The following is a 71,358-nucleotide window of genomic DNA, read 5'->3' as shown; positions in this document are numbered from 1 at the left end:
ATATCATAAAATATGAGTTTATCAGACACACTGCAAAATTTGTTAGAATCTTAAAAGTAATAGACACATACGTAAAATTCTCTACTGTGTCACCTAATTTCAGCATCTGCTAAAAATTTTCTCTTTCAACATAATAGCATTATCCGTCATTCATGGATGTTTAACATTGAGTAATAAGCAAGTACACTTTCTTTTTGTTATTGACTTTGTGCTGAAATATGTCATTTAGTGGAGTAAAGCTGCTGAAATCAATAATAATTTGGCTTGTGCCAAAGAATTATTCACACAAATCTATTCAAATATTTTTACATATATTTTTGAAAATTTACATTCAATTATTAATTTCATATTTCTTCCATAGAAACCAACAATAGTCACGCACATATGGATAAAGAAATCTAAACCCAAGCCATCCATAAAACACAATTTAACATCATTTTTATTACTAATTTTTTATTTATTGACCAACTTCAATAGAAAAACACAACTTTCGTATTTTATACACGTTTCTTTTAAATATTACTAATACAATTTAATAACAAATGTACTTAATAATACGTATACTTTTATCTTTGATATTTGTATCATATTTGGTTTAGTTTTAATAGTATCTTTAAAGTTTAAAATATATTTTCTTTAATAATTATTTTAATTATATTTCTAGATATTAATACCCTAAAACATACACTACAAAAAAAAAAGGTTTTTAGTGATAAATTTTTAGTGACAATTGTACATTTGTCATTAATACTATAACTTCTAATGGCCATTTAAACTATTGCCACTAAAAGAAATAGTAAAATTTAAAAACTAACAAAAGCAACTGCCCCTGGAACTGTGAAACATCTCCCTCTCTCAGTGCCTGATTGTTTACCCTCACTCAAACTACTCTCTTAGTGCCTCATTCTCTATGGACTTTGAGAACCATGCACTGATCTCGTTCTTTTTTCAGGATCTTGCTCTCACATCTCCATCATTCCATCTTCTTCATCGCTCGAATCTCTTCTCATTTTTCATCTCAGTCTTAATCACGATTTGAATCTTTTTCTCGAACAAGTTTGTGCTGATTTCGATTGAAATCTAAATCGCTCTCTAGTCATAAGATACAGGTTCCTTAATCTCCCTCTTAATTATGTTCTTGTGCTCTTAATTTGTGTTCTACTACAATCTTTTTTCATATCTTATCAATTTGTGATTTTATCTGAGTTAATTGTTCTTCCAGATTGGATTCTGCTTTTCTTAGTTCCCTATCGCATGCGCTTATTGTAGGTTAAACCCGTAATTCAGTGATTTAGAAATTTGTTATCAAAATTTTAGGGTTTTCTTCTCTCAATGATTCAACAATGCTTTATCAGTTTCTGATTCCAGTACTTTGTTTTTTTTTTTTTTTTACTTTATCACTTTCCCCTGCGATTTTCCAAACTTCCTTCGAATTCATAGCAGTCGTGGTATCCGCCATCAGTGATGAGCACACCAAGCTCATCAAAGCCTGCCACATCTTCCGGTCATTTCCTTTGATCTCTTTTCTGAGTGACAGATCACTGTACATGAGCACCAAGAACAATTCAAGGTATGCTAGAATTATGAATTAATTGTTCTTACATTTAATTTTGTGTCTCCCTTATATATATGTTGCTGCGTGAATTTGGACAATGAGGATTGTGTTTGGTGAATTGTTTGAAATTTGGACCAATTTGTGCTTCGCTCCCCTGAATTTTGAAGATAGATATACACTAAGCTTTTTTTACTTCACCAACTTAAACCTCTTCACAATTTTAACTTATAGCTTGATGTATGATTTCTATAGGTCTCATTTTCATATCATTAGTGATTGATAACAGTGAAGAAAACGCACCAGCAAGATTGAGTTTCAATAAATTACTCAAGTTTCTTTATTAGCACAATCTGAGCATGCTTCTAATTGTTTAGTTAGGGTACCTCAATGAGTTTTAAGGGATTTTATATTTAGATGAGGTTGATTTTAAGAGAGCAAGCAAGAAAATCTTAACCCTAAAATAACCGATTGAATTAATTATTATGCAGTTTTTCAGATCTTGAAAAGCCACAAGGTGAATTCGATGGAAAAGCATGTGCAGCCATTGAGCAGAGTAGTCTTATTTCTCTCTATGATACCATGTTCCTCCAGGTGCTTAAGCATTTGAACCTATAATATAGATTCCTAATATCTTTATATCTATAACCATCACTCTTTGGTATATCCTTATGCATATTCAAGAATGTATTAACTAGTGTTTCTTTGATTAATCTCATATAATATAATTTCCTCCTTAGTTATTGATTATTGATGCTGATATATTATGATTTGCTTGGTGCAGCTTGATGTGACTTCATCCCAACTTCTTGTGAATGGCTTCTTTAGGGATGCAGGTTTCAAAAAACAACTTTCAGACACTGTGCACTCACTATTGGATTTAAGAGTTATCCCCATTTTCAATGAAAATGATGCTGTTAGTACTAGGAAGGCACCATATGAGGTATCTTGATTTTCCTTATCACCTTTTATCTATTCTTTTACTTCTATTAATTTTAAAAGTTCTATTAGTATTTCATATGTTATATTTCTAATTTTTTGGTAGACACTCACAGATCCAATTAGGAAAACATATACTACTTGTAGCGAATGCTCTATAGAATTTGAGGTGGATGGACAATACAAGTTAAACTAGAACTTGTAGTATATGATTTGAATATTTTCCCGTGCTTCACTATTTGTGAATGACTTATATATGGTTTGCTTTGACGTAGGCAATGATTCTTCCTGCTTCTAGATTAGTTGCTCTATAGAATTTGAATATTTCAGCTTATTCCTAGATGTTTGTACAGTAGCAAAAGTTCAAGTATGGATCTTTATTATATTTCATCATATTATTCCATTTTCAGATATCTTGAACTAACAAGATTCTTATTTCAGGTGTTAGGTTCTAATTATCTTAGTGTGTTACTTGAGGCTATTGATATAAGGTAACAAAATTTCTTTTCCAAGATGGTGAGCCTAATAATGTTGTTGATGATAGAGATTTACATACTATTCTCAACTATTAATTATTCTTCTTGTGTTGAATCTTTTAAGCTGAATATGAGTAATAAACTGCTAAACACAAAATGCTTTGGGATATTTTTTAATGTAAAATTGTAAATTAGCTTGCCGTTTGATTCATCTCATCTTTTTAATACATGTTTGTTACTTCTAATTGGGTTGATCTTTCTTTTCAGGGCACCAAAATTAACAATATAATTGAATTATGTGTTTCTTAATTTTTCATATATTCCTGACATTAGGATATAATATTATAATCTTTAATTACCTAATTTATTTATTTTGAAATGAATTCAATTTAATTCACTTGAAACTTGTTGTTTCAAATGGGCTTGCAGCAGGTTGCTGAATTTGTTCTCCTTCATGGTCCTTCATGGCTAACAAAGCTAAAGAAGAGCCTAACACTGCACCTTCTTTTGATCGGTGGCTACAGTTTGTTTCTATTATAATTATAATTTGTTCTTGTTGGTCTTGTTGTAAGTTTGAATTAAATTTGTTCTTTCTTAGGTTATGGCTACAGTTTGTTTCTATTATAATTATAATTTGATCCTTGTTTTTGGTACATTTTTATTATTATTTATCTTGAACATAACATTAGGTATTTGATTTTGATGTCTTTTGCAGACTAGTGGATCATTATATGGTGCCTTAATTGGTTCTGTTTTGGCCTTCAATGTTGCTGACTTCCTAGGTAATTATCCCTCTAACTGGTTATCATTTTATATATTTCCTTTTCTGGGAAATTTTATGACAAACTTCAATTTTAGGTAGAGCCGTAGAAGAAAGGAGCTGGTTTCAGCGGCATTGTTATATCTTGTCAGAGCACTCGTAACAGCACTAGCTCCAAATCTTCCTATATTGGTGATAGGGAGATTTGTTTATGGTATAGGAATTGGATTGGTATGTTCTTTTTTACCAAACTGATACATGTAAGTTTATATCTATTAATTTCTGCTTTATCAGGGTAGAAAAACCATCTAGGCAATTTGAGGTGTAGGATTTACTATTGTCATTTACAAAAGTAAATGATCTTTGGGCCTGCACCAGCACCTAATGCCTTAGAAGGGTGTATGACCAAATGGGTAGAGAATATAATTTACTGAATTCGTTGGAAGAATATAATCTCGGAGGAACTATATCTATGAGACACATTGCTTAGAACTTAGCTTCAATACTTGCTTTAGGATAGAGTTCTTTATAGTACTTGGGATGGTGGTAAGTTGTAGAACTTTCAATACTCCTACTATTATGGCTTCCTGAGTAATAATAATCTATCAAAAACCTTTCTATACTTAGTTGGTAATATAGAAAATGGTCAAATATCATTTGTGCAGGCAGGTTATGGAATCGGTAGCCTTCTGGTAGACACGGTAGCTGGGTGGCGCTATATGTATGGAGTTAGTAGTCCTTTGGCAGTAATAATGGGAATTGGAATGTGTTGGCTCCCAGCTTCTTCTAGATGGCTACTTTTATGTGCTATACAGGGAAAAGGTGATGGAGAGAATTTGAAAAGCACTGCAATTCATTGTCTGCGCCGTCTTCGAGGTCAAGCTGTTGAGGACTCAGCTCATCGGCAAGTGGATGAAATTCTGGCTGAGCTTGCTTATGTGGGTGAAGAAAAAGAGGTTACTTTTGGAGAAATGTTCAGAGGAAAAATGCTTGAAAGCCCTTACCATTGGTGCAGGATTGGTCTTGTTTCAACAGGTATAGCAACTGCTCAAATAAAATAGTAAAAGTCATCATTAGCAATTTTCTTATAAGCATTTACATGCCTTTTCCAGGAGGTGACATGCAATACCATAAAATGTTATTGCAATGTCATTTGCGCCAAGGGACTCTCATGAAGCACAAGTACAGTTTGCTCTTGAAAGAGGTGTACCTGCTGTCATTGGTGTTCTTGGAACCATAAAAACGCCTTATCCTTCTGCGGCCTTCGACATGGCTCATTGTTCTCGTTGCTTAATTCCTTGGGGAGCAAATGGTGAGAATTTTGCATTCAGAAAGATTACTCTGAAATATTTGCTGTAACTTAGGCAGGACAATAATTTTTGGGTTCTTAACTTCTTATTCTGTTTGATCTGGTTTTTTTATACCCTATTTATGATAACAATCGTAATTTTGCATGATTCATTTGCAGATGGAATTTATACGATTGAAGTAGACCGAGCTCTAAGACCTGGTGGTTATTGGGTGCTTTTGGGACCTCCAATAAACTGGAAGGCAAGTTATAGAAACTGGCAGAGACCTAAGGAGGAACTCGAGGAAGAGCAAAGAAAGATTGAAGAGGTTGCTAAGCTTCTTTGCTGGGAGAAGAAGTCAGAGGAGGCTGAAATTGCCATTTGGCAAAAAACTATGGACACCGAATCATGCCGTAGCAGACAAGAAGAATCTGGCATGAACTTTTGTGAAACAACCAATGTTAATGATGTCTGGTAAGAATTTTCCTGTTTAAACAATTTGTATATTTTAGCAATGCATTATTATTCTTCCCATTGTTTCTTTCTATAAGCCATGTGCAAGGATGTAGACATTTGCATTATGCATTGAGCTAAAGATATTTGGGAGAATAATAGTGATATTTTCATGTATAATTCTAAAAAATGCTTTTTCAGTTTCCAAAGTATCTTGATGGTTACGAGGATGTTCTCTTAACCATAGTGACCTTGGATTGAAACTGGCAATAAGAAGCAGATGAAAGTATCTGTGACTGCTTATTTTCCTTGTCATCTTTCCAATTTATCATTGTTTTATGTCATATGAACCCTTTCAATAGTCAGTCCATAATACTATTGTCAAAATCATTCTTTGATATGATTTCAAGTCTCTGTTTGGTTTTGATCCTTCGAAAATTATGAGGTATCATGTCGTTATGTCTACAGGTATAAGAAAATGGAGGCCTGTGTTACCCGCACGCCTAAAGTTTCTGGTGAACTCAAGCCATTTCCCGAGAGGCTATTTGCAACCCCTCCTAGAATTGCTAATGGTGCAGTTCCTGGAGTTAGTGTTGAGACATTCGTGGAGGATAACAATAAGTGGAAAAGACATGTAAATGCTTATAAGAAAATTAATAGCCTCCTGGATACTGCTTATAAGAAAATTGCACCTACAATACAAGACCTTGTTGTTAATCTGACATGGGTGCAAAGGCATAAGACTTGTACCATATCCAGTCACCAATGGAGGTGATTAAATGAGCAGCTCCTACCACCTGTGAGTTTTAATTGTTGCCTTTTGGTGCTTTTGTGTTATCATGGTGACTGGTTGAATACTTGTTATTTAAATGTTCCTAGTTGAATACCTTACTGATTTTTTGCTTAGACAGAATTGAAGTAGAAACTAAGTAAAAAGAAAGTCAGTGATTTTTATTATCCTTTTTATAATCTTTCTGTTAAAGCTGGTTTTCAATTGATTAGGCAAAGAGAGCTGGTTCAAAATTGAAGAGCCAAATTGTAGCGGAGCAATTCATATATAAATGGTCTCATATAATTGAGCAATTGGGAACTTTGCTTCATTCTCTCTGCTGTATTATTGTATTGCATCTGTGCTAGGCTGTGCTAGGCTCTATTTGTTTTCTTTTGATCATTAACTATGTGCTAATCATTGATGTAACATAGATTTATAGTATTTGTGTTGTTTAAATTTGTATTATGCTTTATTACTTTTCAAAAGAATTTTGTGTATAAATATTTAATTGAATTTAATGAAATATTTTATTTTGTAGTAATTAATTTTAGTATATTTATATTATGTATAATAATAATAATTAATGATAAAAATGATTTGAAATTTTAGAAAAATGATAGGTGGTTATTTCTAAAAGAGTGAGTATAATTAAAAAAAATCTTAAAATTTTAGCGGCAATAGTAATGGCAACTAAAAGTGAATAATATTACAATTTTAGAATTATTTTTAGTGGCCATATATATTGCCGGTAAAATGGGTTTTGGCGGCAATAGTAATAGCCATTAAAAGTGAATAATATTGCAATATTAGAATTGCTCACTACAAGAAACGTCATTAAAATCGACGGCCAAATCGACGGCTAGGCCGTCGATAATATTAAAAAGCGACGGCAAAATAGACGACGGAGATGGTCGCTATTAAGCCTGTCGATTTTTTAAAATTCTAATAAAATCGACGACTTGCCCAGCCGTCGATAATAATTTAATAAAATCGACAATATTTGCGTCTGTAGTATGAGTGTGAGAATTTTATCTTCTTATTAAAATCGACAACGTTGCCGTCGATATTATTATATAAAATCGACGACGTTTCTGTCAATATTTGATTCAATAAAATCGACAATATTTCCGTCTATAATATGAGTTAGTGAATTTTATCCGCTTAATAAAATCGACAACATTGGCGTCGATATTATTATATAAAATCGACAACGCTTTTGTCGATATTTGATTCAATAAAATCGACACATTGATTGTCGATTTAATTATTTAGATACCAACACACTCTTTGTCTATTTTAAATTTAAAAAGCGACAACATTGTCGTCGATTTTAATAGCTATATTTTTTCAATTATTTTTTCTATTTAAAAATAGTAAACAATTAATGCAAATAAATTTTTAAATATAAAAATAAAATTTATACAGAATATTAGATAACAAGACAAATAAATTTTTAAATATAAAAATAAAATTTATACTAAATACTAGATAATGAATTTACAAACTTATCAAAATAATAAATAATCCTCTAACATAAAGATTCAAGCTAAAATAAATAACTAAACTTAAACTTATATTAATTTAAATTAAAATCCACTAATAATACAAAATATTCAATGCTATTCAATCCACTAAACTTGACAAAGTGCTAATCACAGCCATGAAAGAGAGCCAAAAGTCCATGAACTGACATGAGTAAAGTGAAAGTTAGTCCATCAAGGATTAGTTCAAATCCATTAGTGCTAACCTGTAGGACATTATAACTTAATGCACACCAGGTGCCAACATCACATGCATGATATAGTCCAGTTGAAATTCCACTGGAGGTGAATAAAACCCATTTTGCCAATGCCTGCATAAACAAGTTATTGATTTTGTAACACACAGAAGTCCATATAATAATGAATAAACTGTTTTGTTGCTTATTTAAATCATCCTTAAATTAAAAGAAAATCACCGTGTTAACACAAATAAAAGGAGTGCTTTGTCCTCAACATGTAACTGAACAAAAAGATTTGATGATGTCCTTTAGCAATGCTAACTGAACAAAGTCGTCAAACCTTTAATATTTTTTTATTTATGAGCTGTGTGTTAATCTAAACTAGAAGGAGAAAAGAAAGAGTTGACCTTCTTCCTAAGGGCCCAATAGGCAGGAAGTATGGCTGCAGCATTCGATACAATGGGAAAAATTGATTGTCGAACATGTCCTACAGAAACGGTAGCCATGAAATCAGATAAAAAATAACATTACAATGAAAGGAAAGGAAAATGCAAATAGTTGAACCTTGATACAAGCAAGCACCTTGAAGAGTTACAATTTAGTGCTACAGTCAAAGCCTCCATGGTTTCGATCACAAGAACAGAAGTTGAGTCAAGAAAATAAACAAGTAGAACGGTAAATTACTTAGTAAGTTGGAGAACAAATGCATAAGATACAATGTCTCAGTCATTACAAGGAATTTTATAGTTTCAGTTTAGCAATTTAAAGAAAAAACAGATTGAGAAGGGCTTAAATAAACCTGTATGATGTCAATCCGCTAGCATCGAAAGAGAATTTACATTCGCCATGGGAGGAACAACGTTTTGGGCACCGTTCAAGCGAAATTGACATGATAGTTGGCCTCTTTAAAGAATCATTGCTGGTATTAACGTGTCTTAGACCAAATTCCCAAGTTCCTTCTCTAGCAGACATAATATAAAAAGAACAGGGGAGGAGTTATTGGAACATGTCTTAGACCAAATTCCCAAGTTCCTAATTAGTACATTTTCCTAATTTTCCTCCTAATTTGCCATACATGAAAGCTTCCATTGATACACTTGTTGCCACTCGTTCACCAGTTTGGATAACAGAAATTGATGTTGCACCCCAAAATAATCAGGTAAAGTTTACTACTCTAAACATCAAAGCCCAAGTTATCAAGTAGATTTGTGAATTGAGAAACTTCTCAGTTATTTGTGAAGCACTGTTTCAGTGATATAGCTTTAATAATGATCATGATCTGAATTCCCCTGCTGACAAAGTGCAAATTATTTTGTGTTATTAATGCTTTCTTATGTATATTGTGTTGAATGTTATGGTATTTAACCTAGTTTATGATAAGGGAATTGTGTTGAAAGTTAGCATCCTAGCTTAATACACTTTAAAATTGATACTGCTTAGAGAATCATAAAAGCTAGCATAAACAAACATATACTCTCAAACACTGATTTTGCTGTGTCTTATATATAAAATAATAGTCAAACAAAAACTATGTAACCAAATTCAATAGAATAAGTAGATAACTCAGCTGAAAAGGTTATAACCCCCATATGCTAACAAGCACTAAAGTTCAACTCTTTTCGAGTCCTCTGAAAAGCTTAAAACTTCCTCAATCATATTTCCCTCACTATGGTAGATAAACTTAGCAGAATACCTCTAGCAAGTTACAGCACAGATGAATATAAAATTTGCTGTTTATATGGAGTTTCTGAATCTTGCAAATGTTTAGAAAGATGAAAAATCCCCAAATAAATAAAAAGGGAAAACTTTAGAATAATATAGTAATATGCTCATCAGATACCATAGCAAATAGACCCTCACCCTCAGCTAAATACCTCAAAATTTCTCAATGACAAGAACACCCGAGTCTATTAACAAGTTTCTCAATTCCACAAGAAAAATCCAACTAAACTACATAAGTAAATTTCAATGTAGATGATAATCATGTTAATGGCACCCATCAAGTCAAGTGGGAGCAGAAGTAATCAAGCAGGGCTCGTTAGAAGTAGGAAGGTGAGCTGGAAAAAATTTAGTGTCCTGTTCCCTGGAAGGAAAACTATAGCTTTTGTTAACATATCCATCCGCTGAAGGTTTCTCTTTGGACAACATGCAACACAATGTTCTTATTGGATGCTATAGCATGAAATGTAAATTGAATTATCATTGCGGCAAAGCAAGAAATACCTTGCGTGCAGCTTTACTGAATTGGGAAGCCGCATCACTGATGGCATACACTGTGTTGCTTAAAAGACTAGAGGTGCCTTGGGCCATGCCCGTAACAAGTCTGGTGGGATTCTGAAGGTTATACCAATACTGCTAAATCCATTAGTTAATTGAGTATCTAAGATAATTGAAAACAAGGAAGCAGAATTTAAACTTTTACCTGCATAATGTTCTTTGCAGGCACTGATAAGAAATCTCTGATGCCAAGATCAAAGCAGAAGTATGCCACCAGATGCTCCATCAGTAATCCTGCAGAATTCTACACTGTTACACAAAATGCATGGAACGAAAAAATTCAATGAAAGATTCTACACAAGGTTATTGAAAACGGATGAAATTTTCTAAAAGGAAACCAGAAAATAAAAATTCGAAAATACACTCTGGAATTCCCCATGCCAAGCTAGATTTCACAGTACAAAAGCAAAATAAACAACAAATTAGTAAATCCAGAGTATAAATTTACCAAAACAAATGTCAAATCAAATAGGAATCCTACCAAACCATAGCGACTAGCAGAAAAGATGAAATTTCAATAAGTAAATTGAAATAAACAGAGCAATTAATATTATGAGCAATATTCATGAAGATTAATTAAATAATACACAGTACTTTCTTTACTTACTTGAAATCTGTAACTGAATCTGAAGTTAGAACTCTACCTTTTCCTAATACTAAGCAAGCAACTGATTTTTCTTTCTTTCTTTTAAATTTTGTTTTATTTAATCACATTGTAAAACTAATGTGTCGAACTAGTTAAGTTGAAGTAATGTGATGAATTGATTATGCTAATTAGGTTTAACAAACGCAAATTCGGAATTTCATCATGAAAATAGTAGATATAAAAATTGCAAAAATAAATATAATAACCAAAGAGAGATAGAGAGGAACTTACAAGAAGCTGCGACGATGGCATGTTCTAGTGATAGAGTCTGTAGAAGAAGAACTTCCATGCAGATTCACAAATCATAGAGAGAGAGAGAGAGAGAGAGAGAGAGAGAGAGAGAACCTACATGAAGAGGATGGCGCGGCGGCGGGCTCGGCGGAGGACGACGGTTTTTCTCAGGCGTCGGAGAAGAAGAAGCTTTGTTCTCTGCCTCTCTCCGTGACCATGACTCCGTCTATGGTCTCTACTCTCAGACGTTGGAGTTGGAGGAGAAGAAGAAGCCTCTGAACACATTTTGGGGAAGGTTGGTGTTAAATTTTGGGGAAATAAGTGAGATGAGGGACGCGGGAAGCAATCGCGCGAGGGATTTTTTGTTGATAAAAAGCGACGACTGTTTCGTCGATTTTAGTTAAAATAAAAATCAACATTCTAACCGTCTGTTTTATATAATAAATCCATATCGTCCATTTACTTTAGGAAAGAGATCTCTATCGTTTAAATTTATCGACAACGAAGGCTGTCGATATTTTAATTATTAAAATAGACAATCAGTCCGTCGATTTTAAAAAAAAAAATTTTTCAACATCTATTTTGTCGGTGATGTGACGATAGTATCAGAATGTTAGAAAGTTGTCAAAATAATAGACGACATTGTCGTCGATTTTAATATTTTATTTTTAATAATCTCTTTTTCATTTTATCGACGACAAGCCGTCGAAAAATATCGACGGAAAATTTGGCCGTCGATTTTTGGCGTCGATATTTACATTGTTTCTTGTAGCGCTTTTGGTGGCCATATAAATTGCCAAAAAAATGGCCACTAAAAATTATATACTTTTTGCGGCCATTAAAAAAGTCTTTACCGGCAAATGTTATAATTGCCACTAAAACCTTTTAGCGGCAAAGCATAAGACGGCTAATATCTAATTGCCGGTAAATGTATTAGCGGCTATTTTTATTGCCGCTAAAAGTAAAATAAATAGCTGCTAAAAGTGATGTTTCTTGTAGTGATAACAAACTGTATTTTGGTAACACATTAGCATAATTAAACAGTTAATCTGTCCATATTATTAATAATCTCAATTTCTAAAAATGTAACAAAAAGTTTGAAACATAATTAAACAGCTAAATACAAATTTAACACAAAAATAATATTAGAATAATTTGTGACTAAATAAAAATATTAAGAAAAAAGCATACTTATCTATTTTTTAAATATAATAATTGTACAAATAAACAAAAAAAGTTTTAAAGTGTACTTCTATATGTGACAAGTTCTGTATTTACAATTTAGTTGATTTTAGAACACTAATGATTGATTGCTAGGATTTAAGAGATTTTGTAAAAAAAAAAATATTACAAAAAAATTTTGGTCATGCTTTTCTAATCGCAGAAATAAGTATATATGATCTAATTAATAATATTATTAACATCAACGTCACTCACTTTATTTATTATTTGTATCAAATTTAATAGTGAAATAATATTAAATTTATTTAAAATTTTTTAAATTAAAATAAAATATTTAAAATATTAGAAGTCAAATTAAAATTTAAACTAAATATTAAGACTAAAATAATAATAAAAAAGGAGAGAAGACGGGAGGGACCAAAAAAATTGATACATATAACTTAAAAAATAATTTTTAAATAATTATGATTGATGATATTTTATCTTAACGGATAATTATTAAACTATTTTTAATAAATTTTTACGTGTTAAATTATTAAATTAAATTAAAAAGGTATTATCACTTCTATTTTAATAATATTACTCTTGATTTTTACAAATTATGCAAACATATAATAGAAAAATTCATATATGACATTATAAAAAAATTACTACTAATATATATTATTTAAATATATATATTTTAGAAACAACAAAAATAAAATAAAATCATACGGCTAAAGTCTAATCCATATTAAAATCAAATTTGGATTGATCGTGTGATTTTTCTTCTTATAAAAAGATAAATAATTATTTTTTATTAATAAAATTGTCATATTTTACTTTTAAAATATTGCTTATTTTTATTTATTTATATTATGACAAAATTTGCCAATTACAACATTATATAAACACTGATAAAGTGATAAGTGATATTCCTATTTAATTACCATAAATAAAATTCTTTTTATATATTCCATGATCACTCAAAAAATTTTCCTTCAATGCATATAAAAAATAGCTAACCCAACAAAATAACTTGGCTTAAAAGATTATTCGTTCAAACAGCTACTTTTCATTGCACAGGGACAGAGGTAACATTTTCAGCGTGTATATACTTCTTAACTACTAAATTCGTTGCAAGTCCACTGTGAGCTCCTAATCTTTTTGTATACTCAAAATTTTCTACCAAGATCTTGACCATTATATCTATATGGTTTAAATAAATGGAATATCACGTTCTGCTTGCTTCTGTACACCGGCATACCAGAACCGCTTCCAATGATATAATATAAAAATGTATTTATAGGTATTAAGAGAATCGAAATAATAAAGACATAATATGTTAAAATAATAATAAAGTTCTACATCTAAATAAAATATTTAACCAAGTTTAACCAAATTATTATAACAACTTTTTAAATCATACACCTCCTTCTCTTTCTCCTTTTTCTTTTCTTTCTTTATTTTCTTTTCCTTCTTCTCCTCCTCATCTTCTTTTCCATTTTTGTTATCGTCATCACCAATAACACTAACATTTTGCTAACATCTTTATTCGTTCTGATTTTTTCTGATACCATCATTAAATAATTTCGGTTCATTTGTGTGTTAATTGAGGTTCACTTGATGTTGCTGATAAGTATTGACCAAATTTTTTATTTTTTAAGTAATTCGGTTCATTTCTTAGTTTAATTGAGGTTCATTTGGATTCAAAAATGAATTCGATTTGTTTTGTTAATGATTGAGTCTTTTTAACCATTTGTTCAAATCTGAACTAATTTTGGTTTATTTGTATGCTAATTGAGGTTCGCCTGATGTTACTGATAAGTATTGACCAAATTCTTTAGCAAAGAAGAATGAAATTATTCATTATCACTTTATTCAATTGCATTAGATTCCACTTCATTCCATTCAAAGAAATGAACCGAAATTACTTAAGGAATAAAAAATTTGGTCAATACTTATCAGCAGCATCAGGTGAACCTCAATTAACTCACAAATGAACCGAAATTAGTTCAGTTTTGAACAAGCAATAAAAAAGACTCAATCATCAACAAAAACATATGGAATTCATTTCTGGATCCAAATGAACCTCAATTAAAAGGAGGAAAAAAATGCAGCAACAACACTCGAAGAAGAAGAAGGAAGGAATGCGAAGAAGAAGGAACAACGCGAAGACGAAGAAGGAGGAATGCGAAGAAGAATAAGGAATAACGCGAAGAGAAAGAAGGAACGCGAAGAGTTTGTGTTAGTGAAGTGCGTGTTTACACGCTGGTGTAATGAAAGAAGTTTTGGTTGAGTTTGGGTTAACTTGGTTGGAATTAGTTGCCAAAAAGACTTGGATGTGTAGCTGGACTGCTATAATAAATATTCATATATGCTAAATAATGCTAATCGGTCTAATTGATCCTAATTATACTCTAACATCCTTTCTCAAACTCAAGCAACAACTTGAGTTTGAAACTTATTTAAAACAACGAAATAAAAAATGCATAAACTGATAGAACGGGTTCCAAAGGAACTGCCTGAAGGAAGCGCAGATGGAACTACCGAAAGGAAGCACACACAGAAATGCCGAAAGGAAGCACAGATGGAGCTACTGTTGAAAGGAAGCGCAGACGGAACTGTCCAAAAGAAGCGCAAAAGGAACTACTGGAAGGAAGTACAGACGAAATTGCCGCAAGAAAAGCTCAAACAGAACTGACACAAGGAAGAAAAGACAGAACTGCCGCAAGGAATCCCAGACGGAACTACCGCAAAGAAGCACAGGCGAAACTGTTGCAAAAAACGCAGACAAAACTGCCGGAAGGAAGCGCAGACAGAACTGCTACAAGAAAGTGCAAATGGAACTGCCGCAAGAAAAGCGCAGACAGAACTGCCATAAGGAAAGCGCGGACGGAGTTGTCGCAAGGAAGCACAAACGGAGCTGCCGTAAGGAAGCGCAGACGAAATTGCCAGAAGGAAGTGCAGACGAAATTGCGACAAGGAAGCGCAAACGGAACTACCGTAAGAGTGGCCAATTGCCGAAAAACTGCTGAAAAGATGGCGAATTGCCAAAAAAGTGCTGAAAAGTGACAAAGTGCGAAGAGATGGAAAACTATCGGAAAGTGACGAAAAATATATGATTTCTCCATGAGAATAAGTAAGTAGTGGATAAGCTCATCGATGAGATAGGAAAAACATCAAAACATTGACAAAAGAGAATGAAAAAAAAGATGTTACGAAAGAAAAGTATAAAAAATACGGTGATTTCACCAGAAGAAAATTAACTTATCCTCCTCAAGGAGGATACCATGACTCTGATATCATGTTAGAAAGGATAAGAGAGAGCAATAGAAAAAAAGTTTGTATGTATTCAAGTTGTATAGAATGATATAATATAAAATGGTATTTATATGTGCTAAAAGAATCGAAATAATAAAGACATAATATCATATAATAAATATTTAGAAATGCTAAATAATGCTAATTAATCTAATTGATTCTAATTATATTCTAACACTCTCCTACGTGTCAATTTTTTAGTTTTTTTTTTTTTAAATAAAACTTGGATATCCAACTACTTTCTGTTTCTTTCGCATATTTTTATTTTTGGAGATAAATTCTGGTTTTATTTTCAGTTGAAATTAATTAATTTAAACATAAATCAAAATTAAATTCAGGTTTCAACTTTTTTCCCTTTAATTTTTTCTATATATTTTCATCAGTTACGTTGATTTCTCTTACTTTGGTATGGTAATTAGTACTAACACGAGAATGGATCTTCTCAATTTTTTTTAATAATTGAGAGAATAAAGTATGATCTCTCACCATTAATTTTGTAAGTAAGACTAAAAATAAATATGAGAGAAAATAATAAAAGGTTAGAGATCACACTTTACACTTTCAATTTTTTTTAATAATTGCGAGGATCCATTCCCCTAACCACTGACCATAATAATTATAGGCAGCATAAATGACGAGGAAAAAAATTAGAAAGCCGTCAAATATAAAATATTTGGTTATCTTCTTTGTATTTTTTTCCTGTACCCAATCTAATTATCAAGGATATTTTGAAAGCAGTGGCTAAAATTTCAACACCATGAAATTTAGGGTCTCTAAAGAATTTTTTTAAAAAAAGGTCATTTTTAGGCTGATTTTTTTTATGAAAAATTTTTTAGTGTTTTTATTAGAAATTGGATTATTTGATGTAATTATAAAAATGTGTATTTTATAGGTAGGGCTGACAATCTATACCCTACCGCGGGGTATCTAACCCATTCGGATAGGGTTGTCTATCCGACCCACTGCGAGTAGGGTAGAGTGCAGTGCAGATTTACCTGCGGGAAAAGTAAGATATGGGTTCAGGTATATATATATATATATAAAGTTATGTATGTAGTAAAGAAAATGAGTGTTGAACCCACAATTTTTCTCTTATAAAAACTTGAAATAACCACTAAGTTAGTTGATTATCATACTATTTGTAAATTTATGTTAGATTTCTTTAAGATTTTATTATTTTTAATTTTAATTTGAACTTAGTTTTTTATTTTCTATTTTATTAATATGTATAAAATTTGAAATGGTTGAATTTTATATTTAATTGAAATTTTTTTATTTTTAATAAACACGTGACAACATTCTGGCCAATACGCGAGGGCGTATTGAACACGTGGCAACATCTTAGCCAACACGTGAGGGCGTGTTAAAACACGTGGAAGACTCGTTGAATAATTTTCACAATACTATGGCACACTTTAAATATTAATATTCAATAAAAATACTATCTCTATTTCCATATTAAAAATAATTTCTGTCATTTTTATAAATTAGAGAATAAATATTATTACTTTTATCTTGATAATTATTCTTTTATAAATTTATGCAAATATACAATACAAAAAATTAAATAGAGAATGCCACAAAAAAAAAAGAATGACAATATTATTATCCTAGGCACTATTATATAAAATTAAAATTAAATAAGACTAACAAAATCCTAACACATTTTCTTGAAAAATATATCTCTTTTAAGGGATTTTCAAATCTTATTATATGTGGTTAAAATTAAAATAAGACTTCTTTTTTCCTTGAATTATTAACAAAATCCTAACATTTTCTTGAAAAAATATACGTTTTTAAGGGTTGTTCAAATTTGATTCCATCCAATTCAACTAAATCACTTATCTGAATTAGTTCTAATCTACTCTAATTCAATCTAATATAATCTAGCCTAGTATACTGACGGTACAAGTACCGAACAGTTAGGACTAGGAGGTTTCTTTTTTTTTGGAACAATATTATCTTTTTGATTCCATTCCAAAATTATGACTAATGTATTCGTGAAAGCTAAGACCATCTTCGGTAGCGAATTCATTTCAATCTCTATTTATGGTTCACCTGTCATAAAAAGTGACTCCACATTAAATTTTGTGTTATAACCAATAAATAGAAACTCAAAGAATCTCTTTCTTCTCCATTAGAAGGAACTAACTTTAATCCCTATTGTGGTCTCACCTAATTAATTAATTAAATAATTAAAATTAATATAATTATTATTTTTTATAATAATATTATTTAAATTTATAAATTCAAAATAATTCAATATTATAAAATATTAAAATAAATAACTTAAATTTGATTAGTATTTTAAATTTTATAAATAAAAATAAATAATCCAACTAAAAATTATTTTATAATATATAAAAATTAAATTTATTTTTTATGTAAAATAAATTTAATTAATTATGATTTAATATAACAATATAAATAATATTTGATATTGATTTAACATAATTATTTATATTAATTATAATTTAATATAACTAATTATTAAATAATTTATATAAATAATTAATTAAATAGATATATAAGTATTTAATATATATATTTAATATATTTTTTATTTTTTTATTAACTTACCACATGGCATGATTTTATTGGTTGTTGCAAGTCCCTGCTTAGAGGGACTCTCAACCTTGATCCCCGTGAAGAGCCCTATTTTCTTTTTCGCTCCAATGGTAATTGAGTCCCCATATGTCAGAAGAGGAACTCTATTTCTTAGCATTGGAGTTGCTCTAAAGATCCAACAAAAAAGGAGTTTAAAGTCCCAAAATATATAGCGACAAATATAGAATTTTTTAATTTTGATATTGGGATAGTTGTAGCGTATGACGTGTTTATTGGAGTGCAAGATATATTACCAAAATGTAACGGTGCTGAATAATAAATTGAACGGTTCGATTGGGAGAGAAAAATCGAACAGTCCAATTTCAGCAGACATCGCAGATACATAAATGGGACCGTCTGATTTGCGCACTGCATGCCACGCGTCAAACATGCACCACTCTCCAGCTCCTGCTTGTATTTCTATGCCAAACAAATCGGACCATCCCTTTCACTTTTCCTTTTACCCATGCCTCACTCATCTCCAATCCCATCTTCTTTCTTCTTCTCCCATTGTTGAAGCAGCATCGGTCCAGGAAGCAAAAATTGGACCACCACCATCATCAACCTTCGTTCAACAATGTCAAGAAAACGAAAAAAAAGACGTCAATTGTCCGAAGCTTTACATTACTAATTATCTTGATTATCTTAATTATGTAAGTTTTTATTATCAAATATTTCGATTTAATAAAAATAATATTGATAATGTTAGAAATTAGTAGAAAAATATTGTAGTAATAATTATTAAGATTATAGGTATGATAAAATAATTAGGTTATTAATTGTTAGAAATAATCAATAAAATAAAATAAATTTAGAAGATATTTAAAAAATTATTGAATTAATTATTATTATGAGTATATTATTTAGATATTTAATTAAGGATTAATAATTTGTTGTGTTTTGTTAGATTAAAATAGTATAGTTAAGTTACTTGAAAATGTTTGTTTATTATGTTAGAAGTGAAAACTTTAAAATTGTTTAAATATAATATTTGTTGGAAGTGAATTAATTAAGGATTAATGATTTGTTGTTGTGTGCTGTTAGATTAGATTAGAATAATTAGTTAAAAATGTTTGTTTATTATATTGGAAGTAGAAATTTTAAAATTAGTTAGATAGAATAATTATTGGAAGTGATAATTAAGGTATATTATTATTGGTATAGTACCATGAAGAATGAAAATCGAATAAATTTAGTATAATTTAGATAATGAATTATGTTAGTAATACTAAATTTTAAATATGAATTTAACAAATTATTTATGATTATTGGTAAATTTGGTGATGTAAAATATATATGTATAATAATAATTTAATTGAGGTGTTTAATACTTTTTAAAACTATTCTGGTTATATAAATAGAAAAAAGTGAATAAGAATTATTTTTATAAAATAAATAAATTTTAGACATTAAAAAATATAGTTTTAATGTATCTAATAATAATTAGATTTATATTTAAGATTCGTAAGGTTTATTGATAATTATAAGTATCTAATAAATATAAATGTGAATTTTTTGTAAAATAAATTTAGTATATTTTGAGTACTTAATAATATAGTTGTTAATATGATTAATTTTTACTGGTTATGTATGTGATGAGATAATGGGAATTTGATTTTGTTAAATTTAATTTGTTAATTAAATATGGTTACCTTTGTTTTGTTTAATGTGATATATGACTACGTTTTGTAGGGTTCACGAATGTTGGAATGTAACCACTTAATGTCACCGGATCCGTACAATCAAATTGTGGAGAGACATTTACGGGAGATCGATTTTTATCACGTTTTTTAAATTGGAGTTGTCCAATATCAGTCGGCATTGATTAATACTCTGATTGAGAGATGGCGCCCTGAGACTCACACATTTCATTTTCCGGTTCGTGAGTGTGTTGTGACGTTGGAGGATGTGGCAATAATTCTTGATCATCCGACGAATGGTCTGCCAGTTACAGGACCGACTCTCAGTAGTTATGAGACCTTAGAGGCCGAATGCTTGGATCAGTTTGGTGTTGCACCTAGGAAGACAGGCTGTAGAGGAAGTTTCATAAAGTTGACGTGGTTTCGAGGGCTGAAAGATCGTTTAGTGTTGGCTAATGATATTCACATTCAGAGGGACGTCAAGTGCCACATAATGTTATTATTTGGGACAATTATGTTTGGAGACAAGTCTGGGGCAGCGGTGCACTGAAAGTTTCTACCATTGCTCCATAACTTCGTTGGGATCATACAATTTAGTTAGAGATTGGCATGCCTAACACACCTGTATAGAACATTTTGTAGGACATCTCGTGTTGACTACAAGGAGATTGATGGTCCACTGACACTGTTGTTTACCTGGGCTTGGATCCGTTACTACGAGCAATAGCTGACCTGATGGTTTTGTGCCGATCAGAGATAAGGCCCACACCATCACGTGTCACCACATGTTGTCGCAAGTTACTAAGAAAAAAGTGACAAGTCTCAGATGTCTCTCCCTCTACTATTGCAAATACAATAGGCACAATGTTATTGCCATCCTATGAAACTGTAACAAACAAACAACCCTTATATTTTTCATACAAATAAGTCATGTCTACCTACACTACTAGTTTGCAATATTTGAATGCTCTAATACAAGGGTAATAACTCCAGAAGACTTGGTATAGTACACGGATATTAGGAACCAAGTCATCCCCCTGATACGCATGCATTGTTTCAAAATGAACGACTGCTGATGGCTTCTTGTGACACATGGCCTCAAACCATATGGGCAAAGCTTCGTACGAAGCTTCCAAACCTCCAAAAATTGACTCCACAGTTTTCTGCTTTGCTAACCATGCTTTGTGATAATTTATGGTAAGTTAAACTTCAACTATACTTTCACAATCACTGATTTCGCCTTTATAAATAGGTCAACTTCTTCTAATGGCTTTATTGTTTCTGCAATGGTGTTGGAATCCAGTTTCAAATGATCTTGAGAAATGGTGGCCCTAGTACAGGTGTGACTACCATTGTACCTCCTTATCTCCCAACAGTACTTCCTGGACATTTTGCTAAACCTGATTAGCCAATCACAACTTGCGCCGTATTGGGTACATTTAGTATAGAATGCCGTTGGTTCTGACTCATGCACCCGATAATCTACACCCCTACGGATGATATAATCTTTCATCGCCTTAATCACTGCCTTCCTAGAACTAAATTCCATTCCCACGGTGAATTCACCATTCGTCATAACATGAAGCTCTATTGTAATTAGGGGTGGCAAACGGGCCTAAACCCGCCGGGCCGGCCCGTGTAACCCGCCAAAAAAGGTGGGCTGGCTGGAAAATTGGGACCGCCAAATAGCAAAAGCCCGCCTAACCCGCACCGCTTAAACCGCGGGCTTTGGCGAGGCGGGGCGGACTTCCCCGCCGGGCTTTGTATTTTTTTTTTGCAAGGGGTATTTTTACAATTTTTTTTTGCCAAAATCCAACTTTTCCCAACCCAACTTACAAGAGAATGAAGATGAAAATTGAGTGTTTTGGATTATGTTTATTTTGTTTTAGAGACAATATTTATAATTATGTTTTAGATTGTGTTTATTTTGCTTTGGGAATAATATTTATAATTATTTTTGGATGAAAACTTGGTTTATAATTATGTTTATTAGATATTTATAATTACAAAGACTTTAATGTTTGTGAATATAAAAATTATAATTTGTTTATACTTTTAGAAATTATAATAATTAAAAGTAAAAAAATAGAAGAGATTTTTTTATACCTTTATATATATTATTTAATAGTTAAAAGTAAAAAAAAAGGGGATATTTGGCAGGCTTAGCCCGCCGGCCCGCTAGCCCGCTGTTAGGCGGGGGGGCTGGGATTCTTGGACCGCTGATAAACCCATATTTTATGATGTATTTTGTGCTTGATTTATTCAATCCTTCACCCACTTATTCATATTAATTGCATGGTTTTACTTTCCCTTCCTTATTATGTGATGTATGTGAAAAACATGTTTCCTAAGCTTTAAAAATTAATTATTTTAATTACCTTTATTTCCTTTCGATGTCGTAATTAGTGTGTTGAGTAGTTTCAAATTTTCTAAGGTAGAATGACTTAGAGGATGGAAAAGGAAACATACAAAAATGGAAGGAGAAAGCAAAACGGAGCTTTAAGGAAACTAGTGTTCACGCGATCGCATGGACGACGCGATCGCGTGCCAGAAGCGAAGATGCAGCGACGCGGCCGCATGACTGACGCGATCGCGCGACTTAAGCAGAACGCACATGACGCGGTCGCATGACTGACGCGACCGCGTGGCAAGGATAAGCTCCAAATGACGCGACCGCGTGACCCACGCGGACGCGTGACAGAGGCCACGCACTAGAAAATTACAGAACACGCCCCAGCGAGTTCTAAAGCCCTTTTTGGCCTAAATCCAACTCCAGAAAGCATAGACCAGAGGTTATGAAGTGAGGGAATGCATCCACTCAGGGGAGCTCGCATAATTTTAGTTTTCAATGAATTAGGTTTAGTTGAGAGGGAGATCTTCTCCTCTCTCTCTTAGGATTTAGGATTTCTTCTTACTTTAAGAGTGACTCTCAATCCAGGTTTTACATTCCTTTGTTTTATCTTCCTTTTACTTTTATTTATTCCAGAACTTGAATTGATCAGTGAATTTATGAATCTCTTCCATGTTATAGATTGATATTTGAATTAATAATAATTGAGGTATTTTCAGTTTATGATTGTTCTCTTTGATTTAAGTTACCATTGCTTCCCATATAAGGATATTTTTATTATTCCAGCAATTCTACTTTTCCCCTTTTGGTCCTGGTTAAGAATTCAGTAACTCAACAGTTATTAAACTCAACATAACTGATAATCGTTATCTCGCTAATTGAGCTGAACTTAAGTAATCCCAACCTTTTCTTAGGAAATAAATAAGATTCAAAGGTCAATTTAATTAGTCCCTTGACTTTCCTTTGCCCTAGTAAAGGCTGACCAAGTGGAATATAGATTTAACCTTCATTGTAGTTGAGAGAGATAACTAAGTTGGACCTCTAATTTCTCCTACCTTGCCAAAAGTCTGCTTTACAGTATTTATTTATTTTAATTGCCAATTATTTTACTTGTCATTTAAATTACTTGTTTTTCATCTTCTAAACCCCGATTATAACTTTTATAGCCAATAATAAAAACATACTTCCTCGCAGTTCCTTGAGAAGACGACCCGAGGTTTGAATACTCGGTTAACAATTTTTAAAGGGGTCTGTTACTTGTGACACCCAACACGTTTGTGCGAAGGGATTTTTGTCGGTTTAGAGACTATATCTACAACGCAACTATTTCTATGAATCTCTTTACTGGTGAAAATACCTGACGTCAAAATGGCGCCGTTGCCGGGAAACTGCTAACGTGTGCCTTATTATTGGTTATTGTAAATATTTTTCTTTTGCTTGTTTATTTATTGTTGTTTTTCCTTTTTATCTTTATTTGCTACTATGAACTCTCACCCCTCTCGCTTTGAGTTTGGTTCTAATATTGTTAAAGGAAATAGAAGTTACAACAGGAATGTGCATCAAGGTCAGACCAATCAAGGATGGATGGAACCAAGAGGATCTAATCAACCCTTTTGGCAGCAACACCCTCCGAGATATCCTGGACAAAGACCATTCTACAGTGCATACCCAGCTGAAAGACATGGTGGACAACCTTGTAACTACCAACAAGCCCCACCCCGTGCATATAAACCATCCTTTCAACATAACCTCGAACCACCACACTCACAAGCCTCTCTTCACCATTCGCCACCATATGATCCTTCCTTACCCCAATACCAATCCAATCGTTTCCAATCACCACCACTTTCCTTTGTATCATGTCCAAGTCCAGCAACCCGAGAAGCAGAGGATCGCCTAAGGGAAACAGTAATTAAATTTCACACGACCATTCAACAACTGGAGCAAGTGATAATTCAATGGGCTTCTGAGCGCTTAAATACACAAGGATCAGCCACAGCTCCATGTGGACAGCCCAATGAAGAGCGTAGCATGAAGGAGCTACCAGAAACTCCAATGGACAAGACAGAGCATGAATTTGTACTAGAACAATTAGAAGAAGCAGTCTTTGTTCAAGAAGAAGAGTTGGTTGAAGATCTAGGAGATGCTGAACCTCCATGGGAATCCAGAATTGAGGAAAACTCTGTCCAGGATGCTACAGTTGAGGCTAAGGAGGATACTGTACAATCTCCAAGGCAAGTCGTTTATGAAGAATCAGACGGAATAATCCAAGAAGCAAATTCCCTTGATGATGATAGTCACAAGTCTAGCTCTCTTAGCGATGAACTTGCATCCGCAAGTGAATTCTCTGAGATCGAAGAATCTTTCCCAAGTGAATATGAAGATGATGCGGAGGTAGATTTCTCTCAACCTCCAATCTATGACTCAAGTGATGAGGAAGAAACAAAAGACTTTGACCAGGATACGGATACAATTGAAGATCTTTGCAAAGAAGTGGAGGAATTCACAGAAGAGCACAAGGAAATGGAACTTGCAGAACCACCAAAAGCACCTACCCCAAGGCCATTACCACCTAATACAAGCTTCAAGTGGGTACAATCCTTAACTTATAACTTTACTTATTCACTTGAATATGGTTCGCTTGAAACAGATGGCCAGCTTAGAGCTCTCTGCGGCATTAAGAGTAAGAGGGAAATGGCTCGTACTCAGAGCTGGTGCACAAGGTTCAATAAGGTTCCACGCTTCACCTCGAAGTACACAGATTGGTATCATGCTCAATTACATGGATCACAGAGAACGTTTGGTCACCCTGGTGAGATTCTACTTTTTAACCCGCCCGAATGGAAACATGTAGATCAAGACGGAGGCGGATTTAAAAGCAAGGCTTGGAATCCTGGACTCTATCCTGACATTCGCCATCCCGGGAGCCTGAAAATCTGTTTGGAGCTGCTCAGAAGCTTTGCATGCTTGGTTTGGGACCCCGGAGGCTATTGGCATTCCAAGCACTGGTAGAGATTTTTGGATGAATTTAAACACAAGCCACCATAACAGGAAGCTCTTCCAATGTCCAACTTAAGGACTTTAACTAAAAGTGCTAGGTGGGAGACAACCCACCATGGTATGGTCGCTTCTTTTTCAATTTATTTCTTGTTAATTGCTTTCATTTTTCCTTTTCCATTTTAAAATTAAACCTGGAATCATGCATAGCATTCATGTTAATCATTGCATTCTGCATTTTTCATGCATATACATATATATATATATATATATATATATATATATAAAAGAGAAGCCACGTGATGCGACCGCATCAGCGACGCGTCCGCGTCGCAAGGAGAGGGGAGAAAATAAAAACGAACAGAGAGTCACGCTGGAGCGTGGCTGGAGGCGTGCCAGTAGCACAAATTGACCCACGCGACCGCGTCGCCGACGCGTCCGCGTCACATGGGATCTTGGGCCTCCCACGCGACCGCGTCACCCACGCGGCCGCGTGCCCTGAAAATCGACGTAAAAAAGGTGCTTGGCCGAAAGTTGTGCTGGAGTTGGGCTGGACTCGTGCTGGAAGCCCAAGCCTCCCACGCGAACGCGTGCCCCACGCGAACGCGTGCCCCACGCGTCCGCGTCATATTGAAGATAAGGTCATTCACGCGATCGCGTCACCCACGCGACCGCGTCACCCAGATTTTTGGCAAAAAGAGTTTTGAACAGAGAGTTGTGCGACCGCGAGGCTGCACTCGCGCCACTAGCACAAATCGAGTCACGCGATCGCGTGCCCCACGCGTCCGCATCGCCTAACCTTATTGCGCACCACGCGACCACATCACCCACGCGACCGTGTCGCCGGCGTCGCACAACCTATCCAGATTAGTGCCAATTTTCTTATCTTTTCTTCTCCGAATCCTTATTCTTCTTATCTTTTCTTATTCCTTTCTTCTTCCTTTCTTATTTTCTTTCACCTCCATTCTATTTTATTTAATTTATTTACATATTTTCATTCATTGCATTTTTGCATATTTTTATTTTCTTTTCTGAATTTTTTTTATTTTTCTATTGGTGTTAAAAAATTTTCTTATTTAACTGTTGCATCTTCTCTTGAATTATTTTGGGTGCTTAGTGACTTGTTTTATTTTGAATAGGTAATATTATTTATATCAATGCCAATCTCTTATACCTGTATTACTCTTACATTGATATGAATTTATATTATCTCTCCTTACCCACACTCTCCCTCATTGTTTATGCCATGTGCTTCTATTGTTTTCTCACTTGCATGTTGTAGCTACCATGTAATTGAGACCTTCATTATTTGGCATTAACCAACCCATGTTTTAATTGTTTCTTATCTTTATTTATGGGTTATTGTTCTTCCTTTCCTCTTCTTTCAGGCTGGCCACCAAAGACGGCAAAAAGGAGAAACTTCTAAAAAGGGGAGACAAACAAGTCCATCTGCACAATCCTTGAAGAAAAGCATCAGTTGGAACAGCCCGTCCACTTGTACATCCCAGCATGCACCGAGGACGGTGCAATCTTTAAGTGTGGGGAGGTCGATACCGATCTCCATGGGTTAGTTACTCTTCTATCTCAACACCAATGGTTTACTTTTCTTGTTCATTGTTGCATTTGCATGATTGATTGCATATTTGTTTGATTTTTGTGCATATTTTACCACTTGGTTGAAGTAATATGTTCTTTTTCAAGAAACCTTTTAGAGCATTTCACTAATTTGAATAAAACTTAATGTTACACTTGTTTGAAGAAATATTATACTGGAACATGGTTTAGAGCTCGAACACACAAAACCTGTGAGATTTTGAGCCTATTTGAATTGGTTGCATTTTATCAACCAAAATTTTGTTTTAGTGTGTATTTTTTCTCTCTAAAATTGTGATCTTTGTCTTGCTTAATTCTATATTTCTATAATTTGATGTATGCATACACTTATATGATTGAGGCCTTTGTTTCACTGAGCTTACATACCCATATGGCCTTACCTTTCATTATCCCTTGCAAACCAATTTTGAGCCTATTTTACCCCTTTGTTCCTTTTATTTAGCACATCATTAACTCTAAGCGAAAAACAATAATGTCCTTAATTTGAATCCTTGGTTAGCTTAGACTAGTGAGAGTGCTTATGATTTAAGTGTGGAAAAATTGGGTTTGGAACCATTTGGTTTGGGAATTGAGTATGTTAGAATTTTCTAAAAATGTGAAAGAAATGTTTAGGACATATTCATGCATCCAATAAATTAATCATATGCATTGAGAAAAAAATAAAAGAAAATAAAAATATAATATAAAAAAAGATAAAAAGAAGAAAAAGAGAAAAAGAAAAAAAGAAAAAAAAAGAGCAAATAAGAAAAAGGGGACAAAATGCCCCAAAGTGAGTGGTGAAAGCAATGCATATGTACTGCACTTGAAATTAGAATGCATGAATATGTAGAAAACATGGTTAATGGATGGTTAGATATTATATTATGGTTATATGGATTGTTTAAGTTAGGTGGGAAAAGTTTAAGTTAATTAAGGATTCAAATTTTAGTCCACTTGGCCAAATACAATCCTACCTTGACCCTAACCCCATTACAACCCTTAAAAGACCTCTTGATTTGTGTATTTATGCATTAAATTTATGTTGATTGTTAGATGAAGAGCAAGCCTTAGAAAGCAAGGTTAGTAGAGAATTGAGAGAATCGAACCTAAAACACTTGAGTGATTAGAGTGTATACACTACCAGTGAGGGTTCGATGCTCAATTCCTTGTTCCCTGCTTTCATGAGCTATTTTCTTCTTGCAAGTCTATTTGTACTTCATTTTCATGATTTGAATTAGTGAAATCCAGATCATATTTCTTCTTGAAAGATTTGTTTACTTTTAACTAAGTAGGTAAAAATATTTTGCATGTAGTTGCATTCATTTAGATTAGATTGCATCGCATGACATTCCATCACTTTAACCTTACTTATTACCTTGGATTTAGCATGAGGACATGCTATTGTTTAAGTGTGGGGAGGTTGATAAATCCATATTTTATGATGTATTTTGTGCTTAATTTGAGTGATTTATTCAATCCTTCACCCACTTATTCATATTAATTGCATGGTTTTACTTTTCCTTCCTTATTATGTGATGTATGTGAAAAACATGTTTCCTAAGCTTTAAAAATTAATTATTTTAATTACCTGTATTTCTGTTCGATGCCGTGATTAGTGTGTTGAGTAGTTTCAGATTTTCTAAGGCAGAATGACTTAGAGGATGGAAAAGGAAACATACAAAAATGGAAGGAGAAAGCAAAACGGAGCTTTAAGGAAACTGGTATTCACGCGATCGCAATGGACGACGCGATCGCGTGCCAGAAGCGAAGATGCAGCGACGCGGCCGCATGACTGACGCGACCGCGTGGCAAGGATAAGCTCCAAATGACGCGACCGCGTGACCCACGCGGATGCGTGACAGAGGCCACACACCAAAAAATTACAGAACACGCCCCAGCGAGTTCTAAAGCCCTTTTTGGCCCAAATCCAAGTTCAGAAAGCATAGATCAGAGGTTATGAAGTGAGGGAATGCATCCACTCAGGGGAGCTCGCATAATTTTAGTTTTCAATGAATTAGGTTTAGTTGAGAGGGAGATCTTCTCCTCTCTCTCTTAGGATTTAGGATTTCTTCTTACTTTAAGAGTGACTCTCAATCCAGGTTTTACATTCCTTTGTTTTAGCTTCCTTTTACTTTTATTTATTCCAGCACTTGAATTGATCAATGAATTTATGAATCTCTTCCATGTTATAGATTGATATTTGAATTAATAATAATTGAGGTATTTTCAGTTTATGATTGTTCTCTTTGATTTAAGTTACCATTGCTTCCCATCTAAGGATATTTTTATTATTCCAGCAATTCTACTTTTTCTCCTTTTGGTCCTGGTTAAGAATTCAGTAACTCAACAGTTATTAAACTCAACATAACTGATAATCGTTATCTCGCTAATTGAGCTGAACTTAAGTAATCTCAACCTTTTCTTAGGAAATAAATAGGATTCAAAGGTCAATTTAATTAGTCCCTTAACTTTTCTTTGCCCTAGTAAAGGCTGACCAAGTGGAATATAGATTTAACCTTCATTGTAGTTGAGAGAGATAACTAAGTTGGACCTCTAATTTCTCCTACCTTGCCAAAAGTCTGCTTTACAGTATTTATTTATTTTAATTGCCAATTATTTTACTTGTCATTTAAATTACTTGTTTCTCATCTTCTAAACCCCGATTACAACTTTTATAGCCAATAATAAGAACATACTTCCTCGCAGTTCCTTGAGAAGACGACCCGAGGTTTGAATACTCGGTTAACAATTTTTAAAGGGGTTTGTTACTTGTGACACCCAACACGTTTGTGCGAAGGAATTTTTGTCGGTTTAGAGACTATATCTACAACGCAACTGTTTCTATGAATCTCTTTACTGGTGAAAATACCTGACGTCAACCGCCTCACTAGACGGGACGGGGCGGGCCAGCCCGCCAAAGGGTGGGCTTCTGGCGGGGCGGGGCGGGCTTCCCCGCTTGCCACCCCTAATTGCAATCACGCCACAAAATTTATATTTTGATAAATAATTCTTAAATATGTGTCTTAATAATAGAATCTATCTATGATCCGTAAATCAAAAATAAATCATTCAAAAATTAATACATTATTAAATTAAGTCAGCAAATGCTATTTAATAAATTAATAACCATACAAGAATGCGAAATAATGAATTCCTCAACATACATATTTACTTGATAAATAAAAATTAGAAGGTAGTAATTATATGCTATATTTTATCTATTTACATAATTCTTAAATATTTGTCTCAAACATCAAATTCTATGTATAAATCATAATTTAAAATTATTACATAGCTGCATTTATATACTGAGAAAATTTTGGTGTATGCATGGCCTCTAAGTCCAACGATCGCATAAAAGTCGGCTCCTGAAACTGATGCTAGTTTATTAGTACATTTGCCACACCTCCACATTTGCCGCCGTAGTGTCGTCAGCTTGATTTTCGTCTACACCCGGATCAACAACCTCATAGTTACTTTCAAACTCTTTCTTGCTATCACTATTGTAATCTTCCAATTCAATGTCTCGGTCCGATGCAGATTGCTCGAACTCAATATACAGTTCGATGAACGATATTCGGGACCGACTTTCAAGATACACTGAAAACATTTCTTACATGCTCGCTTCATTGGTCACGTATTTCGTTTGAAATTGAATGAACCCACCAGATACAGATATAGAATATCTGTACAAAATACACGACACTCTCCTAGATATTTGAGAATCCATCTTCTCACAAATCACACATTTTAATTCTTCGAAAGACAGTGTGAATGGAATAATATCTAATAGATTTTTACACATATTTTACTCCTTCAGATGTTTGTAATAAAAGTGTGTCCATGATAACATACTTTTAACATAACTCTATCATCCATGATAATATACTCACATTGCACACTCTCAACTTTGGTATTAATTTTTTGAAACACTGAAGAAGAAGAGGAAGAGCTCAGTGAGGGAGTTGGTATATATAAACATTGAAATCAAACCATCCGATCGCCTTTTTGACCTTTTCAAATTTTTGGAGGACCTAAATCGAACAATCTGATTAGGGTTACATCGCACCAAAAAAATTTGTATGCATGAAGTCGGTGAATCCGATTTTCTTGTCCAAAAAAAAATTGTCCTACAGGCTAGAAAATCGGTGGGTCCAATTTCCTTGCACAAAAAAAAATTCGTCCTACATGCACGAAATCGGTGGGTCCAATTTCCTAGGAAAAAAATGTTTGCCCATCACAATTCGGACGGTTCGATATGTGTTCCTCTCTCTCAAAGAAATCGAACTGTCCAATTTCTTCTCCGTCAGTTAACCGCTGTCACAACAGTGTATAACACCCCTAACGTCCATAACGCTGAGTTACACGCACCTAAGTGTCATATCCAAAAAAATTAGCCGACAAACATACCATGATTTTAGTAAACTAAAATCAAATTATATTAAACAAGGAAACCAATACATCAGTGGCTAAATCTGTAAGCTTTACACATGGGTAAATGAGGCCAGAGGCATTGAGGAAAAAGTAAAAAAGAAAAAGGAAATACATAGTTTCTGTCTTGCTATGAGTCCCAATAGCCATTTGCCTCTATTTAATATGTGGTTCAAAGACTCTTGGATCCCTAAATAACCAAAAGACAATCTCATTTGTTCTAAGATTCCATGTACTGGGAAGGTGGAGGGCTTGTTTTGGTCTTCTCACGATCTGCAAGTGATTCAACATTAAACATAAAATGGCTTTGATGGAATGCAAATTCATATTTATAACGAAAACAAGTAGACCAAGAAAACCAAGCTGGATACAATTCAATTATGACTTTGGATTATATTCTATTTGTCATTTAAGTCCACCATTATGGATATGCTAATGTGTCACAGTAAATGGGAAAAAAAAATCTAAGTGTGAAGGATTGAAGTGATAACATGTCATGTGATATTAATCACCATTGAATTTATAACTTTTATCATGAGCTCCACTACCTTGATTCAAGGATAATTAAACTCACTTTCTTACTTTACCAACTTCACTTTAGAAGAACTTGATCCTGGTAAATGCAATGTGTTATGGCTATGTGGCACTACCAGCACATGTTTGTCATGACATGTGTAACTTAACCTCACATGTTAGCGAATCTCATCTCATGACTAGACTAAAATGACCCACCAAAATGCTGATTTGGATCTGCAGGGGACTAAAATTACTTAGGACTACAAAGTCGAAGACTAAAGTGAACCTTCACTCCAATTCAAGAGGTTTTTCTGAGAAAATGAAGAGACAAGACCAAAACACTTGTAGAAATTAAGGACTAAAATTGCTTATGCACAAGAAGCAGAAGAATGAGTAGGACATACCACTAACTCCGCGGATCTCCACTTCTCTCCATTCTTGCACAAGGGCACAGCAGCAACACATCAAATGAGATAGAAAATCATCAATAAAGCCTCCCTGAAATAAAATTTAAATATTAGTACTTAAACATTTTATAGAGACCAAAAAATGTACACAAGTTAATACTAATTCCTGAATTCCATTGTATTGCTAGCACCTTAGCAAATACACTTTATGCATCTTCAATGAAGCTAACAACATCTAAATACAAACATAAATAAGAGAAGAGAGTTAGCAAGCATTACGGTGATGTTCAACATCTTCCGAAGCTTCCTCCTTACACAGCAGGTATAACAACAGCAAGACAAAACCAACGAATATGCCATCAATTCACTACATGCATCTCCAGAAGCTGGAAAAACACAACTAAGATTAAAGTAGCTGGACCTCGATAATCTTTTGAGTATTTCAAATTAACTGGATTGAAGAAGTGCATACAGTGAGAAGTATTTGAATTCTGGATTAAAAAATGTAGCATTAATCTCAAACAGAAAAGGTCTGAATGACATAAGAGTATTCTTCACAGTATGAGAAAGTGCAGCTATTCCCCCCCCCCCCCCCCCCTCTTCTTTTCTCTCTCTAAATGTTCAGTTCAATTGATGAATTCAGATTGCATCACAATTGCTTCTCACAAAAGTATTGATAACCAGGGAAAGATACTAGGTACAAAATTAAAATTGAAGCCAAATATATAACTTTAAGATTGATATAAACTTGACAAACTTAAACTCTAGACTTGTTGGAAAGAAACATATAAAAAGAAACAGCAAGAACCATTTGAAAAGAAATAGCACATGGATGTAGATTCATCACATTTAGTGCTAGCAATACTGGAATAGATTATGACTAACTTACATATGGGCCTGCCTTTTGCAACAGTGGCAATCTTTGAAAATGTTCCACAAGGATAGAAAAATGTCTTCATACCTGCAGATCAACTGCCATATTTAATATTCATTACTTGAGAAGAAAGGTCTAGCAAAATCGGAGAGTCCTCCTATAACCCTGTTCTTTTCATTAAAAAGCACACTGTCGAAAGAAAGAGATGTTATACTTGGTGAGACTACCTATTGGAAATTATTCAAGCATATCAACATGCAAAGTAAGAAGAAAAGAGAAAGGAAGCTTCCACAATTAACAAACTTTCCTGTAGTAGTAGTCTCGTTCAAGGTTCAGGGAAAAACAGACTTTTAGCAACAGTATATAGCCAACTTTATCAAATAATTTTCTTTCTAATTCGATTTAATTGTCTTTTTTTCATCAAATCAAGGGTTTGGCAACATCAAAAAGTAAAACTAATGAAAATCAAGCAGGAGAGAACTTACAAAGAGAAGGTTCAGAACAACAGCCAAGTAAATCAATATGCCAGTGATGCTGATATGAACCTCCATTTGACAGCAGATCCTTTTGGGAAACTGCTGATCTGTTTCAGTTTGGGCACATAAGCATCATTAGAAGAATTATGAAAAAACAGGATTGAAGAAGCAGGAACTTTAGAGTAGTCAAAAAAAGTAAAACTAAGGGAAAAATTTAGGTCTTCCTGGATGTCAGAAGTGCATGAGTTCACTCAAGATTCACAAAATATTGTCATTGTTGGTCAACTAATTATCTCGAAATACATATTAAAGTTAAGGAAGAGGAATAATGACCTTGATGTGGAAAGTTGGTCACTTTTAACTTGGTATTTCTCACTAGATGAATGGTCGTTGTCATTATCTACATCATTATAATTGTATTCCTCCTTCTTATGAACCATGTCAGTCTTCTCTGGAAGAGTATGAGCTGCAATTTCTGTGACATCTAACAACCATTGAATGACTTGACATTGATTCATATCAAGATTTGCTTGTGAACGTTGTAGCTCTAGTCTAAGCTTTTCATTTTCTTTTTTAAGTGCTTCAGTGAATGAACAGTTGGGATATGAACAAGAAAGTGTTTTCTTCAGCATTGCAGCATCATCTTTGTCAGGATCTGGTTTTAAAATAACTGTCTGCACCTTTTCATCCTCAACATCCAGTGTGTACTCACGTTGATCCTTTTCAATAACTTCAAGTCTCTCCTGAATATTCCAGAGAATCAATAGATTTTTAACCCTTTTTTTTTTTTGACAAAATGATTTTTAAGGAAAATGCGACAAGATAAGTCACAATATAAAGCAAACATAACTGTCCTTATAAATGTTAGGGAAAAAGTAAAATCTAAAGCAAAATGATGCAGATTGTGCAAAACCCTCACATGTATCAACACTCAAAACATGGGGAAAAGCAACTAAGATTTGAATAATTGCTCAAAGTTACATCTTCGGCTACTGCCTTTTGCATACAGCTACTAGTTGAATGGAAATCTTTGGTAAAAGTAATACCAACTCTATCTAAATCTAAAACACATCATTTCAACTAATGTATGTTTGGGTCGTCCTATCCTCAGCATAAAATACTTAGCACAAAGCATTGGGAAATTTTCTTATGATTGCCAAGAAATATGAATCAAAATGCTTTGAGTTTCAAAAGGTGCATTAAGCGAAATGCTATTTAAACTAGTTAACTATACAGCCCATCTTTCGGAATTCTATTATCTAGTGTATCAGATTCAACCACATGCAACTGTTTCCTCCCGCACCCACCCACACACCAAATGAAAAAAAGAAAGAAGAAAAAAGGCAACCAATCAATAAACAGAATAGTCTAGGACAATCTAATTCCTGCCAAAAAGTTATTCCATACCACCAAGAGTTAGGCATCACTTGAATGAAGCAATCTCCATATAAAAACTTGACAGCTTCAAACTAAAACATTGCTCAATGTTGAAGCTGAGAGAAAAACTATAACAAATGTTGAAAATCAGTCAAAAGTTGCATTCCCAGTCTATTATTTTTTCACCTAAGGATTAACTGAATTATACCCCCACTACCAATAGCTTAGGTGACCCTCAAATTCCTCCCTACTGTTACTAGAAACCAGGAATGTTATAGCTTATAAGCAAATATGTTTATGAAAACCAGACAGAATAAATAATACCGAAAACTCTTTCCTCTTATTTTCTTTTTATGACCAAAACACAAAATTCCAATTCAGAACAAGACATAGCATTGTGAAAAGCAAAAATAGCTACCTTGACTCGAGCATTGTCAACAAGAGTGATGAGCGGAACGAGCCGCAAGTATCTGTCAATCTCGTTCTGTGCCTTCCTGAACTGATAAACAATGTTCCATCCCATAGCCAGCAAGTAGAGGTAGCTCCTGTCCTGACAACTATTCACCAATATATATGACCTTCTGAGAGCATCCTCAAGCTGCTCCAATGGCTCCCTTGTGTCAGGGTACCTCTTCAGCTCCGAGATCTTCAGCTGCTCTAACAAGTTCCCAATCAACTTGAGATGCTGTGCAAATTGCCTGCAGTTTTTCTTATGCATCCTCGCCGTGCTCGCCGCTTTCACAATCAACCCAATCAAACGCACTGCATCTAGACCAGTTAACTGAGCCACATTGGCAATTTCTCCCATATGATCCCAAGTAGACGCCATTGCTTTGCTCCCTCGAAAATCAAATCAACCCTAAATTACAGATATGTAAGTGTTGAAACTAACATAGAGAGAAACCGATATGAAAAAGAGGAGGGAGAGTTTTCTTATTCATGCATTGAGTACAAGAACTACCCCAGGATGGAGAAAGAAGGGACTGGTAGGGTCTGTAATTGGATTCATGGGGCTTCGAGTGCGTGCCGCTTGAATTGCATTCTGGACTACAAGATTGGCCAATGTTTGTAGATCTAGGCCATGAAGAGAAGGGTTTGGAGTCACCTGATTTGAATCCATCAAATTCTTGAGCTACTATTTCATTGTAGAAGATGAATCAATGCTGAGTAGTCTTCTTCTCTAGAACTCGTGATCGGAACTTACCATTTCATGCTTTGAGAATATGCACAAACGGTAACGTTCTCATCAGCTCTATCGTGTGAGTTGAAGAGAAGAGAAGAAAGATTAGGTAAGAAAGAGAGAGGAGAACCAATCGGAGAAGAAGAGAAGGAAGGTGTAGCTGCATTGCAATGGCAATGGCTCACTGTACCATGTTGAAACTAACAGAGAAAAACTATATGAAACAGAGGAGGGAGAGTTTTCTTATTCATGCATTGAGTAAAAGAACTAGAAGCTTCTTTAAAATTTTATGGACCTTGTGAAGCTTATATACAGAGACTACTAAGCTAGTTTTCTAACTGAATTGTCCAATTTGTCATCCTCTAATTATTCACTTTAACTTATTTTTCATTAACTAATTCAGCTGCATATTACATTCACAGTAAGCCTCAGCTCAAATCTCTAATTTCCATAATCGCTTTTTTTTTTTTAATTAGAAATTACAAGACATGAATAGTGTTCATGCATTTGTTTTTTTTTTTTTACCTCTGTTTAGTGGTTAAGCATATAATAACATTGAGTTCCCTAAGCCTTTGATGGTTGAAAATGATTATGTGAAGAAGTAAGAAAATGCTTGAACAGTGGAGGACTTTGTGTGCCGGATCAAGACTCCTTCTGGAAAATGTTTCTCAGAGACAGCATTGGCCTACAAGATTTGAATAATCAGAGACAAGGGCACTGCAAAACATAGCAAACATTCTTTTTCTTTTTTTTTTTTAAATAATAATAATAATAATTAATATAAAACTACATGAGAAGAAGAAAAAAATAGCAACTCATAACTTCAAAGACATACTAGCTAGCATGCCTGAATAAACATTGCAAAATAATCAATCACCAGCTCCAGACAAAAATTATAACTATATTTATTTATTCATTCCATTATTTAATTTAGTTTACCTTTTGCTTGCTTCTAAGAAGTGGTTACGTTACGTGAAATGGGAAAAGGAGCGTCATAAACACGGAAGAAGTAGAACATTGAATTCAGTTAAGGGCAGACATTGCTTTGCGAGAAGGAGGACTTGCTCCTCTGAAATACTGTTTGTCTCTCTGTCTCTCTCTCTTTCTCTCGCACACGCTCTTTCTCGCTCTTATCTCTCGGTTCGGTGTCGTTTGTCTTCTGTTTTGTGCAGAGCACGGGGGAGACGGGGAGTGCTTGGTGCAGAACTCAAAGTACCAGGGTGCCCTCCGTTTAGTCGCGTAATTACGAGGGTGCCACCATGTACGCTTCACGGACTGATGTAAGAGGCAAAAATAGGTGAAATGAAAATAAGTGGAGAACAATCAGGAACCAAAAGAATATCAGCCAAAAATCAGCTAAAATGTGTTTGGGCTCCATGAAAAATTAGGTTTTGGTTTGTACTCCGTGATCTCAGGAGCAGTTTTCAAATATATTATTCAAAAAATGATTATAATTAAACGATTTTGTTTACTTTTTGGCTGATCACCTTTTAGTTCCGTATACTTTTTCAAATAAGTGTAGTTCTCCGTTTGTTTTTGGAGACAAGAGATAATAGAATGGAGATAATAAAAATTATTTTTTTTGTATTGTGTTTAGATACGATGAACAAGACATTAATATATTGTCTTGTATTATGTTTGGATAGATATGGATAAAATTAAGATATTATACAAAATGATTAAAACAACTATGTAATTCCAAATTTTTTATTTTAAGTACATGTTCGGCAGGTCGGGTACCGGACGGTTCGGGTTGGGACCTTGAGGTCAACGCTTGGGATGATGGAGAGACTCGCTGGGTCGTGGTTTCCTGGTCCCGGGCGTGCGAGGTCCCGAGCACTTCATATGGGGAGGAGGGGTGCCACCTGCAAAGACACTCCGACGCCCTTGTCAGAATATGTGCAGGCGGAGAGGAAATGGTGTGAGAATGTGACGTACCTTGGGGGGAGAGCCAGTCTCCCCCTTATATATATGTCAGTAGTGGGCCCTTCCAGTGGGCAGGCCCATACCCTCAAAGGTGTTGTCCCACGGCTGTGTGCAAGCCGTACGGGACGCGTGTCCGGGTCGGGTGGAGGGTGCATTACTGGGCTGGCGAGAACTCGGGTCGGGTTGACCCGCGTGAGTTTGGGCCAGGCCGTAACAGTGCCCCCGACGCGTCAGCGGTGGCCGTAGGGGCCATCGGTGGCGCGTGATGTTTACACTCGTGCGTTGTCGTTGGGTCGGCTGATCGTGGGAGGGACGCGTCTCTTGTGCGCGTGTCTCTTGATCTGCTGTGGCATCTGTTTGCCGTTTCGTTCTCCGCACTGGGCATTTAATGCTCATAATGATTTGAAAAAACCCGTGCGCAAAGACCATTTTGCCCTTGCTTCCTTTCGCGCTTTTGGGGGTGGTTTTTAAACAGTTTTCTCCCTATCCACCTCCCACTCTTATCATTTCCAACTTCTTCTCTCCCTAACATCCAAAGCTTCCTGCGCGAACTTCTTCTTGCTTCAACTTCCAGTCCAGATTTTCTTCATCGTTCCAGGTAATCTTCTGGTTTCTTTCTTCTGGTATCTGTGTTATGTTTCGCTGTTGTGTGATTGCTGTTTGCATTTGTTGCATGGCTGGTTTATTTTTGTTGAGAGGTTTTTTCAGTGCTGGGATAGGTGAGTTAGGGAAGGGGTACCATTCCAGGATAGGCTTTTTTGGGTGGTTTGTGAGGTAGGCGTGGTTTTTAGCCGTATCTGGTCATGATTGAGTTGAAAAGGTGTAGTTTCTGAGTTTTTTCGGGCTCCCGACCTCATAGACTAACGGAGTGGTACCCCGCTGTAGGTATGCCTCGCGTTGTCTCCCGGTCTTCCGGATCTGCTGCGGCTTACGACCCGTATGCTTGGGTGACTGACGATATAAGGAGTTCACCCAACCAGATGGACTTGGGGGAATTGACGGAGTTCCGGCAAGCCGGCTACTTGTGTGGGGGTACTGACGAGGAGGCCAACTACGAGGCCATTGTCCCTGCTCCTCATGAGCGTATTTACGAGCTCAATTTCCATTCCTCCCGCGTCCCCGATTGGATCTGGTTTTATAAGTCCATGTTCACGCAAGTTGGTGTTCGGATACCGTTCTCCGAGTTTCAAATGGCGCTGCTGAACCGGATATCCGTCCCTCCGTCTCAACTTCATCCGAACAGCTGGGCTTCGATCCGCTGCTTCGAGATGGTCTGCGAGTACTTAGAGCTACCGGCGTCGGTGGACGTTTTTCTCTTTTATTTCAACCTTACCAACCCTTCCAAACAGGGGAAGGCGAGAAAAGGGTTTCTTTCTTTCCGTGCTGCCCAGGGTAGGAAGATTTTTAGCCTTTTTGAGGATTCCTACCATGGTTTTAAGGATAAGTATTTCAAGGTTCGTCCCGTCAAGGGCCGCCACCCCTTCTGGTTGTCGTTAGAGGGGGAGCGCCTTATCCAGACTTACTGGAGCTTTGGCGCGGGGTCGAATCCTTTTGTGAAAGTGTCGTACAAAAGGTTGTCGGCTGTAGATAAGCAGATAGCGAACGTTCTTCTTGCTATCTTTGAAAAGAATCCCGTGAACCCCCACCTTCTTATGGGTGAACGGGAAGCCGCCAGGAGCTATATTCGTGAGTTGTTTTCTTGTTTGCCTATGTTTCTTTGTCGTTGTTCTTCTTACTTCCGGTTTGACGACTAACGTTCTTGTTGTTTGTCGCAGTGGAAATGTCTGCCACCGTGACCGGTCTTGAGAATCTGATGAAAACCTTTTTTGAGGTAAGTGATGATGAGAATGCCGAAGAGAAGGACGTCGGCAAGTCGGAGGGTCCTTCAGGGGAGAAGGAGGGCCAGGCTTCCCCTACCCGGGATACCGAAACGTCGGGAAAGCAGGGCGTAGGGGGTCAGGCTTCCCCTACCCATGAGGAGGGGCCTGCTGACGGGCAGGCGACTCTCACCCCTCATCCGGATAGCGACGTGGAGCTTATCCACACTCCTAAGAAGCGAAAGATGTCTTCTAGCCCGGAAGGGGCCCTCACCATAATGGAGAGGAACTTTAATGCTACCAAATTCATTGACTCCCAACTGATACCCGGGACAGAAGAGCATTTTCATGAAACCGAACTGTCCGGGCAGGCGAGGTGGATGTATCGCACCTTGCTTCGTGGGGCCGTGATAGCTCGGAAGGCCGAATTCGAGTTATCCGGTATGGAGGCGCTTCGGAGAAAGCTTGAGTCCTCTGCTAAAGCTAACAATGACTTCAAGGCTCAAGTTGAACTCCTCCAGGGTCAGCTGTCTGAGATGGGGGGAAAGCTTAGCGCTGCTGAGGAGAAGTCGTCGTTTGTTGCGGAGAGGTTGAAGGCGTCCGATGAGACCGTGGCCCGGCTTCTTGAGCGTGAGATGACACTGGAGGGTCAACTGAACGCCGCTCAGGGTCGGGTTGTCGCCTTGGAAAAGGAACGGGAACAGGCCGTCTCGGAGGCGAAGGCTGCTAAAGCAGAGGCCGCTGAGCTTAAGAAGAAGCTTAAGGTGGCCAAGGAGCAAGGGAAGAATGCCATCTTGATGACCGAAGATGCCCTGAAGGCTCAGCTGAGGATTGCTGCTCCTGATTTCGAGACGTCGTCAATTGGTGTTTTCAAGACTATCCAGGACGGGAAAATTGTTGATATGCCGAAGAAGTGAAGTCTTGTAACTTAGGATATTTTGTAATGCATTTGCTGAACAACCTGTTGATATTTTGTCGTTTTGTTTGCCCTGAACAATTTACTTGTCCGTTCCATATTTTGACGCTTTATAAGTTATCGTCGTTTGATTGCTATGATTTTTGCTTGTTTTGTTATTTTGTCGTGTTGCCGTTATCGTGTTACCGTTTATTCTGGGCGGGCTTATTTCTTGTGCCCGTCTCGCCGTTTTCGCATTTGGTAGCAGTTCGGACCGATTTGGTCGCGTAATCGTCGAATTGGTTGAGGCCTATGAGCCGTCTGGCTCCCGGGGTGATCAATCCCGGGGTGATCAATCCCGGGGTGCCGTTTTAGGTTTTGGTCATGAGAAACAGATATGAAGTAAGAAAGTTTTAACAAGTAAAAAATTTGAACAAGTGAAAATTACTCGTTAGTTGGGCAAGCATTTGACAAAGTAAGTAAACAAGATGAATTAATCATGTGGACAGGGCAAATATTAACTATTTGGCTAGGCTCCCTGGTCGGTGAGCCGGTGGGTCAGGAGTAGAACCTCTTTAGGTTACCTGCGTTCCATGTTCTGGGTATTTCCTTGCCGTCATGCCGAGTACCTCCCTTACCCTGTAGGGACCTTCCCAATTTACCGCCAGCTTGCCTTCCCCTGGGGTCGGGACGCCGATGTCGTTGCGTCGCAGGACAAGGTCCCTTTCTTCGAAGTCTCGTTTGAGGACTTTTGCGTTGTAACGCAGGGCTATTCTTTGTTTCAGCGCCGTTTCTGTTAGGTGAGCTATCTCCCTTGTTTCCTCGATCAGGTCTTTCTCGACCACTTCGCTCATGCCCGCGAGTAGTAATCGGGGGCTTGGTTCGCCGATTTCAACTGGTATCACCGCGTCGACCCCGTATGTTAGGCGAAAGGGGGTTTCCCCCGTGGCGCTTTGCTCGGTTGTCTGGTAGGACCATAAGACGGAGGGGAGTTCGTCAGCCCAGTTTCCCTTCTTACTGTCTAGGCGCTTCTTTAGACCAAGAAGGATGACTTTGTTTGCGGCCTCTACCTGCCCGTTTGTTTGGGGGTGTTCTATTGAGGAGAACTTTTGCTTTATCCCCAGGCCAGAGAGGAATTCCATGAACTTCTTGTCGGTGAACTGGGTCCCATTGTCCGAGATAACGACCTCCGGGATGCCGAAACGGGTTATCACCTGCCTCCACATGAACTTCCGGCAGTTGGAGGACGATATCGTGGCTAGCGGTTCAGCCTCTACCCATTTGGTATAGTAGTCAATGGCTACAATGAGGTATTTGACTTGTCCTGGGCCGACCGGGAAGGGTCCCAAGAGGTCGACTCCCCATTGTGCAAAAGGACGTGTAGTCGTTAGCGAGCTTAGCTCGGAGGCCGGTGCCTTGTGGAAGTTGGCGTTTTGTTGACACTTCGTGCATTTTCTGACAAATTCCTTTGAGTCCTTCATCATTGTTGGCCAGTAGTATCCTGCTCGGATGAGCTTCCTTGCTAGGGCTTTGCCCCCGATGTGATGTCCGCAACACCCTTCGTAGACTTCTCTAAGCACGTAGTCCGTTTGGTCGGGGTGCAAACACTTCAATAGGGGCTGGCTGAGTCCCTTTTTGAATAGTTGTCCCTGTATGATTGCATATCTGGCCGCCTCCCTTCTTAAAGCTTTGGCTGCTTTCTCATCTTCAGGCAACTTGCCGAGTTCCAGGAAGTTGGTAATGGGATCCAGCCATGAGGGGCTCGACTCCGTCAGGTGGAGGGCGACCGTTGGTTCCTTCACCATGTCCTGGATGAGCGACCGGTTACCCGATCCTGGCTTTGTGCTCGCAAGCTTCGACAAAAGGTCTGCTCGTGTGTTCTTTTCTCTTGGAACGTGCTGGATGATGACCTCCTGGAACTGGCTTGTCATTTGCTTGACCTTTTCCAGGTACTTTTGGAGGAGGGGGTCCCGGGCTTGGTAGCTTCCGTTTATCTGCGAGGTGACGACTTGGGAGTCGCTGCATACTTTGACCCTCGTCGCCCCGACTTCCCAAGCCAGCATTAGTCCGCCTAGGAGAGCCTCATATTCTGCTTGGTTGTTCGACACTGGGAACTCGAACTTGGTCGATTGCTCATAGATGACCCCTGCTGGGCTTTCCAAGATGACCCCTGCTCCTCCGGACGTTTGGTTGGAGGCTCCGTCCACATGAAGCCTCCACCGTGTGCCCGTTTCCTCGGGAGGGTCGCCCGTTACCTCCACCAAGAAGTCTGCCATTGCCTGGGCCTTGATTGCGTGTCGAGGCTTGTAGGTCATATTGTGAGAGCTCGATGGCCCAGGTCATCATCCTACCAGCCAAATCAGGTTTTTGCAGTATTTGCCGAATCGCCTGATCTGTCCTCACAACTATACGGTGACTCTGGAAGTATTGTCTTAACCTTCGGGAGGACACTAGGAGCGCCAGCGCCAGTCTTTCCAGTTTGCTATACCTCAGCTCTGGTCCCTGGAGTGCTCTGCTCACGAAGTAGACGGGCTGTTGTGTCTTTGCTTCTTCTGTAACGAGGACCGCGGCAAGCGCTTCCTCGGTTACTGATAGGTAGAGGTAGAGTGGTTCTCCGGCTCTGGGTTTCTCGAGGACTGGTGGTGCCGCCAAGATTCGCTTGAAGTGGTTGAATGCCTCTTCGCACGCTGGGGTCCATTCGAACGTCATTCCCTTTCTCATTAGATTGAAGAAAGGTAGGGCCCTTGCTGCCGATGCTCCGAGGAAACGGGACAAAGCTGTCAATCTCCCAGCAAGTCTCTAGACGTCTTTGATGCAACCCGGACTCTTCATTTGAAGGACCGCTTGGCATTTTTCGGGATTGGCTTCCACTCCTCTTTGAGTGATCATGAAGCCCAGGAACTTTCCGGCCTCCATGGCGAACGCGCATTTGAGCGGATTAAGCCTCATGTCGTGTTGTCGTAGGGACGAGAAAACGTCGTTAAGGTCGCTCAGGAGATCGTCAGGTCGTGCGGTCTTTGCGAGTATGTCATCTACCTAGACTTCTACTGTTTTGCCCAGGAGTTTGCTGAATATCTTATTCATCAACCTTTGGTATGTGGCTCCTGCATTTTTTAGACCAAATGGCATTACCTTGTAACAATAGATGCCCCCTGGCGTTATGAACGCCGTTTTTTCCTCGTCGGGTCGGTGCATCGGTATCTGATTGTACCCTGAGTAGGCGTCCATGAAGCTCAGATATCTGTACCCTGCCGCTGCGTCGACGAGTGCATCAATATTAGGTAGGGGGTAGCAGTCCTTGGGACAAGCCTTGTTGAGGTCAGAGTAGTCTACGCACATTCTCCACCTCCCGTTGTGTTTTTTAACCAGAACCACATTCGACAGCCAAGTCGAGTAGTCCAGTTCCCGGATGAATCCCGCTTCTAAGAGGCTGGCCGTTTGCTTGGCTACCTCGTCCGCCCTTTCCTGCGACATTTTCCTCCTTCTCTGGGCCACTGGTTTGGCTCCTGCCTTTACGGCCAGGTGATGCGACATGAGCTGGGGGTCTATCCCTGGCATGTCGGCAGGTGTCCAGGCAAAGAGGTCGGCATTAGCCCTGATCATCTCCATCAAAGGCTCCTTTATCTCGTGTGGGAGGTTTCTGTTTATGAATGTGAATTTATCGTCCTCCTCGCCGACTCTGAACTTTTCCAAGTCTCCTTCTGGCTCTGGTCTGGGTTTGTCGTCTACCCTGGCGTCCAGGTCGGCCAGGAAAACCCCTGACGCTTCCTTGGATTTTTTCCTGAGAGAAAGGCTGGCGTGGTCGCAAGCGACCGCCGTTTCCAAGTCGCCCCGGAGGGATCCCACGGATCCGTCATCGGTGATGAACTTCATCACCAGTAGTTTCGTACTGATAGCTGCCCCCAAGTCGTTAATGGTATTTCTCCCCAGGATGATGTTATAAGCCGTCGAATCTCGTAATATTACAAAGTCTGCCATGATTGTCCTCCGTCTTTGCCCTTGTCCCACAGAGGTCGGGAGTGTGATGATTCCGTCTGGCTTGATGAAGTGGTCTCCTAACCCTACCACACCGTGTTGGTGGGTCGTCAGGTCGGAATCTCTCAATCCCAGGGCATCGAAAACGTTTCGGAACATGATGTTTGAGTCTGCCCCCGTGTCTACCAGGATTCGTTTGACGAGGCCAGTTCCGACCCTAGCCGTGATGACCATGGGCGGACTTTTCGGCACCTCGTCAAACCATTGGTCCTCCGGGCCGAAGGAGATAGGTGGGAGACCCTTAAAACTTCTGACAGGTGAGGTGGAGACCGCTAGGACCTTGGCATCTTTCTTCTGCGCCGATTTCGACCTCGGGGCGGTATTCCTGGCCGTCACCACGTTTACCACCGTGAGACCGTGGTCGTCACCTTCTGGTTCTTGTCGCCGTCTTGTTGGTCGGGATCTGTCTTCGTTGTCGTTGTCCCGGTTGCGTCTCCTTGGTTCCCTTATAAGGTGGGAGAAGTCGGCGAGTTTGCCGTCCCTGATAGCTTGCTCGAGGGCATCCTTTAGGTCAAAGCAGTCTTGGGTCTTGTGCCCGTAACCCTTGTGATATTCGCAGTAGAGGTTCTTGTTTCCTCCCGTCCTGTCCTTCAGTGGTCGGGGCTTCGACAGTATCCCCTTTTCTGCTATCTGTTGGTAAACTTCAGTGATCGATGCCGTGAGGGGGGTATAGTTGGTGAACTTCCCAACTCGGGAGAACGGTTTGGGTGGTTTACTCGGACCGCCGTCCCTGGCGTGTTCCTTTGGTCTTTCTCTGGCTTCGAAGTACCGGGGTTGGTTGTAGGCGGGCTGCCGTTTATTGGCAGCCACAACCCGGCTGACTTCCTCGTCATTAATGTATTCTTTGGCCACGCACTGGATCTCTTGCATTGTCCAGACGGGCTTTGTGGTGAGGTGTTTCCTGAAGTCCTCATTCGAGAGTCCGTTCGTTAGACACAAACTTGCCACTGAGTCCGTCAGACCGTCAATTTCCAAGCACTCGTCATTAAAACGGTCCAGGTACTTCCTGGTCGGCTCTCCGGGTCTCTGTGTTACCCCCAGCAGATTAATTGGGTGTTTGGCTTTGACAATCCTGGTTGTGAACTGAGCCAAGAAGGCGTGGCTGATGTCGGAAAATTGGGTCACCGAGCCTTGCGGGAGGTTGTTAAACCACCGTATTGCTGGGCCCGCTAAGGTGACTGGGAAGGCGCGGCATCTGACCTCATCTCCCACCCCTTCTAGGTTCATCCTGGCCTCAAAGGCCGTCAAGTGTTCCAGGGGGTCTTGCGTTCCGTCATATTTCATGTCTGTCGGTTTGTCGAAGTGTTTTGGTAGTTGGACCTCGAGTACAGAGCGGTGGAAAGGGGTCGCTCCTATTATGACGGGTCCTCGAGTAGTTCTTCTCAACTCATTGTTCTCGCGGTGGGCTTCCTCGTCGCCCCTGTTCGACGCGCGCCGCCTTTCGTGTCGGGCGTAGATGATGGGGTCGCGACTTCTCCTTCTGGGGCGTACTCGCCCCCCAGTGCTCTCCGACTCGTACTGGGGGCTCGGTGTGCGCCTCGAACGGCTCCTCGAACGGGAACGGGTGGGGCTCCGTTCTGGGGAGCGTTGGTCGCGCTCTCTTTCTGCTAGCCGGCGCTCTAAGTCCTGCATTCTATGGCGTAGTTCTTGCATTATCCTGGCGTGGTTATCACCCGTCCCCCCGAAGGGGCGTCTCTCGTGAGTCTGTGTCGCATCCCTCGGGGGCGACCGTTGCTGTTGCCGGGATTCCGTCGCGACGGCGCCTCCCCCGAGTATGGGAGGCGTTACCTCGGAACCTGTCCCAGTCTGGACCAGCACGAAATCCATGAACGTATCCCCACAGACGGCGCCAATGTTCGGCAGGTCGGGTACCGGACGGTTCGGGTTGGGACCTTGAGGTCAACGCTTGGGATGATGGAGAGGCTCGCTGGGTCGTGGTTTCCTGGTCCCGGGCGTGCGAGGTCCCGAGCACTTCATATGGGGAGGAGGGGTGCCACCTGCAAAGACACTCCGACGCCCTTGTCAGAATATGTGCAGGCGGAGAGGAAATGGTGTGAGAATGTGACGTACCTTGGGGGAGAGCCAGTCTCCCCCTTATATATATGTCAGTAGTGGGCCCTTCCAGTGGGCAGGCCCATACCCTCAAAGGTGTTGTCCCACGGCTGTGTGCAAGCCGTACGGGACGCGTGTCCGGGTCGGGTGGAGGGTGCATTACTGGGCTGGCGAGAACTCGGGTCGGGTTGACCCGCGTGAGTTTGGGCCAGGCCGTAACAGTACAAATTAATTTAATAAGAAATAAGAATAGATAGAAGTATAAAAAATTATAAGAAGAATTGGTCTATGAACCAATAAGATAAAAATAGTATTAAAGTAACAAAATTAAAATAAATAAAGTAACATAAAGTAAAAAAGTGAATAAAGTTTTTATTAATACAACATACCATAAAGAAGAGAATGAACGATAAAAAAGAATAAATTAATTATCCAGTCAAATAAGAAATTTTACCAAAAAAAGAACGCAGAAAAAAAAAAGAACTACGATGTAGAGAATAAACTAAAATTAGGAAAAATAAGAAGAGATAATAGTAGAATAATAAAAATATCTATGAATAGAAAGGAAAAAAATTTTGATAAAAAATATGTGTCCACCTTTTTAAATTCTGTGTCCATCATTGTCCTTCCTTCGTAAAAGAGTGGACACAAAAATATAAAATAGTGTCTTAGAGATAATATGTTCCGTATCCATATCTCTGCCTCCAAACACGTTTTAAACATTCGTTGTACATGTCTATGTATCCTATCTCCAAAAATAAACGCTACCTAAGAGATTTTTTTCTGAAATAAATTAAAAAAAATATTATTTCTAAAAATAAGTTATTTTAACTTTAATTTTTGAAATGCGTTTTTTATTTAGGATGAGTTGTGTCCAACTTTTATAATTTTATAGAGTTTGTCTTATTTCCTAGCGAATTTCATCTTAATACTCATAAAATATGACTTAGAATAAAACTCAAATTTCTAAGTCATTATTATTGTCTCAAAAAGTACATAGAAATACACAAAAATACACAGATAACAAGTATGTCTTCTTCAACGGCATCGGCGATAATGACAACTATTATATCATCATCTCCAAAAATATATAGGTACACAAAAATAAACCATATTTAATAAGAATTTTTTTTATTATAAATTAAAAAAATAATTATTTTTCAAAAAAAATACGACTTATTTTTATGTACTCATTTGTACTCTGAAGACAATGACAATAGTTGTCATGAAGGTGAAGTTCGCCGAAGATGAAGCAAAGTCTGTTAATATTATGGAGTTCGTCAGAATATGCGGCAAACTTAGCCTAAAATTAACAAAAAAAAATGTACCCTGGTATTTAATATTGAAATAATTTCTTTTTGAAAATATTTTTTATTTATTTCAGAAAAAAATCCTATAATTAAGTGATGTGAATTTAATAATTAAAAATTATAAAATAATTTGATAAATTTAATTATAATTTGATAAATTTTTTTCAAATTTAATAAATTAAAAAATTTATATATTTGTGTTTGTAATTTTTAAAAGTTATAGTGTTTTTAAAAGCACCTAAGAAAAAAGATTTTAAATTGGTTTACGTTTATCAAAACTAAAAAATTTAATATAACTTTATATATTAATTAATATCTAAATTTAGTTTTTATATTAATTTTTATTATAATATTTTTAAATTTTAAAAATTATTTTATTAAATATATTTATTTTTATTTGTGTTTATTAAAAATTATTTTTAATTTAATTTATCAAATATAAATATTATAATTTTTAAAAATTATTTTTAAAAAGTAAAAATTTTATAAAATTAAACTTAAATTTATTATTTAATAATTTTTAATTACTAATTTTAAATAAAATTAACTGTATGTGAATTTTTTTCCGTAAAATACGTAATGCTGTGTTAGGATGTAACTGCGTGATAGTAACTGACACGGACAGGTTGACCCTTCAAGAAAAGTTTTTATAGCTTAGAGGAGACTGAAGTAGGGTGAGCACGGATCGGTTTAGTTCGGATTCAAGATAAAATTAAAACTGAATCGATTAAAATGTAATTGGTTCGGTTTGGTTTGGATTTACCTTTTTTTGTATATGTATCCGAACCAAACCAAACCGATTAAAAACGGATTGGTTCGGTTCGGATAATTGGGTATCCTGGTGACTTTGAAATTCATAAAAAAAAAACCAAATTTTTATCTTAAAAATTCAATAATAACATCAATAGAAATAATCAAAACATGTTAAACACCAAATACATTAAAAACTAAACTCATTAAAATCTAAACATATTAATAGTAAATAATCTTTGTCTAATAAAAATACAAAATTTTTAATTAAACACTATTTCTTTTATTTAATTAATATATGATCGGGTTCACGGTTTGGTTCGGGTTTCGCACTCTCAGAATTGATATCCAAACCAATCACTAACAAAGACAATCGATTTAATTCGGATTGGACCTGATTACCCGTTAATTTCAAAACTAATTTAATTAGTTCGATTCGAATTCAAACAGGTAATTGAGTACCTATTACCCGTGCTCACCCTATACTGAAGGCTGAAGGGGTTCTCATTGACTCGTTGGTCATGTTTTGTTACTAAAAGATGCAAAGCCAGCTGGTACTTCAAGCTGTGTGCGTTAGTAGCAGCTTTCATAATGCTACCCACGTGAAAACAAAATTACGTGTTAGACTACAACCAAATCAAAATGGATACGACCACATTTTTCTCTCACGGCTAGCTTTTAATAAATGGATAAATTTTGTATTTGTTATTTTATAAATATGTATTTTAAAAGTATTATAAAAAATACTTTATTAAAATGTATTTAAAAGATTAATTTTTTACATTTTAAATATATTAAATAAAAGTTTTAATTTTAAAATATGTCCTTAGAATATAAATTAGTTAAGTAATATGTTATTTTATATTTTTTAATAAAATAAATAGTTGTTAGAATTCTAAAATCTGATATAATAAAATAATTAAATATATTATAGAATATAATTAGTTCTTTAAAATAAAATTATTAAATTTTTATAAATATTAAATATTTAAATATGATAATTAATTAATAACTATTTTTTTATTACATATAACATTATTGCTATTTGTAATAGTTCAAAAAGTATAAGCGTATGGCTTTGGAAAAAAAAATATTGGGAAAATTTAGTTAAGCTATTATAATATTTCTTTCAATGCCTGGATTTGATGTGCGATAGTTAATATAAGGTGTTTGTTGAAGTACAATGATAAAAGTCATACGTATTGATATGTTAAAAACGTGAACAAATAATAATAGATATATAGAATTTATCTTTTACATCAATAATTATTTTTTAAAATATATATCATATTAATAAATTTAATAAATTATTTTTATATTTTAATAAAAATAAAAAAATATTTTTTATTTAATTTTACAAAAGACTTAAATATTTTTTTTTATGTTGGACAAAAACTACTCTAATCCTTTTAATTTAGTCAAAATTCAAATCAATTAACTTTAGTTTTATAATTTTAAATTTAAAACAATTTAAAAATAAAAACAAAATCATATATAAAAAAAAAATAAAAAACGTCGTTCATCATCTTGTTTAGAGTTCATTGTTCTTTCTCTTTGGACAAAGAAGAAGAAGAAGAAGAAGCTCTCTTCGTCTCTTCTATGATGTTCTTCTCGTCTCCACTCCACTCTTCTTTCTCTCAAACTCTGTTCATCTCGTCTCTATCCAAGAAGAAGACGAAACTCTGTTCGACTCGTCTCCCCTCTGTGCTTATTTGTCTCTGGCAAAGAAGAAGAAGAACCGAGTTTCTCCACGATTTTTCTGTTGATTTTTTGTTCTTCCACGACCTCCCTGTGTACGCGCTCAACAACCCGTCGGAGGAGTTCTTGCTGGTTGTTGGAGCCTCCACCAACAAGAACCTCGGGCTCTTCTGCTTCAACAAAGACGACGCCGAAGCCTTGCTCCGCTAGGTTTCCACAGTCGACCATCGCGTGCGTGACGGCTCCAAAGTTGTTCCCGTTACGCTCAACAAAGTTCTCTAATTTCTTCATTACATTCCCGTTTTTCCTGTTCTGTCTTTTCCAGAATTTTCTTCTCCCATGATTTCATAGAATATAAATTTTGTTGTTCTAATTTCATTTTCATGATGCAGCTAACAAAGTGCTTCACATTTTTTCTATGATTATTTACTTGTAGCTGTGCTTTTAATTTAATAACCTTTGTGCATATGTTGACTTCGTGAAAAATGTACTAAGGTTTATGTCTCTGCTACTGATTCTGATGAAAGGAATGTTATTGTTTGATTTGAAATTTTATCTATGAAATCTTGTCAAAATTGATAGGAATGAATTTGGTTATGAAGTAAGAAACATTAATAAAATATAATGCAAGCTCAAAGTACCAAACTTAGAATGCTTTTAGTTCAAAGATTAAGCCAAGTTGTTGCACAATTAGTTTTGCTTTCAAAAAAATGCATGCACATTTATCAAACAAGCAGTGCAAATCTAAAAGTTGAATGGTGTAATTTCTTTTAGTTTGATGACTGAATGTTGCTGCATCTATATTCGGATACTATGAATTAGATTTTGTAGTACTCTTTTGTTTATTGGAGAGCATTCACGAAGGGTTGGTTTTCGTCTTCTGAACTGGATTTAAAAAAACTCTTTTAGAACTGTACTTAGAATGATGATGCATATAAGATTATTAGCATAGCTTGTTTGTCATTACTTTATCTCTTAAGATATGAAAACTAAGAGAACCATGTTGGTTCATACTTATGACTTTGAATGCTTAATTAATTTATAGGTTATAGCTGTCTCTCAAAAGATAGCCTTGATTAGTCTTGATTTTTCAAACTCTGCATCACTTTGCCTGATTCCACAATATTTAGTTACTTTATTGTTTCATTGTTAACAGAAAAATAGAAAAAGGAAAGTAGTGACATTTAGGTAGTTAGAATTTCTGAATTAGCCTATTTGCAACGACTAATTAAAGAACAATGATGTTCTTTGAAGCTCTCTTCGTCTCGTCTCCACTTTGCTCTTCTTTCTCTCAACGAATTAGGCACAGTTTTTAGAGAGGTTTGGCCACCTGAATTACATTTCTTGGCTGAGTGGTGACTTGAACACGTTGGGAGAGTGACGAGAGAGTAGAAGCATGTTCGTCAATGGCGATTGAATAGTCAAACAGTCCATGCCAACCTCCAAATGAATGGCCAGAGTCTCATCTCAACAATTTCAACATCTTCTCTGAAACACCCTTTTCCCCCACCCAACCACCACTCTTTCTTCGTCTTCATCTTCATCTTCTTCTACATTATTCTCCATTTCCTTATCTTTTTCCCCAACACAACCATAACCACATTCTCCCTCCTTCAATGCCTTCCATACGATCCTCTAGAGCGTGTGCCACACCATCTTCCACCTCCTCCAAATCCAGACACTCCTCAACATCAACGCCCTACTTCGCAACCCTTATATTGCACAGACCCTTCTGAGCCGTGCCTCACACCTATGCGATGTCGTTTACACCCTTTTGATATTCCATCACTTTAACAACACCTTAGACATCTTTTTCGTCAACATAGTGATCCAAGCTTATTTTCATAGCCACATTCCTCATTAAGCTCTTGCTTTTCTCTTTAATTCTTTGTACAGTGGTTTCTTTCCCAAGAGCTACACTTTGTGTCCTTCATTAGTTCCTGTGCCAAGATGGGTTACCTTCAATCTGGGAGGAAGTGCCACGATCAAGTCCTGAAGAATGGGGTTGATGAGGTGCTACTGGTTCAGAACTCTTTGATTCACATGTATGGGTGTTGCGGTGATGTTGGAGTTGCTAGGGTAGTGTTTAACACAATGTTGAGCAGGAATTTGGTTTCATGGAACTCGATCATTGATGGATATGTAGCTATTAGTGAATTGAATACTGCATATGCACTGTTTGATGAAATGCCCAAGAGAAATTTGATTACTTGGAATGTTATGATTGCTGGCCATTTGAAGGCTAGGAACCCTGGCTTTGCCTTGAAGTTGTTCCGTGAGATGGGTAGGTTGGGGTTAAAGGGTAATGCTAGGACTATGGTATCTGTGATTACAGCTTGTGGCCGGTCAGCTAGACTCAAGGAAGGAAGATCAGTTCACGCGAGCATCATTAGGATGTTAGCAAGGTTGAGCTTGATTATTGATACGGCTTTAATTGACATGTACTGAAAATGCAAGAGGGTGGATGTAGCACATGTAGTGTTTGAGAGGATGGAAAACAGGAATTTGGTTTCGTGGAATATGATGATCTTGAGGCACTGCATTCGTGGAAATTCCGAAGATGGATTAAACCTATTTGATTTAATGGTTGGTATGGAGAAGATGAAGCATGAGGTTGAACTTGATAGGATTATAAGTGCAGACAGAAGTCTAGCTAGGTTACTCCCTGATGAAGTAACCTTCATTGGCATGTTGTGTGCTTGCACTTGTGTAGAGAAATTGATTGCGGGCATATTTTACTTCATGCAAATGACTGATGTGTTCAATGTAAAGCCCAATTTTACTTATTTTTTGTGCATGGCAAATTTTCTGGCGAACATAGGGCTAGTTGATGAGGCAAAAGAATTCCTGAGGAGCATAATAAAATTTGAAGGGGATATGTCATATGAGTCATTACTCTGGGAAAGTTTGCTCGGTTTCTTCCATTTCAAAGGAGATGTGGACTTGGGTGAGCAAATTGCAAAACTGGTGATTGACTTGGATCTAAAGAACCTTGTTACCAGTTCCTCCTTGTCATTTATGTTATGGCTGATCAACAGGAAAATGTTTCCATGGTGAAAAAGCTGGCGAAGGATAGGCTAGGGGTAATACATAGAAGCACTCTTGTAGACTTGAAAAATATTGTTCACAATTTCAAGGTGTCAAACAGACGGAGAGAAAGAATCAATGCAGTCAATAAGATGATGGATGAACTAGCTCATAGATTAGGGTTGGAAATTTTGAAGTCAGGCCAGCCACTGGTAGACCGAAGAGAAAATATTAGCTAGGATGAAGATAAGTGATAAAGCAAACCATTTGAACAAGTAGCGGTATTGAGGATTTTCAGGTTTTTGATGATTTAGGTTTGATCTAGCAGAGAAAAATTGTCGAGTTTCGCCCTAATTATCCGTGGGTAAGGTGAAGAACTCTTGTCCCCTTTGAATTCTCCAATTTTATGAAGTTTACGTATTGAAATTGTTGTTATGTATAAAATTATTTGGAGTTAGATTGAATTCATATAAATTGAAGTCAAGATAGTGAAGTAGAGTACTTGAATTGGAATTCTGGAGGCTAGAAACTTGTAGGGTTTGGCTTGAAAGCTTGTGAAGAGGAGGGTTTTTGAGGTGTTTGAGCTTGGGAGGAAATTGGTCAAGGTATGATTTTGGTTTTCCATAGTTAATATATAATGTCATGTAAAAACTTAGGCTAGTTGCCGTAAGATAGGCATAAATGCTCTGAATTGTTGGATTTGGTGGATTAAATATGTATAAATGTGATGTTGAGAATGATTGGTGAAATTGGTAGAATTATGTGTGAAAAATGTTTGAATGAATTGATGCATTTAGGTGTTGGAATGATTGTGAAGTGAATAAAGAGTATGTGATAGTGTGAAGGAGTAATTGGTGTTGATTTGATTCTGGTTTGGTTGGTTTTGGATTGAGAATTTTGGAAAACTAGAGGATTTGAACTTTTGGTAAAAACTGAATTTTTGACCAATTTCGGCCGGTCATAACTTGGCTTCTCGACTCCCAAATCTTGTGAAAATTATTTTGAATAAAAATTGGGTCTATGAAGTTTGTTACATTTGAAAAATGGAATGAAAATAATTTTTAATGAAAAAGTTATGCTCATTGAAATTTTGGTGTGAAAAACTGATTTTTATGAACTTAACAACTTTTTGGCAAAACTGATATGTTTGCGTATGCGACAGTGTCACGCGACGTGAGTTTTGGGCTCTGCTACACACTCATGTACGCGAAAAGCTGGCTGCGTACGTGACACTGTCACTTTTACACTCATGCGTACGCGACATGTATCATGCGTACGTGGAACCCCTTCGTTGCCCAGCATTCTCGCGTACACCGATAGTGGTTGCATACGCGGCACTATTATTTTTCTAATTCTCTTGTACGCGACAGGTGGCTCACGTACGCATGACACATGTTTTGCTGAAAATTATAATTTTTGAGTTTTCAACCCTTCCTCTGGCTTTCCAAACCTCGGATTCCTGTTTAAGGTCCGATAGCAAGTTTTTAGGCTTTTGAAGGTGAGCGAACCTATTGAGGGAGTTAGTTTGATATTGTGAAAGATTTGTGGAGTGAATAATTGAATTTTAACGAGGTATGGAAAATGTTGTTTGAGATATGAATAAGGATGATGATGATGATGATGATGAATTGTGATTGTATGAGATATAAATAAGGGTGATGATTATGTTGATGAATTATGATTGAAAGATCCATACAGCATATGCATTTAAATTATCCAGACACGAATTTTCCTGGGTAGAAGTAGTGGCTTGCCACCACTTGCTCCATGTTGAGACTCGATACTCTGTTGACCCTCCATCGCAAGATGTGATTGGGCACTTTAACTCCCTAGATTTCCCCCAATGAGATGATAAATGATTGATTATATATATGCATAGACTCTTGGGGATGCACGCACGTTGGGACGGTCCAGGGTTTGCTACCGGATATGTCGAGTTTGGCCGTATAACCGACAGATGAGACTCATCGGCCATAGGGCAAACATGCATCATATGCACTTGTATGTTTTGTTTAAGTATGCAATTATTTTGGCTTGCCTATTTGCTTAACTATAATTAACTGCTACCCGATCTAATTGCTGTATCTGTCTCCATATTTATGTTTTTCCTTGTCTATCTTGCTTGCGTTTGCTTCTGAGAGATCCCTCTAACGGGTGAAGGAGGCGTTGAGGGTTGTTTCACTTGGTGAATTGGAGGTTTGCAGAGAACGGGAAGCGAAGAGTTAGATTATAATCTTATATATAGTCTCCATATTTCTAGTTTAGTTAAAATTTAAGGATATGAGTATGGGTTGTTGGAGTTTTGGAATACCTCTGGCTTCCCAGCTCTACTACATGCAATTAGTTGATCTTAATTTCATCTCCCTTCCGAGTGGTGTTCCTTATTTTCGTAGAAAAATTAGCAAGTTTGGAGTAATCTTTGTAGAACTTTCCAACTTCTTCTAGTGTCTTGAAAGTTATCCCAACCTTGGAGACAAATTGTTCATCAACAATATACCTGGATTGTAAAATGAACTAAAATATTATCATAACAAGACCATTGTGTAATAACCAATGAACCTATACATGTGCATTCTGTAAAATCAAAAACTTCAGCATTCTATCCAAATTCTATTCACTAACACTTTATTTAATTGCATTCAATTGCATTCAATTCAAAATCGTTGTATAATATTATCAAAACGAAACCACTGTATAATACCAAATGAACCAAAAATTCTCCATTATATAAATTCAAATTAAAAAATACATGTGTCTCAAATGAACCGAAAATATTATCAAAACAAATCATGTATAATACCAAATGAACCGAAAATGGTGTTCATAAACAACTGGATTTTAGCAATTTCATTCCATTCCATTCAATTCAAAATTAAATAATCCAAACCTTGTCCACTTGATTTGATTCAGAAGAATAATCCAAATCACTCTCATTAACTGATTTGAACTTGAATCATTCATTGTTTTGATACGCTATTGAAATCTGAAAATGAAGAAGAAATTTGAAAATGAATAACATAAATGCAATGCAGATCGAAATCTAAAAACGAAGAAGAAAATGAAGTTTTACGTTGAAGAAAATGAAGAAGAAAACGAAGAAGAAAAACAGAGAAATCAGAGCAGAGAAGAACGGCGAGAAGCTTTACGTTGAGGAAGAAAAGCTCTACGTTGAGGAAGAAGAACGAAGAGAAGCTTTACGTTGAGAAAGAGAAGCTCTATGTTGAGGAAGAAGGTTTATGTTAAAAGGTGGCGGACGCATGAAGCAAAAAGAACTTAGTTGACTTGGTTAGGAAAATTACATGAATTCAAAGCATTATTGAATCTTTTTAATTTAGTCAAAATTCAAAATTAAATTAACTTTAGTTTTATAATTTTAAATTTAAAAAAATTTAAAAATCAAAACAAAAACATATGAGAAAAAAACGTCATTCATCATCATCCTCTCTCTCTCTCTCTCTCTCTCTCTCTCTCTCTCTCTCTCTCTCTCTCTCTCTCTCTCTCTCTCTCTCTCTGTGTGTGTGTGTGTGTGTGTGTGTGTGTGTGTGAGTAATTTGATTCACCTTATGATGTTTTACTGATCCACTTTATTGAATTTCTTGGTAATGACTTTTATTGATGACTTTGATTCTCTACATTAATCTAAACTCAATGTATACTTTTGGTGTGCAATGAATGGTTGAATTTATTGAAAAGTTCAATGAATGTTTTTTTGTTCTGTCTCTGTGTGTGTCATGTATTTGTTAACCTTGTGCTTCTTTTTATCCTTTATGGTTTGCTTTTGTTCTTCTGTATGTTATGGTAAAATGGTATGTGAAAGTTTTGAACTTTGAAAGTTTTCTATTTTATTTCTTGCTATTAGCTTGATTTGTTAATTGCTAACATAATAAGTTAAATATTAACCTGGCAAAAACATATCAATGCTAATGATATGTTGATGATCTATCAATGCTTGTGTCTGGCCAAAGATGTACTAGCTGATAATAAAATAAAATTGGGCCTATTCCATTTACACTTGTAGAAATGCATGAACAGCTACAAAAAATGGGTTTTGACATAGTGCGTAGAAATTGTAGCAGAGACTTTGCAAGACGAAGTCATTTGAGGGATACTGAAGTTTGTGTTGTACTTAAAGATAATAAGGTAAGAAAAATGTACACAACTTATTTTAGACATGCTTTTAGTTAGAAACTATTTCTAATGTGATTCCATTCACCTTTTTTGGCAGGGGACTATTGCAGTTGAATGCATAACATTAGATTTACACTTTCCATCAATTGGAAATCTACCCAATCTTATATGGCTCAATTTAGAAGTTTTGAAGCTTAAGCAACTTCAAAAGGAGTTGTTTCTTGACATCACTCAAGGAGTTAAAGCTTTCTTACTGTGGTCTAGTAATTCACAAGCAGCAACTGCATGTGCTGTTTGATGGTTTTGATATATCTACAGATACTCCATCTAAAGGATTGTGCTATTTGTTTGAATTTCCCAACAACATTGGCGCCTTATCGAAACTACTAAAGTTAAGGCTAGATGGAAGCAGTGTGAGGAGTTTGCATACAAGCATCAAACATCTTTTAGCGCTTGAGATTCTGTCATTACAGAATTGCAGGAAGCTTCTGGTTATATCTATATGCCTCCAAAGATCATAGCCAAAATCTGGTCGCCCTTCCCCTTCCCCCTCCCCCTCCTCTTCCTCCCTCAATCCCACCACTCCCACAGCCAAAAACTAGAAAGAAAGTAAGGTCACACAAGGAGAAAAGTAGCAGTAAGAGAAACCAGATGCAGAATCTAGGAATAGAATTATGCGTGTAATGTTGCTGTGATAGGAAAGTAGGCATGTAACTCTGACTAATCTTTTATAGTGTGTGTGATAAACCAGAATTTGATAGTTTATCTTGTATTGAAATGAGTGGATTTTATCAACTTATCCTACATTTATTCATTGAAATAACATGATTTTGTAAATTCCTCCTAAATTATGCTTAAGATTAAAAACATGCTTTTTAGACTCTTAATTTGCTAAATTTAATTCACTTTAATCCTATTCGATGCCTTGATGTGTTTGTTGACTGATTTCAGGCTTACAAGTCAAGGATGGAGTGAAGAAGTGAAGAAAAAGCATGCAAAAGTGGAGAATTCATGAAAAAAATGAAGTTTGGAGCATTTCAGGGTCATGCGTACGCACGTTTTGGAAATACGCGAATTCATGCGTACGCATGCCTCATGCGTACGCATGACTACCAGCACGTGACTTCACCTAAATAAACACGTGGGTCGTGATTTCAGGGATTTATTGGGCCCAATCCAACTCATTTCTGAAGTATTTCAAGCCAAACTCAAGGAGGATGAAAGGGGAGCAATTAGGATAGGTTTTTGTTATATTTTAGGTTAAATTTCTAGAGAGAGAAGCTCTCTCTTCTCTCTAGAATTTAGGGCTTAAGTTTTATTTCTCTCCATAGATTTAGGTTTTGAACTTGCTTTGATTTAGTTTCATTTACAATTTCTTATTCTAGCATCTTAATTCTCTTAGTTTACTTGTTAATTTTCTCTATTTTGTTGCTTTTACGTTCATGAACTGTTGTTAATTTTGATTTCATTTAGTGTAATTTGATGTTTTTATGTTTATTGTTGCTTAATTGAGTTGTTATTATTGTTTTCTTGCAATTGGGGATAGTTATAGATTTTATTATTCATACAATTTACCATGTTTTTCTTTTTACGTATACCAAGTGTTTGATAAAATGTCTAGTTTTAGTATAGTTTTTCACACTCTTGGCTTGGGATTGAGGATTTAGGTGACCTTGAGTCATTGATGTCCAATATTTATTGGTAATTTAGAATTGTTAGTTAATTTGGTTTCCACTAATGCTAGTCTTTCCCCAAGCTAATTAATGAGTTGGCTAGGATTTGTGGATTGAGATTAATTATGTCTATTTGACTTATCCTCAATGTTAGAATTGACTAAGTGAGATTAACTCTTCATAATTGCCATGTTTGTGGTCAATGTTAATTGTCATTTACTTTCTTGATATTTAATTTTGTATCAATTGCTATCTCACCCTCGATTCTTCATAGCCAATGATATGCACCCTCACTGCAATTCTTTTAAGAGACAATCCGGGACTTAAAACTCCCGACTTTTATTGGTTTACATTGTGACAAACAAATTAAATTTTGATTGAGAGTTATTCGTTAGTTTGGACTATGCTTGCAACAAAATTTTTTTTCTGGGATAATTTTAGACCGTCGTTTGGCCCTCCATTAGTATGCATCTGTGGTGGTTGCTCATTCCTTCGATTATTAATTAATAGCAAGAAAATCAAGAATAGTGCTAGAAAAGGTCTTGGGAAAACAAAACTCAAAGTCAACAAAAGCTTTTAGTCAATGGTTGTTTTATTTTGAAAAATTTTCTCATTCATCTTAGTTATGATGTGCTAGAAGTATAAAACATTAACGCTTTCATTGTAGTATTTTACAAATATTTTAACAATGTTATTTTGTCAATATGATTATACTGCCTGGTGCAGAATTTACAATCCACAAACTAACCGGCAAGTGCATCGGGTTGTACCAAGTAGTATCTCAGGTAAATGAGGGTCGATCCCACGAGGATTGATGGATCAAGAAACAATGATTGAGTGAATGGCTTAGTCAGACAAACAGAAAATGGTGTTTTGAAAGTTCAATTGCATTAACAGTAAATCAGAGAATCAGAAAGCAAACAGTAAACAAGTAGTGAATAATATATGGAGAAACAGTTAAGGCTTCAGAGATATCTATCTTCCGGATTGACTTTTCTTACTAACTATTTTAATCATGCAAGATTCAATTCATGGCAAACTATATGTGACTAAACCCTAATTCCTTAGACCTTTTTAGTCTTCTCTAACCTTCATCAACCGCCAAGTCCTTGGTCACTTGATTCCAATTAGAGGGTGAAGTTCAATTCTAGTTCTATGCCACAAAATCCTAATTACCCAAATATAAGAGGATTATATGTCACGTATCCCGTTAAATCCAGATAATTAGAAATTTAGGAGAAATTATTTTCAAGCTGTTGTTCAAGTAAAGAGCTTTTCCAAGTTATACAAGAACTCAATTAGAATAAGGGTCATACTTCCGTTCCACCCAAATTCATAAGATAAAGAACGAAAATAATTCTTTAAATTGAAATCAATACATGAATTAAAATAGAAAAATAATAGTATCAATCCATACAATAGACAGAGCTCCTAACCTTAACAGTGGATGTTTAGTTGCTCATGGTTCAGAGAGAAAATTAGGATTCTAAAAAATTATAAATTGGCGAATGAGGTCAGAGAAGAGAAGAGATGAGCCCGAATGGCTGATTCTTTTTCCTTTTATATTTAATCCTAATTAGTGTAAAATATATTTCCTAAAAATTAAATAATATCTTTTCCTAATTATAAAAGAAATAAAGTTTAATCAAAATTTACTAATTGATTCACGTATGCCTTGTAGAATAACATACTGTGCAATCAACTAAATGGATTAGTGTTCATCATAAATCATATTTGTATTTGATCCCGATTCGTATTCAAGTCCACCTTCTCTAATTCCAAACTTAAACTAGAGAAAATTTAAAATGGGCAAACTTTCTCCAGATCCAAACATTAAATTGCTCTTTACAAGATTAAGCAATATTTAAAAGACGACCAAGAGCCTTCTTTATTTCCCAAAGTAGTAAACTGTTATAACATTGAGTGCTTTACAAACCTCAAAATGTGTCTTTCTTCACATTTACTAAAAGATTTGGTAAGTTTTTTAAGTTTATAATTTCAAAAAAATATATCTAAACACAATTAATCTCTCTTCTTAGCTCTATTTAAGTTTATAATTTCATTGACTTTACTACTCAGAATTACAATAAGTATAAACATCAAACAAAAATTAAAAATCTGTAATTGTCATGTAATCATGTTTAGTTTATATTTAAAGTTGTTAGTTTCATCTTTTTTACTTAAAAAGTTATTATGCACGGTATTTTTTATGGACCCTTTTGTTGACATTATATAAATGACTTTACAAAATTAAAAGTTTGAATTCTAATTTGCATTTTTGTAGGCTTTTTCTTTTTTATTAACACTAGCACTTGTTTAATTTAGTGATTCTGATCCACATGATCAATAAACCACGTAGAAAAATATATGCAGGTCGAACTAGAATGAAGATAACTGATATAATACCTTACTTCATCAATCAGTACATGAATTTCATCAAATTTAACATGAAATAGAAACAAATCACACTACAAGAAAACACGTCTATTGCCACGCTTTTAAAGCATGACGAAAAGCTGAAAAAAGCGTGGCGATAGCTTTTCGCCACGCTTTTTGAGCTACCGCCAGGCTTTTGAAAGGGTGGCCTATAAAAGGGTGGCGGTTGCTCTATCACCACGCTTTTTTCAGCCTATTGCCACGCTTTTTTTTGCCACGCTTTTTTACAAACTGCCACTTGTAAAAACGTGGCCGTATGTGGGAGATATGGCCACGCTTTCAAAGCGTGGCGATAGAGAGAGATATAGCCACGCTTTTGAAGCGTGGCGATAGCAAGATATGGCCACACTTTAGAAAAGTGTGGTCATAGCTAGAGATACGGCCACGCTTTAAAAGCGTGGCAATAGCCTTGTAAAATTTATAAAAAAAAATCCTTTTTTTGATTTTTACCTTCATCAATACAAAATATAAATTTTTCATTTCTTTTTTATTACCAAACTTATATTACAAGACAAATCAAATAATAATTATAGACATATATAATTTTTGTTATAATTATTTTATACATTAAAAAACATACTCAAATACAAAATAAATCTCGAGTTCAAATTCCAAAACTAAAAACTGAAGAAAAATAAAAAACAATACAACTTAAATCCTAAGTCCTTCGCTGTTCCTCCTTCCTCTAGCCCTCTTAAACTTCTTTCCTCTAGATCATACATAATTGTAGCTAATGTTACTATAACTGTAGAGAAGACCTCCAAATAATGTATTTTAAATATGGTATTTGAGAGAAGATAGTAATACCATCGTTGAGAATGGCTATGACAAGAACCATAAAGGGAGGAAAGTTAAATTCCCAAATGCATGTGAGTAACATAAAGCCAACCTGCAACCCAAAATAAATTGAAAATGAGAAGGAAAGAAAATGATGGCTTAATCACTGCTAAATTCTCCATATATCATATATGCACTTATAACTTACCACAATACGGATGGTGATAGATACATCATATATCTGCAAAAGAAAAATAAAATAAGGCTTTGAATTTTTTGTTACAACAAGGACTATTGCAATATTTTCTTAATATTTTCGTAGTTAGGGGATTACTGTGTAGTTTTTCATTCTTTGGAAAATTGCACGGCTAGTTAAAACAGCACTTATGATCACACTCAACCCAGGTTCTGTTAGAACTATATCAGAGGCACTTCTTGCAGCATCTGTTGCATCTGCTACAGCGATACCTATGTCTGCTATCTTCAAAGCTGGTGCATCATTCACTCCATCACCAGTCATCCCACAAATGTGCTTTCTAGCTTGTAACCTCTTCACAATCTCATATTTGTGCTCTGAGGGAACATATATAATCAGAAAATAGACAAGAATTTGGATTAGAGCTTTTCTGTGATTGCTATTATACTTACCAGGAAAGACACCAGCAAAACCATTTGCATTCTCTATAAGATCATCGACGGAACAGAAGCAAAATTATCTTTGCTTTCTCCTAGTAGCGACAAAGAAGGATACATGTTAGAGCCCATTCCAAGACGCCTTCCTGTTTCCTTAGTAATTGCAAGCTGATCACCTGTAAGGGTATTTTTTTTTTCAAGAGTATGAGATGTGATCCGTTTCCCTTCTTGGTTACAAACAATTAATTCCTGAGACAAATTTCTGGAGGTAAAATCTCCCACTAGTAGTCAGTAAGGCATCGGTTTTATTTTTTAATTTTTCAAATGATTCGACGATGATCCAAAGGAGTAACCAGGTTGGTAGTTGAAATAGTACCTCCTTTGGGTCTACTAACATAGATACAATTGCACAATCAATTGCATCTTGGTTCTCTAGCCTTGATGCCCTTGCAGCCATAAGTACAACCATGTCCTGATTAAGTCCATCAGCAAAGACCTGCCAGATATTGATCATTGTTGGAAAAAGAAGAAACAGGTTAGTATTTTGAAAACACATGAATGGCTGTGTAGACAATGGAGTTACTCTTTGTCTTTCCATTATCTTCTTTCTTTAAGAAATTATCTTCTTTACATTTAACTATGTTTCAAAATGTTAGGACAAATGAGTTATCAAACCTCAATTAGATTCTTGTCCACTGTAAGCTTGTTGAGAGTTAATGTGCCTGTTTTATCACTGCATAGGACATCCATTCCGGCCATTTCTTCAATTGCAGTCATTCTCTTTGTTATAGCACCCTGCAAAGATTTATATCATTAGTACCTAACCTATAATCATTAGATAATAACTTTTATCATTAAAGGATAACAAGTAGGCCCTGTTTGGTAACTGCACCAAGACAAAAATATAGAGTACAAACCTATTTGAAGGAGATAGATACAGAAACAGAAAAAAAGTTTCTATCTAGGAACAAAATGTGCCTGATTTTCTATGTAGTCTCTGTCTTTGTGTTTTATATTTTAGTTCTCAGGCACTTAAGCACAACATTACATTCCATCCTATATAGCTCAACAAAATGTTTGAATCAATAAACTAAATGTAACCTGCTGAGACAATTTGTGTGAACCAATAGCCATTGTAACTGAAAGGACAGTTGGCATTGCAATAGGAATTCCGCCAATCAGTAACACAATTTGTGTGAACCAATAGCCATTGTAACTGAAAGGACAGTTGGCATTGCAATAGGAATTCCGCCAATCAATAACACAAGGAGGTTATCAATACCAACTCGGTATTTCCTTTGCTGTGGACCCCTGATGCTATTTTACAAATGCTATGTTTACAAATGCTATTTTACAAATGCATATCATGGACAAAGGAGCAAAATTGATTAGTAAGTTTTTGATGGTGCTTTCATGGTAAAATTTATCTTGCTAACAAGAAATAAGCAATAACAATGAAGCATGTTGAGTATAACTACAATTATAATTGAAAATAGCAGTGTTATTTAGCACAAACTGATAGAAATTCTTCCCATGAGTGCATGAGTGTGAGAGCAAGTGTGTGCCTGTGCATGGTACGTTATGCACCTTAACCACGGGGTCCGTAGAAATCATCTAGTACTTGGATCACGAGATGGCCAGCAGGCCAAGAAAGATTACAAGCTGCTCCAATGGAAACCTTGTACTATGAATAATAATAATCAAATAAAAACATGGTGTTAAATAAATAAAATGACAAAAATTAAATAAGTATCAACTCAGTTTTCTTCTCATCAAACTTAGTACTATGAATCAAGCAACTCAATATTGAGATTTCAATTAGTTCATGCAATACTCCTCAAGCTTTTGAAGCTCTTGAGAGAAGTTCTGCAAATACAGGAAAAAGACACCTGAGGCTAAGATTGGAACAGAGTCAGGTAGCAGCAGCAAAGCAAAAGCAGATAAGCTATTCAATCAATCAGTTTATAATTTCTTATAAATATAAATCAAGCTCATTAACCGCTTCTCATATCAGATTATATTGTTCTAGTATGATTTTCAAATGAAAAAAATATGGAATCCATGAATTACCTTTTTCAATGATTTGGAGTGCTTACAGCTAAAGAACCACACTCAGCAATGATTTTGTTCAGCATAAACACAAAAAAAAAGAACAAAACTTAGTTGCACAAATGAACCAATTAACCTTCTGAGATTTAACTACTATAATGACAGCAAAAGAACCACGTTCGACATTATTATACGAGGCCCAAACAAATATCATTTAAACTTCTCTAACTACTTACGAACGAAAGAATCAGGGAACTAGGGAAGCACAAATGAATCAGAGAATAAACATAAACAAAGAAGCACAAATCAATTTTGTTCAGATGAGAAGCCAAACCCTGCTACTAACCTTGTTCTTAGGGAACTTGACGGCACCATCGGTTCTCTCCTTCTACCGGTTCCTTTCCTTGTCGAATCTGTAAAACTTCGATTTCCTAAAATCAATTGGAAAAGAGTAATAACAATTAAAAGCACAGATTTACTCAACAGCTGCAACGGTTCTCGCGGCTCCCTCATCGGCAACCAGGAAGCACGACGGTGACTGGCGAGGGAGCAGCTCCTCTTTCCCCTCCTCGGCGGCGGCGAAGAGCGAAGCTCCTCCAGCGGCGACGACGCGTTTGGTGACGGCTCCTCCTCTCTCATCGTTGCACACACTCTCTCGGGTTTGACTCGACAGCGGCGGCGGGCTGGTCTTCGACGGAGCTGGCAGCAAGGTGGCGTCTCCTTCCTCGAGCTCTCCTCTTCCGCGTGGGTGAGGTGGTGCGTGTGAGTATTGTGTTGTGTGTGTTGGAGAGGGGAACGGGGGAGTGGGGCTGCGGTGCTGTTGTGAGCTTGATCGATTAGGGTGGCCAGGGTGAAAGGGGATGTGAGCTCGATCGATTAGATTAGGGTAGCCAGGGTGAAAGAGTTGGGGACTAGGTTGAAAGAGTGTCATTAGGGTGGGGACCGGGTTGGGGGCTGGGTCATTAGGGTTTTTCTTTTTTAAACCTTAAAGCGTGGCCGTAATGAAACCCTATCGCCACGCTTTTAAAACGTTCCTGTTTCTCTCTATAGCCACGCTTTTGAAGCGTGGCAAAAAAAATGTGGCCGTTTCTCTAATCAATTGCCACCTTTACAAAAGCGTGGCTGTTGACTCTTTTTGCCACGCTTCAAAAAAAAAGTGGCCAAATCTCTAATCTATCACCACCATCACAAAAGCGTGGCCATTGACCACTTTTGGCCACGCTTTTAAAGCGTGGCAAGAAAAGCGTGGCCATAGGCCTTTTTTCTTGTAGTGTCAAAAACACCAAGATGATATAAACGATAAAAATCAAGTGTTTATTATCCAAAATGACAACCTCATCAAAATGTATAGAACATGAGTGATCCCAAGAATAAACAAGAAATGGTGCAACTGCTCAAGATCCTCATATGAAACAAATGGCTCGTGAAGTTGATACCTCTTAAACTCTTATAATAAAAATACTCAATATCTTTATTATTGGTCAAACCAACCCTTAAGAGTAATTTTGATACGCATCTTCAATATTCATATTGAGTTTTTCCTAAAAGATCACAAACCTTAATCATATTAAGGCCAATTATAAATTGTTTGTAACAAAATAAATCTCCAAAAATACTTGCAAGAACAATTCTCGCTAAAGCCATTTGTCTAATGGCATTCCAACTTCTAAAGTTATTTAGATCAAAATATATCGCCCAATACTCCCACTAATTTAAACAAAATTTTTTATAGTCATGTTATCTTACTTTGGGTACCACATCTTCTTAAGATGTTCAGTAATAAATAGTGGAGAGATGACATTGAAATTAAAACTTATGGTTGTCAAAACAACCCATGTAAAATAATATTATAAATACATCAAAAGTTCTGATCATTCCAAAGCCAATTTTATTGGAGAATATTATCATCTCAATTATAACCCTTTCAAAATACAATTCTCAAATTGTATTTAATATATTACTTTCAAGTATGCCACACAAAAGGTGGACATATTTAAAAATTTAAAATATGAAAGTAAATTAAGAAATCTATATTTCTGTTAAAATTATTTAGAATTATGAATGAGTACCTTGGCTGTCAAGTTGTTACTCATACCTATTCCAAATAAATATGATTAAATTATATCCATATAATTATAATCCCAAATAATTATCTGGTTGTCAGACAATTATTTAACTGAATTATATTTTATACGTCTAGCTTGTCTAGGTTCAAGTATAAAATTAATTCTTCTTATACATCATCATATGCATAAATAAATTTCATCTTTGAGTACAACCCCCCTGGTTGTCAGGTTGCTCCTTGTAAACAAGAGATAAATTTATTTTTAGCAAACTCCTAACTTTTAGGATTTATCTCAATTGTTAGAGAATTTCTACCAGTATTCATGGAATAAATTTTATACTCCTAGGTTGTCTAGGTAAAAATATAAAATTAAATCCTTAATACATCAAATATATACACCGATTATTATCTTGAAAATAAAACTCCTAGTTGTCAGGCCGCTCTTTATAATCAAGAACATTAGAAAAAATTAATTTCTAAAATTATAGTGTTAAAAACACATCAATCAAATCAAAATTTGATTTTTCATGTACTAACGTTTAGCCTTAAAAAAATTATCAAATCAAATTTGACCTTTATATAGACACTTATATATATAAGAAACAAACAAAATATTTTGCATCTTATTCCTTTTATTGTGATCAAAATCACAATAAAATTTAATATATAAATAAAATCAAACAAAATATTTGATTATAAATATAACTTTTATTTTAAAAGAATGATAATTCAATCACAATTAAATAATTAAAATAAATTAATTATTAATTTATTAGAAACCACCTCAATGGAAATCAATACATCACATGTTTAAAAACTATTTGAATTAATCTTATTAATTCACAAACTTTAAGAAAATAGAAATAAAAATTTAAACACAAAAAAGTCAAAGCTCTGATACCACTGAAGGATTACCATTTGTTCATAACACGCAGTGGAAGAAAAGAAAGTAATCCTTAAAGATCTATTTTGTACTTAAATTTTATTCCAATAATGTAATATATGTATAGATCATATCTAAATACCTGAGTACGCTAGTAAAAATCTTTTTTCTCCTTCGATGGTACGAAGGCGCTATATGTATCCACACCGAGACCAACCTTTGCTGTCAACTCCTTGACCAATGGACATCTGATCTAAATTGAGAAACCTCTTGCAACTCTTTGCACGCCATAAAATTCTTCTCCAAGAATCAGGCTCACATACGTTTATGTGTGTAGAGGTAAAGAAATAAAATTCTTATGTTTTATTCTCATCTGTATTCCATTTCTCTACTCTTGGCATACATATATATAGTGTGAGATTTGTTACTGATTTTAAATTTGATTCTCAATTCAAATTTAAATCATATCTTGAAATTCCAAATCTGAATCTTTCAAATTTTATGAATCATATCATAAATCAATTTGAAACAGAATCAGTTAGGATCTTATCCAAATTTAGAATTCAAATTTAGAAATAGAATAACTAATTATTCTCAAATCTCATTTAATATTCTCAATTATCATACTATTATTGTATTCTTGGTGCTAGTAAAAAATATAATAATATTCTATTTGAATAAATATAATTATTTATTTGATCAAATCAAATTAATAATTAAATAATTCTACAACAAAGATTAGAACACTCGTTAGTGTGTGACTCCATAGGTTCAATACTAAGCGGGTAGTAAATTAGTCATACTAAATTTACTAATCAAGATTAGCGTCTAGCAACACTCCTCAACGACCCAATAGTATGAAGTAATATATTTTTACTAAGAACCTTAGAAGAACAAAGTATAATTCCTTCCATCTTTCCAGCTGTTGGTTATCTCTTAGAGTATGGTTTAATTTTCAAACTCTAACTTGTTACCATTATTATAATGAACTGTGAATGACTTAAGAAACTCATTTCTTCATTCATTTAATTCCCTTGGCCAAGGTTTTATTCATCTCAGTCATTATAATCATAGAGCTCAAACTTTTTACCGAGAGTTGATGGATTTTTTATTGACTAATCATTAATTCTACAAGTATTTAAATTATACCCAATATCCATTCAACTAGCACCCTAGGGTATTAGGTATCCGGAATCAAAGTATAATAAATACATTGTTAATTACTATGACAGTCGCAAGTCAAAGGAAACTCTATTACTATATTCATATTGAGAATATCCTATTGACAAATATGCGGTAATTATAACCATTAAGAATTCTCAGAGTGAGTTGGTTCAATGGTCATATCTCTGTATGCACCATCTATATATATAATTTAATAAATGAGATCTATTAATCTTCATCCAATGAAGACAATTATATATATATATATATATATATATATATATATATATATATATATATATATATATATTGATCTTTCTGGATTATTAATGTCCTTTTTAATAATTCTATGACCAAGAACAATTTAGATTAAATTTCAAAAGATTTATCTTTCAATATTATGATTACTATCACAATGATAAATATCTAAATTTAATCAAGAACTTTATTATATTAACATTTTAATATAATAGTAATAACAAATTATTTAACACATGATTGATTGGATTGTGGTCATACTCCTTATTACTAACAATCTCCCACTTGCACGAGAGCCAATCATGATAGATTGGATCTTGGGCATACTATTATCTCAATAATCTCCCACTTGCACTAGAGTCAATCAATCATGTGTATAATTTGTCAATGCACATTTGTATTTATCAAAACTCTTTTGACCTTAAACACCTTTACTCTTGAGCATGTTTGCTTGACCTTTTATAAAATACACTTAGTGCATAATAAATATCACGTTTTCTCAAAACATGAAATCTCCCACTACAATAGTGCATAATTTTATTTTAAGAACAATCCTTATTGAACCTGATTATAAAAAATCTAAGTAACCATTAGACCTATTTTTATAGAATTATATCATTATACAAATAGGCTACTTTTTTGAAAAGTTAGTTTGATAATCAAACATTTTATACTTTCAGGAGAAAGTATATCCTCTATTGAGTGGTATACAATTCTAATAAAAGTAATTGTACCCCCACTCTTTCTTTAAGATGAAATCCCTTTTCTAAAAAGGAGTTTAAAATCTTATCACGGACACTTTGTCATAAGAAGAGTGATAAAAATAATCTCATTATTATTTTTTTTAGAATAACCAATAAATCTCATTTATTGGACTTCATATCAATTCTATTGTTGTGCAATCTTTTAATACATATAAGACATCTCCAAATTCTAATGTTCTTGAGTTTCAGCTTATGCCTTTTTCATATCTCATATGGATAAAAAAATTGATTTAGTGAGAAATTTTTTTAATTTAGCAACATTTCTAAAACGTAGTCTAAATATTTAACAAATAGTGATACTCAACTAAATCAAAGTTCATGTTTCTTAAACATGATGGAGTACATAGAATACTAGTATTTGTGCATGGAAAGAATCTCATTGTCTATTCAATAGAATATCAATTAGATAATTAGAGACTTTAAACTCTTATAATAAAAATACTCAATATCTTTATTATTGGTCAAACCAACCCTTAAGAGTAATTTTGATACACATCTTCAATACTCATATTGAGCTTTTCCAAAAAGATCACAAACCTTAATCATATTAAGGCCAATTATTAATTGTTTGTAACAAAATAAATCTCTAAAAATACTTGCAAGAACAATTCTCGCTAAAACCATTTGTCTAATGGCATTCCAACTTCTAAAGTTATTTAGATCAAAATATATCGCCCAATACTCCCACTAATTTAAACAAAATTTTTGATAGTCATATTATCTTACTTTGGGTACCACATCTTTCTAAGATGTTCAGTAATAAATAGTGGAGAGATGACTTTGAAATTAGAACTTATGGTTGTCAAAACAACCAATGTAAAATAATATTATAAATATATCAAAAGTTCTGATCATTCCAAAGTCAATTTTATAGGAGAATATTATCATCTCAATGATAACCATTTGAAAATACAATTCTCAAATTGTATTTAATATATTACTTTCAAGTATGCTACACAAAAGGTGGACA

General features: G+C 35.7%; 4 protein-coding genes, 1 long non-coding RNA gene and 1 pseudogene across 32 annotated transcripts; 2 read left to right on the top strand and 4 right to left on the bottom strand.

The window, feature by feature from the left end:
• Positions 1–837: 837 nt before the first annotated feature.
• LOC107639208 (putative methyltransferase PMT2) lies at positions 838–6,782 on the top strand. 14 transcript variants are annotated; one of them, XM_088483695.1, is made up of 13 exons: positions 838–1,109; positions 1,441–1,570; positions 2,044–2,146; positions 2,337–2,495; positions 2,933–2,982; positions 3,397–3,534; positions 3,683–3,749; positions 3,826–3,958; positions 4,393–4,762; positions 4,840–5,039; positions 5,196–5,490; positions 5,938–6,268; positions 6,472–6,782. In XM_088483695.1, exons 10-12 carry the CDS (start codon positions 4,874–4,876, stop codon positions 6,242–6,244), a joined length of 768 nt encoding a protein of 255 aa, XP_088339821.1. In that variant the 5' UTR covers positions 838–1,109; positions 1,441–1,570; positions 2,044–2,146; positions 2,337–2,495; positions 2,933–2,982; positions 3,397–3,534; positions 3,683–3,749; positions 3,826–3,958; positions 4,393–4,762; positions 4,840–4,873; the 3' UTR covers positions 6,245–6,268; positions 6,472–6,782. The 14 variants fall into 14 exon arrangements, with proteins under 14 accessions (XP_088339821.1, XP_088339816.1, XP_088339820.1 ...); XM_088483694.1 differs by having other exon boundaries at positions 845–1,109; positions 1,444–1,570; positions 3,400–3,534; XM_088483692.1 differs by having other exon boundaries at positions 845–1,109; positions 1,444–1,570.
• Positions 6,783–7,773: 991 nt separating this feature from the next.
• On the bottom strand, positions 7,774–11,441 carry LOC148566955 (uncharacterized). Of its 11 annotated transcripts, none has more exons than XR_015881138.1 (7): positions 11,116–11,441; positions 10,384–10,472; positions 10,185–10,295; positions 8,761–8,922; positions 8,526–8,578; positions 8,369–8,448; positions 7,774–8,093 (listed from the first exon to the last, which is right to left on the bottom strand). It is a non-coding gene; the product is annotated as an uncharacterized LOC148566955 (long non-coding RNA). The 11 variants fall into 11 exon arrangements; XR_015881132.1 differs by having other exon boundaries at positions 8,544–8,578; XR_015881131.1 differs by having other exon boundaries at positions 8,544–9,253; positions 10,185–10,313.
• A 19,761-nt stretch (positions 11,442–31,202) lies between these two features.
• Positions 31,203–37,301, bottom strand: LOC107639211 (protein MID1-COMPLEMENTING ACTIVITY 1). 5 transcript variants are annotated; one of them, XM_088483554.1, is made up of 10 exons: positions 36,988–37,209; positions 36,574–36,733; positions 35,830–35,973; positions 35,287–35,727; positions 33,825–34,234; positions 33,501–33,598; positions 33,031–33,102; positions 32,421–32,527; positions 32,139–32,232; positions 31,203–31,491 (listed from the first exon to the last, which is right to left on the bottom strand). In XM_088483554.1, exons 4-10 carry the CDS (start codon positions 35,695–35,697, stop codon positions 31,439–31,441), a joined length of 1,245 nt encoding a protein of 414 aa, XP_088339680.1. In that variant the 5' UTR covers positions 35,698–35,727; positions 35,830–35,973; positions 36,574–36,733; positions 36,988–37,209; the 3' UTR covers positions 31,203–31,438. The 5 variants fall into 5 exon arrangements, with proteins under 5 accessions (XP_088339680.1, XP_016198168.1, XP_016198169.1 ...); XM_016342682.3 differs by lacking the exon at positions 35,830–35,973 and having other exon boundaries at positions 36,988–37,301; XM_016342683.3 differs by lacking the exon at positions 35,830–35,973 and having other exon boundaries at positions 35,287–35,708; positions 36,988–37,225.
• A 7,592-nt stretch (positions 37,302–44,893) lies between these two features.
• On the top strand, positions 44,894–53,797 carry LOC107636331 (pentatricopeptide repeat-containing protein At3g51320 pseudogene; annotated as a pseudogene).
• Positions 53,798–62,534: 8,737 nt separating this feature from the next.
• Positions 62,535–63,244, bottom strand: LOC148566954 (plasma membrane ATPase 2-like). The gene is made up of 4 exons (XM_088484496.1): positions 63,221–63,244; positions 62,907–63,143; positions 62,781–62,813; positions 62,535–62,684 (listed from the first exon to the last, which is right to left on the bottom strand). The coding sequence occupies exons 1-4, from the start codon at positions 63,242–63,244 to the stop codon at positions 62,535–62,537; spliced, it is 444 nt and encodes a 147-aa protein (XP_088340622.1).
• LOC107636332 (uncharacterized) lies at positions 63,221–66,185 on the bottom strand. The gene is made up of 5 exons (XM_088484495.1): positions 65,734–66,185; positions 64,307–64,421; positions 63,881–64,000; positions 63,582–63,701; positions 63,221–63,381 (listed from the first exon to the last, which is right to left on the bottom strand). The coding sequence occupies exons 1-5, from the start codon at positions 66,183–66,185 to the stop codon at positions 63,301–63,303; spliced, it is 888 nt and encodes a 295-aa protein (XP_088340621.1). The 3' UTR covers positions 63,221–63,300.
• Positions 66,186–71,358: the final 5,173 nt, after the last annotated feature.

This window comes from Arachis ipaensis, chromosome B4 (assembly GCF_059453495.1).
Source record: "Arachis ipaensis isolate K30076 ecotype BB chromosome B4, ASM5945349v1, whole genome shotgun sequence".
NCBI lineage: Eukaryota > Viridiplantae > Streptophyta > Magnoliopsida > Fabales > Fabaceae > Arachis > Arachis ipaensis.
Note: the sequence above shows the minus strand (reverse complement) of the source record. Positions and strands in the feature narration are given on the sequence as shown.

Excerpts from the sequence above, each read along its gene's own strand:
- LOC107639208 (XM_088483690.1), top strand. The coding sequence starts at position 4,874 with ATGTCATTTGCGCCAAGGGACTCTCATGAAGCACAAGTACAGTTTGCT. Across the intron at positions 5,040-5,195 it reads AATTCCTTGGGGAGCAAATG|ATGGAATTTATACGATTGAA; the intron begins GTGAGAATTTTG and ends ATTCATTTGCAG. Across the intron at positions 5,491-5,937 it reads ACCAATGTTAATGATGTCTG|GTATAAGAAAATGGAGGCCT; the intron begins GTAAGAATTTTC and ends TTATGTCTACAG.
- LOC107639211 (XM_016342682.3), bottom strand. The coding sequence starts at position 35,697 with ATGGCGTCTACTTGGGATCATATGGGAGAAATTGCCAATGTGGCTCAG. Across the intron at positions 32,528-33,030 it reads TGCAAAAGGCAGGCCCATAT|CTTCTGGAGATGCATGTAGT; the intron begins GTAAGTTAGTCA and ends GTGTTTTTCCAG. Across the intron at positions 31,492-32,138 it reads GGAGATCCGCGGAGTTAGTG|ATCGTGAGAAGACCAAAACA; the intron begins GTATGTCCTACT and ends AATCACTTGCAG.
- LOC148566954 (XM_088484496.1), bottom strand. The coding sequence starts at position 63,244 with ATGGTTTTGCTGGTGTCTTTCCTG. Across the intron at positions 62,814-62,906 it reads AAAGAATGAAAAACTACACA|ATATATGATGTATCTATCAC; the intron begins GTAATCCCCTAA and ends TTTCTTTTGCAG. Across the intron at positions 62,685-62,780 it reads CTATCACCATCCGTATTGTG|GTTGGCTTTATGTTACTCAC; the intron begins GTAAGTTATAAG and ends TTTGGGTTGCAG.
- LOC107636332 (XM_088484495.1), bottom strand. The coding sequence starts at position 66,185 with ATGACACTCTTTCAACCTAGTCCCCAACTCTTTCACCCTGGCTACCCT. Across the intron at positions 64,422-65,733 it reads AGAACCGTTGCAGCTGTTGA|TTACAATGGCTATTGGTTCA; the intron begins GTAAATCTGTGC and ends CTGTCCTTTCAG. Across the intron at positions 63,382-63,581 it reads TGTTAGTAGACCCAAAGGAG|GTGATCAGCTTGCAATTACT; the intron begins GTACTATTTCAA and ends ATACCCTTACAG.